Below are 72,089 nucleotides of genomic sequence, written 5' to 3' on the forward strand. Positions count from 1 at the left end.
GGTAATCAGCAAGTAGCCTGGCCCTGGGAGGTGGGAGGAGGAAAGCTACCCAGGAGGAGCCCAGGCCAGGAGTCCATGTGTGGTCAAGTGATCCAGGGACAGGAAGGCATTCACCACAGGGTCTGCACTAGGGTCCCATGAGAAAATCCATCCAAGACCAGAGCATGAGTGACAAGACAAGGAGCAGGGGAGAAGGGCCAGGACACAAAGGCTAGGAATCCAGAAAGTGGCATGGGCCAGCAAGTCCATTTGAGGGCCAAGATAAAGTAGCAGAAGGGGCTGGGCCAGAAGTGATCATCAAGGGCCTCTCTAGAGGGCCAGCCTGGGCCAGGCCTCCCCTCGGGCTCAATGCACATGTCCAAGTGGTCCTCTAGCCCCAGGTGAGCTCAGGGCTGTGGGGCACAAGGCCCATTAAGACATGTGATTAGTCTGGCACCAGTAACTTTGGTAATCCTAACTAGTCAGGAGGCTGGGGATTGCAGGACAACAATGCAACAAAAAGCAGGGCTGAAGACATGGCTCATGTGATGGAGTGCAAGCTGAGCAAGTGCAACGGTGATGTCCCAGAGTCACCAAAAGAATTAGAACTGTATGTATACATTTGGTTATATGAGATTAGCAGAAAATGTAGAAGTTACCCTTATGAAAACAGACTTTATTTGTAACTACTAAGAAAAACATGGCAAGTATGGTTTTAGGTCCATCAACAAGTTTTTTTTCTACTGTTTTTTATTGAAGAATTTATTAACATTGATTTTTACATCATATTTCAAATGATGTATTTAACAAGTATTCAAGAAGGGAATCTCTATATTTAATCACTAGCACTTAGATTTTAGAACATAATTAAAATTAGGCTGAGAGTTTGTATGTCATACATACATATTAATCTATGTAAGAAAACATTGTGTCTATAGAGTCACAGATTTTTATGACTATGTACTTGTGTTTATATTTCCAATACCATGTCCATAGCATTGGGTATGCAACTTTTGAGTCCTTGCTCTTGTACTGTTTGGATCTAATAGTCACATATTAAGGATACCATGCACCTTTTGTTCCTTTGGTCTTAACTTGTCTCACTCAACATGATTCGCTCTAGATTCATCCACTTCCCTGCAAATGCCATTATTTTATCTTGTCTGTTGGCTATGTAGAATTCCATTGTGTGCATATATATATATATATATATATATATCACATTTTCTGTATCCATTCATCTGCAGTAGGGCATCTGGATTGTTTCCATTGCCTGGCTATTGGAATAGTGCAGAGATGAACATAGCTGAGCAGGTGTTCTTATATCCTGGGTTATGATGTTCTGAGTAGATGCCCAGGAGTGGTATGGCAGGATCCTAGGGAAGGACAATTTTCAATTCTTTAAGAAACATCCACACTGCTTTTGAGAGTGGCTGAACTTGCTTACAATCCTACCAGCAGTGTAGTAGGGTTCCTTTTTCTTCACAACCCCGCCAGCATCTGTCATTGTCTGAGTTCAAAATCTTGGCCATTCTTATTGGGGTGAGGTGGTATCTTAAGAGTTGTTTTTATTTGCATTTCCTTTATGACCATGGATGATGAACATTTTCTCATATGCTTTTCTGCCATTTTAAGCTCTTCTTTTGATAAGCCTCTCTTTAGTTCCCTTGCCCATTTAGTGATAGGTTTGTTGGGTTTTGGGGGGATTAGTTTCTTGAGTTCCCTGTAGATACTGGATATTAAGAATTTGTCAGATGTATTATTGGTAAATATCTTTTTCCAGTTGGTTGGCTGTCTTTCTACTTTAGTAGCTATGCTTTTATCTGTGCAGAAACTTTTTATTTTTAGGTAGTCCCATTGATCGAGTCTCTCTCTAATCTGTTGTGACCCTGGGATTCTGTTCAGGAAGTTTTTGCCTGTGCCTATGAGTTCCAATGTCTCTCCAACTCTATCATGTAGCAGTTTCAAAGTTTCTGGTCTGACATCGAGGTCTTTGATTCACTTTGAGTTAATGAATGTGCATGGCGAAAGGCTATGGTCAATTTTTAGTTTTCTGCAAGTGGTTGCCAAATTTTTCCAGCACCAATAATTGAATAGGCTGTGTTTGTTCCACTGTATATCTTTGGCTTCTTTACATCAACAAGTTTTGGCATGTAGTCAAGATTTTTTGCTCAAAGCAAAGTATTTTGTGAGAAATGAGACATTATGACCACTTGGTGGCGGTGTTGCTAAAAATTCACAGTACGGCTGTAGTAACACAAGGGATAAATAAGACTTGTTAAGACATTTTAGTCTTAAGTTCCAGTTCTTTGACAAAGGTTATAGAGAGCACAGTATTAATTTGCTATAGCACAATTTAGGTGGTTTTTCTATCTTCTAAGGGACTGTGATACAAAAAGAGACATTGGAAATAATTCTGATCAACGGAGAACATGAATTCCTATAATGGCTTTATTGAGCTTCCTATTCGTTTTCGGAAATTGGAGGTAGCGATTCGGAGAATCTTCTGATTTGAGCCTCCTGGTAGTTAGGTTGAAAGGCACAACTGATATAGGTCTAGATGTCTTCTGTTTATCCTGGTAGTCTGGGATTTGAACTCAGAGCCTCCTGCTTGCTAGCCAGACACTCTACCACAGAGCCATGTCTGCAACCCCTTTATATACTGGTTACATTTAAGATCTCCCTTGTTCTCAGGTGTGTGGCTAGACAGAAATCTGAGTACTTAAAGATTCTCACATAGGCAGGAGGGCATCATACACTTGGTAAACAGGGTTCTCAGAAACTTTTACCTTGCAGACCTCAAACTGTAATCCTTCCATTCTCAGATTCCTAAGGAGACAGGATTCAAAGTGTGAGCCACTAGTGTCTCGCAATTGTAATGTCTTAAAAACCTCAGGTTATTACAGAATTTTAAGTCTCCAATTGATAAAGCATCAGCGGAGCCTATACCTTTGCACTTCTAAATAAAGAAGACCACAGAAGCATAAAGCTGAAGTATGATTATTTTATTAACAAGAGGGAAGGGGTCCCCGAGTACTCAAATGGAGCAACCACTGGGGTCTGGCTCAGCCATGCCTGGGTACATTTCCTGCAGTGACCTCACTAAGAGTCCCTGTGATGGAAAGCATTATACAAGGATTTAAGTCCTGGGCTGAGGCTAGAAGCATTGCTTCTAGGGTTGATGTTTTCATTTTGGGTCTTTTAAGCTTGAAATATATATATATATATATTTCACCGTTGTTTTTTCTTGTTGCTTGGGCTGTTCTTTTTCTCTTTCTTTCTTTCTTTCTTTCTTTCTTTCTTTCTTTCTTTCTTTCTTTCTTTCTTTCTTTCTCTTTTTCTTTCTTTCTTTGCCAGTCCTGGGGCTTGCAATCAGGGCCAGAGCACTGTTCTTGAGCTTTCTCAAGGCTAGAGTTCTACCACTTCAGCCACAACACCACTTTCAGCTTTTTCTATGTATGTGGTACCGAGGAATCAAATCTGGGTCTTCGTGCATTCTTAGGTATGCACACTGCCACTAGGCCAAATGCCTGGCTCCCCTTTCTCATGTTTTATTTCGTAATTATGTATATCAGTTGTGCATCGCTATGTATCAGTACAAAGTACTTCACTCATATTATTCACACTGCTCCATCCCCTTCTGTGCCCTCCCCTGGCCTTGTTCTATCATGTCCTAGGTAACAAAGCATTTTGGTAAAATGTCACAATGAGAGTAAATTCTCCCTCCTTTCCACACCAATTAATCTAAATTTTGACAAAAAAAGACTGATAGCCCCGAGGACAGATACTAGGGAAATTTTTTAGCTTAGTGTGATTTGGGAGGAGGGGCATTTTGTGTGTTCTAGGATAGGATTTAACTCAGAAGCCATGTTCCTATTAAGCAGGCACTCTATCTAATCAAGTAACAATCCCAAATTCACTTTTATACTTCTTTTTTTTATTTTTACATTCCTGGAGCTTGTACTCTGGGCCTGGGTACAGTCCCTGAGCTTTTGTGCTCAAGGTTAGTGTTCTACCACTTGAGCCATGGCTCCAAGTCTTATAGACTTTGCTGCCCATGCTGGCTTAAAACTGTGATCCTTATTATCTCAGCCTCCAGAGTAGTTAGAATTACAGGTGTGAGCCACTGGCACCAGGCCCATACTGTTTATCTTTAAGGAAGAATCTTTATATATATATATATATATATACACATATATATGTATATTTATTTATTTATTTATTTGCCAGTCCTGGGCTTGGGCTCAGGGCTTGAGCACTGTCCTTGGACTTTCTCAAAGCTAGAGCTCTACCACTTGAGCCTCAGTACCACTTCCAGCTTTTTTCTATGTATGTGGTACCAAGGAATCGAACCCGGGTCTTTGTGCATGCTAGGCAAGCACTTTAACCACTAGGCCAAATTCCCTGCCCTATATATATATTTATTATAATTAATAGAAGGGTTACATTATATTCACCAGATAGAAGGTGCATTACTTCACATACATTGATACCCTTTCCCATGTCTTGGTCCCCATTTCCCTCCCTCACCCATGCCCCTCATCTTGTTTTCCCCCCTTCTCTATCCGATTTCAAATAACCAAATATGCATATATACAATATATCAGATAACCAGGTGAAATACTGTAATAATATGATTTAACCAAAGGACAGCAAAAGAGATGAGAGATAACATGGTACATTAAGGACAACAATCACTCATTATATGGTTTTTGTTTCTATATCCTGGAGGTCTTTTCATTTAGCATCATTCTATATGGCCTTTTGTATCTAGGTTTTATTCTATTGTAAATCTCTGCTAGGAGAGCCCAAGGTTTCTATTGATTATGACAAATGAGGGAAACCATTGAGCCTGTGTTCCTTTGAGTCTGGCTTACTTCACTTAATATGATTTTTTCTAAGTCTTTCCATTTCCTTACAAATGGGGCGATATCATTCTTTCTGATAGCAGCATAGAATTCCATTGTGTATTAATGCCTCGTCTTGTTGATCCACTCATCAACTGAGGGGCATCTGGGTTGGTTCCATATTTTTGCTATGGTAAATAGTGCTGCAGTGAACATCGTTGTGCTAGTGGATTTAGTATGCCCTTGTTTCTGGATGATTGGGTAAATGCCATGTAGTAGAATTGCTGGGTTATAGGGGAGTTCTATATTTAGTCTTTTGAGGAGCTGCCATACTGCTTTCCATAGTGGTTGAATGAGTTTGCACTCCCACCAACAGTGTAGTAGTGATCCCTCCTGGTCACATCCCCTCCAGCATCGTTGTTATTAGATTTCTTGATCCTGGCCATTCTAACTGGAGTGAGGTGAAATCTCCTAGTTGTTTGGATTTGCATTTCTTTTACGGCCAGAGATGTTGAGCATTTCTTCATGTGTCTATAGGCCATTCTTATTTTTTTCTTCAGAGAAGACTCAAAGTCTTTGGCCCATTTTTTAATGAGATGGTTGTTACTTTGAAGATGAGTTTTGGAGTGATTCAATTTTTTTGAGCTGATGATATATTTTAGATATGAGGCCTTTGACCATTGTATGGTTAGTGAAGATCTTCTCCCACTCTGTAGGCTTCCTAATTAATTTACTAGCTATGTCCTTTGCCATATATAAGCTCTGCAGTTTCATGCAGTCCCACTTATCCAGACTTTCTCTGGATAAGTGTTGTTTTTCTTGGTCCTGATTAAGAAAGTTTTGACCTGTGCCAAGGAGACCTAGTGTATCTCCTATTCCTTCTTGTAAAGTTTTCAGTGTATCTGCTTTTACCTCGAGGTCTTTGATCCATTTGGAGTTAATCCTGGTGCAGACTGACAAAGAAGGATCCAACTTTAGTTTTCTGCATGTGCTTAACCAGTTCTGCCAGCACCACTTGTTGAAGAGGCTGTCTTTCTTCCATTCTATTTTTTTGGCTCCCTTATTAAAGATTAGGTGGCCATAGGTCTATGGGTTAATATCTGGGTTCTCAGTTCTATTCCATTGGTCTTCAAGATTGTTCTTGTGCCAGTACCAAGCTGTTTTGTTCACTATTGCTCTATAATAGTGTCTAAAGTTTGATATTGAAATTCCTCCTGTGTTTTTCTTTTTGCTAAGAATTGTTTTTGCTATCTGGGGTCTTTTATTATTCCATATGAAATTTTGGATTGCCTCTTCTATTTCTTTAAAGAATGCCATTGGGATATTGATGGGTATTGCATTGAATTTGTAGATAGCCCTTGGCAAGATTGCCATTTTCACGATGTTAATTCTTCCAGTCCAGGAGCATGGGAGGTTTTTCCATTTCCTCAGTTCTGCTTTAATTTCCTTTTTCAGTGTTTTAAAGTTTTCATCAAAAAGGTCCTTTACATTCTTAGGTAAGCTAATTCCTAGGTACTTTATTTTCTTTGAGGCTATTGCAAAAGGAGTTGCTTTCCTGACTCTTGTCTCATTCCTCTCATTGTTGGCATAGAGGAAGGCAGTTGATATTTCAGCATTAATTTTATACCCTGCTACCTTTCCAAAGTTTTGAATCAGCTCAAGCAGTGTGGGAGTGGAGTCTATAGGGTTTTTTAAATACCGAATCATGTCATCTACAAAGAGGGAAAGTTTTACTTCCTCTTTCCCTATTTGGATCCCCTTTATGTTTGCTTCTTGCCTTATTGCTCTGGCTAGGATTTCTAATATCATGTTAAAGAGGAGTGGAGAGAGTGGGCATCCTTGTCTCGTTCCTGATTTTAGAGGGAATAGCTTTATCTTTTCACTATTAAGTATAATGCTATCCGTAGGTTTGTCATACACAGCCTTTATTACATTGAGGAATGTTCCATGGATTCCTAGTTTCTCCAGAGCTTTTAACATAAAGGGGTGTTGGATCTTGTCAAATGCCTTTTCCGCATCTATTGAGACAATCATGTGATTTTTGTCCTTGCTCCTGTTGATGTGTTGAATCATATTGATTTGCGTATGTTGAACCAGCTTTGCCTCCCTGTGATGACTCCTGTTTGATCATAATGTATAATTTTTTGATGAGTTGCTGAAGACAGTTGGTTTAAGGAAGAATCTTACTTCTTCCTGTGTATCTGAAGCTCAGTCTGCCTATTTTTGCTAGGATGCCAGGTGCATGAAAGTAGCATCAAGCTACAACTATGAGCTTGAACCCATGGTTTCCCTGCTAATTATGAGGGCTTCATAAGCCAAATATGAATTTTTAAGCCTTCAAGTAATAATAAGGTAATGAAGTATCCTATACCTTTTAATCTCTACATCAGTGAGGATGAGTTTGCACAAGCTAGTGGGTTGAGGGCTTGTCATTTTGTGAAGATGTGGGATAGTATCTGTAAGAATCAGGAAACTCCAGTGGAGTTTGCACCCAGAGCATTTCCCACTCTGACCTCACAAAGAGCCACAGTGATGAAATGTGAAAGGCCACATAGCCTGAGGTTCTGGATGAGCTGGTCTTTCAGGGACACCTCATTGGTTCCAGTCTTACCTGTATGTAAATGCCTTACTGGGGCATTTACATATGTTCATTTAACGTACTTAGCTCATGCTCACTCACTCTTATCCCCACACCTTTTTTTCCTTTCCACAACCCCAAATTTCCATATGAATCCCTGCTTGTTTCCACACTAGAGAAATGAGCCTATACTTGGTCTTCAGTGGGACTTGCTTATTTCAAGAAACATGATGTTACTAGATCCTGGTGGCTCACTCCTGCAGTTCTACTCAGGAGACTGAAATCTGGAGGATTGCAGTTTAAAGCCAGCCTGGATAGAGCTTCTATTATCAAAGTAATCATCAAAATACCAGGCTGGAGAAGTGTCTCAAGTAGTAAAGCACCAGCCAAGAAAGCAAGCAGATCAAGTATAAGATGCTGAGTCCCAATCCTAGTTATCACTGGAAACCAAACAAAGTAAAAAAAATACATACTAGCCAGTTCATTTTACTTAACTGCAAACAATATAATTGCATTCTGCCTCATGGCTGAGTACATGCCCCATTTCCTTTATCTGATGGCCACCTCAGCTGATTCCAATCATATAGGAAAGTAGGCATTTTTACAGTCAGCACATATCTTCTGGGTATATATGCTGAGGAGTGGTAAAGCTGCATAATATGGGAATTATATTAACTTTTTGCAAAACCTCTATCGATTTCCATAGTGGCCAAATTAAACTCCCACCAGCAATGATACCAATTTCCTTCCTGTATTTTTGACAAGCTTTGCAATTTGTTATTTCCTTTATGACAGCCATTCTGGCTGGGGTGAGATGGAATCTCAATGCTTGGGAGTTGGTTTCCCGGATGGCCAAAGATGGCAACTTTTCCCCCCATATGTAGAGGCTATTTGAACTTTATTTGAAAAGAATGTACCTCAGTCTTTTATTGATTTCCTGCAGTTTGAACTCAGGGCTTTGCATTTGCTAGGCAGGGACCCTACTATGTTAGCCACACTCCTGGCCAATTTACCTTTAGTAGTTTTTAGTTTTTCCTGGACTGGCTTTGTATCCTGATTCTCAATGCCTCTACCTTGTGTTCAAACCACTGGTTGGTTCCACCATGGCTAGCTTTTTCAATGAGTTTGGTGGGGGGTTATCTCATTTTTTATTTTTGACCAGGCTAGCCTCAAACTGTGATTCTCTCATTGTATGCTTCAAGATTGCTTGGCATAAGCCACCATGCCTATCTCATTTTCTCTTACATAATTTGGTGAAGTGCCTGTTGGCTATTCTATTTTAGATCTCTACGGATTCTACATATAAAGCCCCCATTGGATAAATAGGCAGCAGAGACTTTCTCCCATAAGAGTAGGCTGTCTCTTCGTCTTCTCCACTGTTTCTCTGGCTGTGCAGAAGCTTTAGAACAGGATGCAGATCTGTTGTCAACACTTGCTATTTATTTCCTGATCTGTTGGAGTCGTAGAAGTGTGAAGCACTAACCAACCACACCACAGGAGTTCTGCAACTGAAGCCTGTTCAGATAACTGTTGCCCATGTGAATAACTTGAGGTGTTTCTTCTGTATTGCTCTAGAGGTTTCAGTTTCAGGTCTCACCTTAACATCTTTGATCCACTTAGAATTGACTTTGGTCATGGAGCCTGAATGTGGCCTAAGCACTGTCCCTGAGCTCTTTTGCTTAAGGCGAGTAGTCTACTACTTTGAACCACAGCTTCACATGCAGTTTTCTGTGCTTAATTGGAGAGAAGAGTATTATCAACTTTCCTGGCTGGGCTAGCTTTGTACTGTAATGCTCAGATCTCAGTCTCCTAACTAGCTAGGATGACAGAGGTAAGCGACTAGTACCATGTACTATTCTTTTGGATTTCATTCCATGAATTTTGGCTCTGACTTTTACTATTTTTTGCCTCCCATATTTGGGCTTGGTTTGTCCTTACTTTCCTAAGGTCTTAAGGTTCATTGTAGGTTATTTGAGGTGTTTGTTTTGAGGAAGATTCTTGTATTGTGGTTTTAAGTTAGGGAGAGCATCATGTTTGCTCTACAGGTGCTCTTCCTCTTGAAACAAACTCTAAGCTTGGATATTTCATGTATTTCTAGCTACTTCCTTCTTAGAACTGGCACTCTTAGTTCATATTGCCACCCAGAAAGAAAGAGCAGCGATGAGAGATAGCAGGAAGCTGAGATCTGAGGTAGAAAAGCTTATGGACTAGTACCGGGTTAGATAATTAGAAGAGGTAGATTAGGCAAAGTCAGACTTGCAAGGCATGTTAATGAAGACTGGAGTCACCACAAAACCTTGCAGAGAAGCATAGGCCTATATTTGCACAGAGGTTGAAGTCATAAAGAAGTTAGCTCATTCCAACATAACATTGGCCTATTCCATGGGCTAGAGGACAGCAGGTATATCTTACTTTAGTCACAGAGCGCATGACCCTCAGGAATTTACTAGATCACACATCAAAAGGGAAGTCTGCTAGAAAGAAACAGGAAATGCATGGTCTATTTATACAAATCGTGGAGGCCCTGCAATATTGCCACCCTCACGAAGCTGTACCCCAGGTTGTTGAGCCTGAAAACATATTAATTTATAGACAAAGACACATAAAGCTTTGTGCCCAATTCCAACCAGGCCAAAGGTACAGAGTATTTGTGGCACCATGGTCTCGCATGGTCCTGCACAGTCTTGAGATGCTCCAGGTAGAGGCACAAGATGGCCCACCTGTAGATACGTGGAGTCTTGGCATTGTACTCTACAACATGCTGACTGGATCAGAGCATGTCTACTCCCCAAATAGAGTAACCGTGAGACTTTTTTCTTTTTGCCTCAGCAACATTGCTACAGAGGTGCTACAGAGTATTTTATGGCTCAGCTGTTATGGATCCCAAAGTGAGGGTTGCCATAGAAGAGCACAGGAGCTATCCATGGCCGAGTTAAGAAGGAGCAAGGGAAGAGAAGAGAACTGAGATTAAGTCCAATGGCTGCCATGGTGAAATCATCTCAATAATGGGTGATCTTGCCTACCAGGTCAGTGACATCTATGAAAAACTTGCAAATGCCAAGCTACCTCACATGGAGGCAGAGTTACACCCCCAAATGCATGTGGGACTCCTCTTCTGCTCATAGATCACCCTGTATTGACTGGCTCCATCAAGAGGGCAGTGAGTGAGCCAGTACATCCTGGAACAACCACTGTCCCAAGAAAAGAAGGCAGAGAAGAGGGCCTCTAGAAGGATCTCCGAGGCAGTGCTTGCTTCTGAGCAATCTCACAGGCAGCCCAGGCTCCTCATGTGCTGGGCAGAATTTTTCCTGCTTGATCAGTAGTATTTGGGAGTGTGTTTATGGTGGGAGGAGGCACTGAGATAGTAGTGTTGTGGTGGACTCAGATTGGAATGAGCCATCGCCAAGTACTTGTCTGGGAAACAGCCACTCGGTTGTCAACATGGTTGCCACGTAGCCTGGAAGTCTTTTTTCCACCCATGCAGCTGCCAGACCAGGCAAAATGGCTTGCTTGACATAGAGGGGGGTTATGTGGCCACTCCACAATGACCACCAAAGCTGAAGAGATCATGTCCCTCGAAGATTTGCCATCTGAGGGCACATGTGGTGCCAGGAAACAACCTAGTGGGAATGTAGCCTGAACCAGAAACAGGACTGGAGTTTGGAAGAGATTAAAAAGGACACTTGCTTCCTGCTTTCAAGGACTTTGTTGTGTTCTTCTCCAAAATAAACATGAAGTGGGGAGAGCGAGTTAACAGGGAGCTTCTGCACTTGACCCTAACTCTGCCCCTAGTAATACCAGCTCAACTGACACATCACAACTCTATGTGTGGATACAGTTCAAAGCTGAAGTATTTCTCTAAATGAAGATGTGACTAAATCCTTTTGCTTGACACGTCCTCTCAGAAAAAAAATCCTGTTGGACCCAGTTGTGTAAAAACTAAGCTGTGGCATAGAAGTAGACTGTAGGACCAGGTTTACCAGAGACTGAGGGTGGGGGAGAGGGAGGAAGGAACAGTTGGTGGTGAAAGCAACAATGTTCTGGAGATATTCTCACAACAGGCTGACTTCAGTCAAGTATAGCATTCTCTATACTGATTTCAGAGTCACTAAGACCTTGTTTCTCGTGTCTCCCTGCATTTTAGCGATAAGGGAGTTCCCCACGGAGCTCGGGGGATCCTGCTTTCAAAGGGTGTGAGGGATCTGCCAGGTATGCGTCCAACACCAGCAACGGGGAAACTCTATTCTGCTGTGACCCAGCCACTATGACCAGAGGTCTCCATGCCATCCGAGGTTATGTACAATCAGCGGCACAATCTCCAAGTGGGATTCCAGTCAGGAGGGCACCTGAGTGAGACAGAGGTGAGGAGAGCTGAAAGGGTGCCACCTCCTGGGGTAGAGGCGGTCACAGGCTGCTTCCTGACACTTGCCACTGAGCCCTCATCTGTCCTTGGGTGTGTGTAAGGTTGGGGGTGGGGGAGGTTGTTCTTTCTGGTGATGTGAGGCCACTCCTGTCACCATGTCAACCTAGCCTGCTTCTTCCCAGTCAGGGTGCTCAGATGGAATGTGCAGCCCCAATGTGCCTAGGCAGGAGTGAGGGAGGCCGAGGCCTCCTTGCTGGGCAAAGTGCAGCTGTGCTGTGTCTCCAAGATCTGTGTTTCCTTCTTCCTCCTATGCCGCCCCCCAACCCACATTCACATTTGGTGTGGCCCTAGTGGCCCCAGCAACTCATAGTGACTGAGAACCAGGAACTGGGGCCGGTGTTCTCCTATGGCTGCTCTTCTAACTTAGCATGGCTCCAAGGGAGGGGCCTCGATCAATGAACGCAGGTTAGTCCTTTCCCAGGGAGATTGTCCAGCTCAGCTGAGCGCAGAGGGGTGAGTGTTTTGTGGCCAATTGGGGGTCAGTGAGCTAAGCAGGAGCAACTTGCCCCCGGGGAGAAGAGTCTAGAAGGATCAGGAGTATGGCCAGCTGGTAAGGGACTAGATAGTGGGCCTAGCTAGTGGCAATGCGTTGTTTGCTTAGAGTTGCATGCATGTATGCATGTTTCATGCATTTATTTCTTCAATATCCAACAAAACTATCTGATGTGCCTGAACTTAGGGCCATCTTCAACCTGGGATCTTTGCTGTCTCTCCAGGTGGGTGTCATAATGGCATGACCCAGCACCTCTCACTCACAGTCTCTTCTTCGTGAGAATGTTCTCAAAGTGGTTGCTCCATTTGCTGAATCCTTATTCCAAGGTCATCTGTCCTTCTTTTATGTTCTCATTTGCTAGTAGTAAGATTTCAAACTCATGGCTTCCTACTACCGCAGCAGGGGCTATACCACTTGAACCATGGCCCCAGGTCTTTTTGGCATGAGCCAAGAGGAGGTGAGACTAGGGTGCAAGAAGCCAGGCCTTGTGGAGGGGAAACTGGCTCATCATCTCCTGGGAGGCAAAAGAAAATTTTTAAAAAAATTTCCTGAACTCAAGCAGTCCATCAAATATTCACAGAGCCCAGACAGCAGCAGCAAGGGTCTGGCATTTTATGACCCCATGGGTTATTCTCTGGATCAGAAGTGTCTGTTCTAGGCATGTCTACCCTTTGAAGGTTTTGGGAAGGGTCATCTGAGAGTCAGAGTGCTGGGATGAAAGGGCTGCAGCCCTGGTGGGCAGGGTATTGAGTGGGCAGGTGCTCAGGCATGGACAGAGCACAGTGCCATCTCCAGCTAGGCTCCAAAGAGGCAATGGCATTCAGAAACCGTGTATCATCTAGAACCCAGTGGAGCTTCTAGGTCCACAGTCCTGGACCCAAACAAAGTCCCTAGCTCCTTGTCACTATCTCTACTGCTCTTACTCAGTGTCGGCCACCAGCAAGCAAGCTAGGGCTGTTTAATTGCTTTTCCTCCAGAACTTTCTTCAGGCTTTCAAGTTTTCTGAACTTCAGCTACAATGTCACGTGTGCATCTAAGTGTCCCATGCTTCTCGATTAGCCACCTTTTCCATCATGTCCCCTCATCCCATCTGTTCTCGCCCTGAGACTCTTTTGGTTTGCTGCTGTTACTTCTGTTTGAACTTAAGGGTCTCAGGCACTGTACTTAAGCCCCATCTACAGCCCATTTCACTTGAGGTGCTTTTTAGCTAGGATGTCTCTGGCTTTTTGCCCCAAGACAATCTTAAATCTTCAGGGCACCTCCGCTTGAGTAACTCTGACTGGCTCACAACAGCTGAAATGGCTCTCTCTTGGACCAACACAAGGTGCTCACACACCTTTAGGAAAAGGTTACTATCTTCTCCCTTACTGGCCAACTCAGGGGGATCTCCTATCCTGTAGGTCAAGTTACAACAAATCTTACTCCCATAGGTAAGTCACTCTCAATCATTGTGCCACCTCAGGCTATACTGCTCTTCCTGGGCTCAGTACCAATGGTTCTCAGGGAAAGTTGCCCAGATGCTATCCTTGAAGCCACGTCAAGAGCTAACTAGTCTATTCAGGTATAGTTGGGACCAAAGCTCTAGAGCTAAGCGAGGCCTCAATGCCTCCTGCAGGCAAGCGAGGCCTATGAATTCTCTTCAAACCAAGTCTACTGGCTTAATTACTACTCTGCAGGCTATTCCCCTCAAATAGCACTCCTGAAAACAGAAAAGCCCCAAGTGCTCAACTTGGTAGAAGTCCACCCCTCCAGCTCTCCTCAGGAACAAGGAACCCAAATCCTTTTCCTCAGACTCAATGAAGACCAACTGCTATCATAGCCCCAGTGAGGCCTAACGGTTCTAACAGAACATCAGCTCCCCTAGGCCCAAGTGAGGCCTAACAGTTACCACAGAATGATGGCTCTTGTAGGCCCCGGTGAGGTCTAATGGTTTCAACTGTTAGAACATCAGCTCTCCTAAGCCTAGTGAGGCCTAACGGTTGCAACAGAACATTGGCTCTCCTAGGCTCCAGTGAGGCCTAACGGTTTCAACAGAACATCAGCTCTCCTAGACCCCAGTGAGACCTGCCTCTTTTAGACAAGTGAGGCCTATCAAAGCTCAGAGCAGGCCAACCTGTTTAACAACTACTCTGTGGGTTATTTATCTCAGAGTTTGTGCAGACAGAGCCTGAAGTGCTCAACTTGTTGGAAGTCATCCCCATCATCTCTCCTCAGGAGCAAGGAGACCAAATCCTTCTCTCCAGACTCAGTGAAGACCAACTACTATCATAAGCCCCAGTGAGGCCTAATGGTTTCTGCACTAGGCCCCCATGAGGTCTAATGTTTTCAACTTTTAGAACATCAGCTCTCCTAGCCCCAGTGAGGCCTAATGGTTACCACAGAATGTCTGCTCTCCCAGACCCCACTGAGGTCTGCCTCTGTTAGACAAGTGAGGCCTACCTAATATCCTCGTAGTTCTACCTGCTCAACTACTCTGCAGGCTATTCATCTCAAACAGCATTTGTGCAGACAGGGCCCAAAGTGGTCAACTTGATGGAAGTCAGCTCCTCCAGCATTCCTTAGGGACAAGGGTCTCGAGTCCTTCTCCTCAGACTAAGTGAAGACCAACTGCTATCATAAGCCCCAGGGAGGCCTAACAGTTTCATAGAACATCAGCTCTCCTAGGCCTGAGTGAAACCTATCAGTTACCGCAGAACATTGGCTCTCCTAGGCCCCATTGGGGCCTAACAGTTTCAACAGTTAGGACATCAGTTCTCAGCCTGAATGAGGCCTAATGGTTACAACAGAACTTCAGCTCTCCTAGGCCCCAAGTGAGGCCTAGCTAATATTCTCAGAGCTCATCTACTGGCTCAACTACTATGCTGCAGGCTATTCATTTCAAACAGCGTTGATGCAGACAGAGCCCCAAATGCTCTCCTTGATGGCAGTCAGCCTGTCCAGCTCTCCTCAGGGAAAACAAGTCAAACAATTCTAATCGGACCAAGCCAAGACTAAATAGCTCTTCCAGGAAAAACAGGACAATTTTTTCTACTAAGGTGTAGTTAGGCAGACTGCCATTTTATAGGCAAATCAAGACTATGGGCAAATTAGTCCATAATCTTAGGGCTAAGTAGCCTCAGACAGCCAAAATGGGTGCTGAGAAAGGCCCCTAGTTGCTGTCATCCTAGGGCCAAGTCAGGGCTAAGGCCCTCCTGCAGGCCAGTGGAAGCTGGTGCCCAGTGGGGACCATCTGAGGTGGTATACAGTCTGTGAAAGAATCTCCATGTGGGATTCCAATCAAGAGGGCACCTGAGGCAGAGGTGAGGAGAGCTGGAAGGGTGCTTGGGTAACTTGTTGAGCTTTTGCCACCCTCTGCGGTGCAGGCTGTTAGAGGCTGCTTTCTGACACTTGCCACCAGGCTGTCATCTGTTCCTTTAGGGAAAGTTTTCTACTTGTTGACTCATTTATTCATGAGAATAATTTCTGGAGGGCCGGGAGTTTGGCCTAGTGGTTAAAGTGCTTGCCTAGCATGCATGAAGACCCGGGTTCGATTCCTCGGTACCACATACATAGAAAAAAGCCGGAAGTGGTGCTGAGGCTCAAGTGGTAGAGCTCTAGCCTTGAGAAAGTCCAAGGACAGTGCTCAGGCCCTGAGCTCAAGCCCAGGACTGGTAAAAAAAAAAAAAAAAAGAAAAAAGAAAAGAATAATTTCTGGAGTAGTTTTCCCAGGTTTAACTTTATACTATCAACTGTCTTCCACTTCTACTCCCTGGCTGAGATTACAGGCTTTTCCCAATACTATTTCTTTTTTGACACATTTGGCTCTCTACTTGAAAATACTGTAGTATACCTTTTTTTTTTGTCAGGATAACATATTAGAGGGGTTACAGTTACATTTGACAGGTAGTGGGTACATTACTTCTTGGACACTGATACCCCTTCCCATGTTTTTCTCCTACTTTCCCTCCCCGACCCCCCCAATTATCTTGATTTTCCCTTTCTCGTCTCTATTTCAAATAAACAAATGTATATACAGTATACTAGGTAACAAAGTCAGATACTGTAACCACATGAAATTAACTGTAAATGAAAAAAGAGAAAAGAAATAACTTCACATAGTACATAAGAACAACAAACACAAATATAAAACCTCTTGTTTCCATATCCTAGAGTTCATTTTGCTTAGCCTCATCCTACTTGGCCATATGTACATAGATTTTGAGCTATTGTATCCTCTGCTAGGAGAGTCCTAGATGTGTACTAATTATTACAAATGAGGGAAGCCATGGAACCTATGTTCCTTTGGGTCTGGTTTACTTAATATAATTTTTTCCAAGTATTTCAATTTCCTTACAAATGGGGCGATGTCATTCTTTCTGTTGGCAGCATAGAATTCCACTGTGTATAGTACATCTTCTTGATTCATTCATCTACTGAGGGAATCTGGTTTGGTTCCATATTTTTGCTATGGTAAATAATGCAATGAACATCGTTGTGTTAGTAGCTTTAGTATGTGTTTGTTTCTGGACATTTGGGTAAATGCCAAGGAGTGGGATTGCTGGGTCATAGGGAAGCTCTTGTTTATTAGTCTTTTGAGGTCGTGTATTTTTTTTTAAAATTTATTATTACAAAGGTGATTTACAGAGGGTTATAGTTATATAAATCAGATAAAGCATACATTTCTTTTTCGATGTCACTCCTTCCCTTGCATTGTCCATTTTCTTTCCCATGCCCACCCACAAGTTGTATAATTCATTTTCAACATAGTGTCTAGTAAGTAGCACTGCTGCATTATTTCCTAAGAATATAAATATTTTTCTTTGTCTTTTTTTTGCCAGTCCTGGGCCTTGAACTCAGGGCCTGAGCACACTGTCCTTGAGCTTTCTCAAGGCTAGAGCTCTACTACTTCTGGCTTTTTTCTACATATGGGGTACTGAGGAATCAAACCCGGTCTTTGTAAATGCTAGGCAAGCACTCTACCAAACTTCTGGCCCCCATAAATGTTCTTCTTAATCACAGTAATCAACTTTAGTATCTAATCTGCCATAGATTTCCTAGTTTTGTCAAATCATTTAAAAGTACCTTTATTTCAGTTTTTCCTTTTCTGATTAAGATTCAATCAGGTCTAGTTTTGTCAAATGATTTAAAAGTATCTTTGTATCCGTTTTTTCCTTTTCTGATTAAGATTCAATTAGGTAAACATGATGAGTTGTCAAGACTGAAAGAAAATATTTTTATTAGGTCAAAAGAATGGTAACTAATAAATTGAAAGAGAAAAATAGATGACTCTGGGTTTGAGGAGTCATTGGAGACATAAAAATATATATTTAGGGTAAGACTGTAATTGTTTTAGAAAAATTAAACTGAAGAGGTCTGTGATCAAATTAATAGAGAAGCCAATAGGTAACATCAAAAGAGGGGAATAATCCTGAAGTTTCAGAAAGATATCAAGGACAAAAGTACATGAGCTACTGTATACACAAATATCACTGAGGTGGGTAATATTTTGAAACGCACCTACTAAAAACATTGTGGACAAAATTTCAAGCAACTTCCATGTTTAAAGTAGTTGAATGATTTGCCAGAAGTTTGGCCTAGTGGTAGAGTGCTTGCCTAGCATTCACAAAGACCCGGGTTCGATTCCCGGTACCACATACACAGAAAAAAAAGCCAGAAGTGGTGCTGTGGCTCAAATGGTAGAGCTCTAGCCTTGAGAAAACCCAAGGATAAAGCTCAGGCTCTGAGCCCAAGCCCAAGACTGGCACAAAAAAACAAAAAACAACGTAAAAAAACTAAGCTCATTCATATTATATATATGGTATAGTGAGATATAAATTCTGAAGATTTGACTAAAGTAGTTGAATGAAAAGGAGCCAGAAAATGATATTAGAGCCAGGCATGGTGACAGATGCTTATACTATAATCTCAACAGTCAAGTGGCTGAGGTTCTTGAATCTCAGACAAGGCTAGACTACATAGTGAGACAGTTTTACTATGAAATAAAAAAGCAAAGGGAAGCTAACAAGCAATGTTATGAGAATAGAAAACTAAATTGCCTAAAAACAAAGATATTTTCAGGGTATAAAAAGGGCTAAAGATATAGGGCTGTGGCAGTGAACTTGCTTAAAATGCATGAGGAGCTGGGTTTGTTCCCCAGCAGCCACAGCAATATGCTGTGGAATCTCGATGTGGAGCCTGCATAGTGTGACTTCCTAAAGCCTCATGTCAGACACAAAGGTGTTCCATGATGGTCTAGAGGCCAGCTCATGTCTCTTCCATGGTATTCCTCTACTCCCAGTGGCAAAAACAGACTGCCTTTTCACCTTAAAAGCCTGTGACTGTGCTATTTCTCTGTCTTCAAAGAGAGTAAAGTCAGGTTCATACTCAGTAGTGGGCTGCTTCATACCTCATAAAGGCAGGATGAGTCTGCACTGTGTCCCAGGTACCAAGTTTGGTTAGGAAGCACCCTGAGAGCTGTGTAGAATCCTGAGACTCTCCACTAGCAAGTTTCAGTCCAACTCCTAGATTTATGCACATTGCAGCCCAACAGACTTGTAATTTCTTAGCCCAGGCATGCTACCGCTCCAGGCAAATCCTTTAAAAACAAAAAATAAAGGATCTAGCCCTCACACGCACGCACGCACACACAAGACATGGCTTCAAAAATCAAGGAAGAAATACACCTAGCTCTCATATAACAATTTAGCATTCAAGGACCCAGAGGCAGTGTTATTTGCATGACTTCAGTCCAATTTATTATCTCTTAGGATTAGAAATATTGGAAGAAAAATCAAAGGCAGCTCTTTTGTTTTAAAAGCCTTTAATTAGAAATATTAGACATATAAAAATAGTTTTCTATCTTTTCAAATATGGTTTGTATATTCAGCAAGAAACTTCCTAACGTAAAATAGTCTTATATTTAATATATGTATTGTCTGATAAATACAATTAAAGAAATCTTATTTGACAGTGATATTTATGATGCTGACATCCTCATAAGGCTTATCTGTTTTAGGATTGACTTTGACGTTGGAGATCCTTTGTACAACTTCCATTCCTTTAGTCACTCGTCCAAACACTGTGTGTTTATTATCGAGCCAAGGCTGTATTGGAGAACAAATGGAAAACACTGGTAAAGAGCAATTTCTTTTGTTGGGTTTTTTTTTAAACTGTATTTTTTTTTTTTTGTCTTTTCTTTTTTTTTTTGCACTGGGGATCAAACCCAGGACACGTTGCACTTCCTAGGCAAGCGCTTTTGCCACTGAGCTACATCCCAGCCCTAAACAGCAATTTCTTAAATCATATCTTCTAGGTGAACAAACTGAGGAGAATTTAAACTTATGTGGGGGAGGGACTGTCCCCCACCAGACCAAGTGAACATATACTCAGCTTAATGTTTCTAAAATGTGCCTATACTCTATTGTTATTATTTTATTATTTTCCTGTATGTCTCCATTAGAATATCTACTACAGTGCAATGCTATATTGGGGTTATGGTTTAACAAACAAACAAACAAAAAAAAACATGCAAGAAAAAAAAAGTAGACCTAGATTTCTTTTCCAAATCCTTTGAATCTGTGATCAAATGGCCAGATAAAGAACCCATAGATAATAGACCGCATAAAGTTCAATTAAATATTTAAACCCTTTAGACCAAGGGAGCTGAAGATGTTTGCCGAAGATGTTACTTTGCTTGGATGAAAATAAATATAACTAATGCTACAGAAATTCTTTGTAGGAATTTTACATGTACAATTAAGAGGCAGCTTGGAATAGTTTACTAGCATGTACTTTGAGAGTTCAGGAGGTGGTTCTGTTACCTATTTAACTTGGGTCAAGCTAATTATGCTGCTTAACCATTGCTTTCCTTATCAGTGAAAACAGGATGACTCTCAAGTATTGTGAACAGTACATGAGACTATGTGGTTGGCAGACAATTACAAGTTATTTTTGTTTTTTGGTTGGTACTTATTTAAAAAAGTAAATGCTTTTTGTAATTTTGTAAAATTTCACAGCAATGGTCTATATGGCTTCATATTGCATTTTAGAAAATCCTAAATGTATTGATAAATTGTATCATACATAACGTTGTAGAAAATTTGTCTGAAAACTAGAGAAATTCATATTTGAATTCCTATATTCATAAGATAAACAGGTCTAGAGATGTGAAATAATTTGTTTTAGGTGACAAAATTAGTAGCAGCTGAGTTGAGACTTGAAGCTCAAATATCTAGAATGCAGTTCATTGTACTATTTTATAAACTTGTTGGTTACATTATTTAAAAGTTCTTCTCTTAAAATGTTCTCATTTTAAAATTTTGGCAGATATAAATAATGGAGCATTTATAGAAGAACGCAGCCTCTTCCATTTAATCATGACCTGAATCTATGGTTTATAATCAATGACGTTGTACTCACTGTTGGCACTACTGTTATGAAAAACTGGGATCCATTAGTATTTGAGCCAGCATTTGCCATGCTGAGAGTGTATGGTCTGTCATGTCGTAATGTTGAATGAAATTCATCTTCAAACTCTCCTCCCCATATGCTTTCTCCTCCCATACCAGTACCTGTTGGGTCTCCTGTCTGAATCATGAAGCCCTAACAGAAAACACATAAAAACACATTAATACTATCCATCCATATTACATTATAACTTCCAACCTCCTTGAAATATAGTTAATTAAAGCAATAGAAATATTTAAATCTGGATACTATATGTCCACTGCTTAATCACTACCCTATATTAAATGACTGAAACAAAAATATAAAGGTCATGTCACTTACAAAAATGCACTATCTTTCCTAATATAGAAAAGTCAGCTAATACTATTATTAAGTTTAGGATCTATATTGTATCTTGTGTCTTACACAATTGTCCTAATAATCATCTTCCCATGATTTCTTGGAGAGTCATTTCACTAATTCTTTATAGAAACCTGACATCTGACTTTTCCTCCTGCCCTTTCTGACTTGCTAGTAACCAGTAATTGCATCACTACCCCATCCATTCTACAGCATGCTGCTCAAAATTCTGGGACCAAGCAAACTCTGCTCCTCAGGTAGAACAGTGATTGTCACAAGTCAGACAGCCCTGTGGCCCTTCTGTGGTCTGCAATTTTACCATCTTTTTTTATCAAGCTATTAGATAGTAACCTACTTACTAGTCAAGAGTCTTCTTTTCCCTTTTGATATATATATGTCTGTGTGTGAGTGTGTGTTGATATTGAAGGCATCCAGCTCAGGTAGATCCATGCTCTTATTTTTGGCTTTTTGCTAATTATTTGGCTATTAACGAATCTCAAAAATTTACCTGCTCAGTCCAAATTTTTTGAATTTTGACCCTTAGTTCTCATGTAGTTAAAATTACAGGAATGAGTCTAGCAGCTGACTACGGTTGTTCATTTTCTCTCTTCATGACCCTTTACTTGCTGACAAATACTGGCCCAGTGTTTTATTGTGTGTGTGTGCTAGTAGCGGGACTAGAACTCAGGGCCTGGAGCTTTTGCTTTGCCTTTTTGCTCTTGGCTGGTACTTACTACTTGAGCCATACTGTACTATGGGTTTTTTTTAATGGTTAATTTTAGAGAATTTCTTAGACTTTTCTGCCTACATAGGCTTCAAACGTCAATCTTCAACTCTGAGGCTCTTGAGTTACAAGGACTACAGACTGAGCCACTACACCTGGCTGTACTAGTGTTGATGAAAAGGTGGTCATGGTCATGCCTTTTTTTTTTATTCTTATTTTTAGTTCTCAGGGGCCATTTCCCTGTTCTCTTCTAATAATCTGATGAGTGTGAAAGGATTCCTCAGCCTTAAATCTCTTACTGTATAATATACTATTATTTAAATCACACAAAATTTTCAGAACTTACCTTAATTATACGGTGAAATGTATGTCCATTATAATAACCATTTCGGCTGTGAACACAGAAATTTTCCACCGTCTTAGGGCACCTGGTAAGACACATTTAAAATATGAAACCAATCAGAGCATTTTAAAATGATTTTCTTTGGAAGCAATTGTGTTTCCTAATGACAATCTCAAAGCCTGAATGATTCAGGAATATTTTTTCATAACCTCTAATCTCAGGGCAAACTGGAGTTCAAAGGATGTATCATTAGTGGTATGTATTTTCACTGTTTAATGGAGGATCTTTATATTATTAATATATGGCTTATTAATATGTGACTTTGACAGTATATTTTGAAGTCAGTAAATAGTTAAAAGCAAAATGTAGCTCCCTAAGACACATACACCTTACATTATTGGGAAAGGTTAGTTTTCTCATAAAAACAACATTACGCTGGTGGCTTATGCCTGTAACCCTAGCTACTCTCAGGAGGCTGAGATCTGAGGATAGAGCAAGAAAGTCTGTGAGACCCTTATCTCTAACCACCTCCAAACTGTGGAGCTGTGGCTCAAAGTGGTAGAGTTGCTAGTCTGGAGCAAAAAAGATAATGGATATTGTTTAGGCTTGAAGCTTAAGTTCCATGGTTGAACAAACTGCCCCCTTCCTCCAACCCCACCCAAAATCCAACACCAAACTCAAAAATAAGAATAGCCTTAAGATAGAATTTTAAATTCTTGGGCTGGTAGTTTGGCCTAGTGGTAGAGTGCTTGCCTATCATGCCCAAAGAACTGGGTTCGATTCCTCAGCATCACATACATAGGAAAAAAGCTGGAAGTAGTACTGTGGCTCAAGATAGAGCTCTAGCCTTGAGGGAAAAAAAAAAAAGTCCTAGGACAATGCTCAGGCCCTGAGTTCAAGCCCCACAACTGGCAAAAAAAAAAAAAAAAAAAAAAAGAATTTTAAATTCTTCAAAATTCCTAAATATAATTTTAAGTTACATAGCTTCAAATACACATTAACACTGATATTTATATTAATACAACAAACATAATACTTACTCAACAGGAAAAAGTTTAATGTGAATGTCTCCCATGCTTGTATGGATAATGGCACTATCTGAAACACGTTTTGGTCCCTCAGCTTGAGTAGCTGCCATTACTTCTTCTTTAGAAGGTTTCTCATTAAAAACATCTCGGTCAGAATCTGCACTTTTTGTATCTTCTGGTTCTCGTTTGGTAAACTTAAGAAAGAAAATAGAAAAAAAAAAAAGAAAATTAAAAGTGAGTAAATTATACTTTTCACCAGAAAAAAATTATAAATAAAATTTAATTTCAAATGAAGCATTTGAGGAAAAAATTCTTATCAGAATTTTTAATCTCAATTACACTTCCCTTAAGATTTGTTAAGCAGTTAAATGGCTTAAATGGTAGAATGCATGCTCTGAGATCAATTCCCAATAATGCTTTAAGGAAAGAAAGAGAAAAAAAGCTGAAAAAAAAAATTGGTCTGTTGTGGGGCTTGAAATCAGGGTCTGGGTACTATCCCTGAACTTTTGTGCTTAAGACTAGTACTCTGCCACTTTGAGCCATAGCTCCACTTCCAGTTTTCTGGCGGTTAATTGGAGAAAAGAATCTCAGACTTTTGTGCCAGGTTGGACTTGAACTGTGATCCACTATCTGTTTCTTGAGTAGCTAGGATTATAGGCATGAGCCACCAGTGCCTGGTAAAACACTAAAATTTAAAACCCTGTAGTTAAACTGTTGGATACTATCATGACCATATCTACTGCTTTCCTATCAATTTAGTACGAATAGTTATAGAAGTTAGGTTGAATTTAAAAAATTAGTATTTACCGGACACTGGTGGCTCATGCCTGTAATCCTAGCTACTCAGAAGGCTGAGATCTGAGAATCAAGGTTCAAAGCCAGCCCAGGTATGAAAGTTTATAAGATTCTAATCTCCAATTAACCACCAGAAAACTGGAAGTGGTGCTGTGGCTCAAGGGGTAGGATGTGGCAGCCTTGAGCTGAAGAGCTCAGGGACAGCGTCCTGAGTTCAAACCACACGACCACCCCCCCACAAAAAAAAAAATATATATATATATATATATACATTATTTTACTGCCCAATTTGGGTTTGAGCTCAGGCCCTGAGTACTGTTCAAAGGTTTTTTCAAGGCTAGAACCTTACCACTTGAACCACAGCACCACTTCCAGCTTTTTCTATGTATATGGTACCGACGAATTGAACCTGGGTCTTCGTGCATGCTAGACAAGCACTCTGCCACTAGGCCAAACTCCTGGGCAAAGATTTATTATTTGAAAGATGGTATTTCAGTTGTTTAGACAGTCTGCTAACACGTCCGACATTTATTACATTGAAGGTACAAACCAAGAAAATGTAATTCCCAATATTCCACACATACCATATAAAATCTATTCTTTTTGAAAGACGTACAGACTATTGTAGGGTCAGCTTGAATATTCTGAAGAACAGGATTTTCAGAAGCTTTCATCTCTATAGTAGTTGCAGCACGATGCTTTTTGGCTATTCCTTGAAACAAAGCCAGCTGCATCACCCTAATATTTTCTTGCTTGCCTAAGATCCGCACACACCTGGAAAATATAGCAATGTTTTTTTATACAGTTAATTGCCAGAATTAATTCCAATCATGACAACTTTACAGATAACAGAAAAGGATCAACCATTGATTTGTATAAAACAGCAAAAGATGGCTTGAATGTTTCACCATCCCAAAATGGGTATCATTTTAAATTGGCAGGCAAGCATAATTTTGAAATTGAATAATCGTTAAGAAAATACAAATTACTAAGAGAAAATACTTGGAAGAGGAGTTTCTGGAGAATTGTTATGCTCAGGATGAGTGAGGTTCAAACTTTATTATATGTCAACACCAAAGACCTGGGCTGAACATTATTATTGTTCCCTAAGCCATACAACTATTTGCATAATATTTACATCATATTAAGTATTATAAGTGAGAGATGGTTTCAAGTATATAGGAGGATAGGAAAAGGGTATATGCAAACAAGCCATCTTGTTTGAGTAACTTGAGTATCCTAGAACAAAGACCTCTCTGATGGGTCTTGAGACCAATTCCCCTTGGCACTAAGGGATAGGTGTGCAATTTTAAACTATTCCTGTTATTTTAATCTTTTTACAGATTCCCAGATTTTTATACTGTCAAGAATGATAATATAAACGCTTATACATGGGAATGCACAGCATAGGGTTTCTTTCTTAAAATATCCTTTAAGCTTTTTTCATTTACATTCAGGATATGAGCATAGATATTTTATACTAAGACAAAACAGACTATTTGCACAAAAGGCTTATTGTGGTTTCATGCATTTTAACTTCTGATTTTATGTCTAACAGGATGTAAAGCTGAATTTTGTGGTTAAAATATTTGGCAAGATTTAATATGAATGACACTAATTTAAATCAATAAGTAAAACAGATTGAAACTTGTTAAGAAAAACACAAAAAGCCTTGAAAACTATTCATATCTTCTATTTTTTTTTTAAAAACAAACATGAGTGGAAACTTTTTACATAAGATTATAAACAACTGAGAGACCAAAGAAAAATCCAGTCAAAACATTTGGTTAAGTTTAGACATTTGGGACCATTCCATTTTTGTAACAAACAGAACTGTCATTGTTTCCTTAATGGAGAAAATGGTCCCATATAAATGTATTTTTAAAAACCATTCATCATAATAAAGCTTACCGATTTGTTTCTACATTTATAACTTTAATGCCCAGCATTGTTCCATATAGCACGAAGTGTCCAGTTTCATCAAAAACTATATTAATTAATCTTACAGCATCCACCTTTTCCAACTCACGCTCTACTGCCATTCGTCGGCCAAATTCCATGTCTGGTAGCTGTTGCCTCATTTGCTGTAGTTCAGTAAACATCTAGGAAACAATGTATTCATGAAAATGCTATTCCCTCTACTTTCCCACCAAACACAACCAGGGGAATTAAATAGTGGCATTGTACACATTAAGAACCCTTAAGAGTGCAGACTTCTATAACTTAAGGGAAACTAAGCCCTAAGAGCAAGACATAAAAATACATCTGGCCTCCCAAGTACAGTGCTAGATCTAGAATATGTTCTTAGTGTGCATGAGGTCCTATGTTCAATCCTCATTACCACTTGTAAAATTATTTTTGAGGATTTTATTTTTGGCTCTCATCATTTCTGATAATCTTGGTTTTGTTTCTAGTCATTTTAATAGGATTTTACTTTTTCCCTGAGCCAGACTGAATCATGGGTCTTGTGAGTGTTTTTGCCTAGAGTGGTCTCAAACTATAATCTTCCTAATCTCTACCTCTAGAGTAGCTAGGATTATGAGTGAGAGCCACAAGAGCCCAGTCTACTGCACTGCCTTTTAAAAATCCTCAGATGTGAAATGGTATCAATGTATGTGAATTAATACACCTTCTATCTGGCAAATATCATGTAACCCTTTTATTAATTACAATAAAAAATATCAAAAAATCACTATTTCTAAGGTAACAATTTTAACAGCTAAAACATATTTTTAAATGTTTGTTTTTGAAAATATGCGTATATTATATTATGAGTAACTCTCTTTGGGTCTAGATACATTAGGTGCTCAGTAGTCACATGTTACTAATGATCAACAGAGCTGTAGACTTTGGAATCCTGTGCTAGGATTATGTGTTTGATGCAACAAATACTCAATTTTTGTTGAATGAATGAACTATCTAATTTATAACAAATTAGTCAGAAAATATTTCAAGTTATTTTAACAAGGGCAGTCAGATTACGATTTGGTAATTCACTTTAGCAAACAAATGAGCATTTTTATTAGTTTCTTTGACAGTTTGAAATTGTTTACTTTTGATAGCTAACAATTCCCAATTATGGATTTTTGTACTTAGTGCTCCAAGGCACTTGGAATACACAAGGAGCTTTTATATTCACATTTAGTTTGTTGGACATCTAGAAAAGAATTCAAAAGTAGCTCATCATTGTAGGTGAGATAGTAAGCTATACTTAAGCATCTGTGTATGGTGGAAAACATCTGTAATTCTAGCACTTTGGAGGCTGAGGCAAGAGAATTGTGCATTGGGGCCAGCTTGGGCTACATGGTAAAACCCTGTATTGGGGGAGGAAAAAAAAAGGAGAGCCAAACTTGTCTTTTTGCTTTTATCTTTGTTTCATACTTTTTACTTTTCTGGTTTGGATGGCCATGAGGCTTGAACTCAGGGCCTGGCCACTGTCCCTGAGCTTTTGTAGTCAAGGCTAGCACTCTACCACAGCATCATATCTATTTGGCTGCTAACTGGAGAAAAGAGTCTCACAGACTTTCCTGCCCTGGCTGTCTTGAAGCCACAATTTTCAAATCTCAGGCACCTAAGCTAGGATTACAGGTCTGGGCTCACACCAGTGCCTGACATAATCCTTATTTTAACTCAAAGTCTTCCACTTTTTCTGGATTTGTGAAGTACAGAAAAGTAAAGGGAGTTATGTATGTCAGGGCACAGGTAGGAGGAGTTCAACATCTTATAGCTAATAGACCTCATTAGGTTTTCTTGTCTGTAGTCTCTTAACACAGGCAAACTGACATACAGTAAATTACTGGTGTGCTAGGAATTAAACATTTTGGTAGTTAGGGACCTATGATTATTTCTATTAGGAAAGACTCATTTTTCAGGACACAAAATCTTTAGGTAGCCATCAGTCACATTATTTGCATACATGTTTAATCAACCTAATGAGCATAAGTTGTTTTGTTGTTGTTGTTGCTGTTATCAGTCCTGAGACTTGAACTCTGAGCCTGGCCATTGTCTTTGAGCTCTTCAGCTCAAGGCCACTTCTATTTTTCTGGTGATTAATTGGCAATAAGAGTCTCAAGGACTTTTTAAGCGTCCAGGCTAGCTTTGAACTATGATTCTCAGATCTTAGTCTCCTGAGTAGCTAGGATTATAGGTATGAGCCACCGTGCCTGGCCAAGTTTTTTTTTTTTTTATAAAGAGTATCCTAGTCTAGTCTTCACAACAAGAAGGTCTGTGTAATATACAACTATGCACTGACCTTGCATAGTTCCCTTAGTACATACTAAAAATAAATTTCACACCAATCTCTTGTCTGTTAAACCGTTGGAAGTATCTTCATTTCTATCAAAGAACTGTGAGATTCTACTTACTAGTCATTTTTTTATTTATATGTATGAGTAACTAATGAATGCTCTATTCCTATTAATGTAAATGAAAATATCCCCATCCAGAATCTTACTTTGTCACAGCTTTACTCCTGATTTCCTCAATTCAGTCCTATCATTTCAACAAATGTTGAAGACAACAATGAGTAAGATACCTAAAAGTTTTCTCTGTATATTTCTTTCCTGAGGAATCTTAGAGAGCTCTAAAAAACTGTGGTCTGGTGGTATGTGCAAGAATAAATAGCTTAAGAAGGGAGAAAGATGCACAATAATCTTTGAGGACCTTAAGAAAACCAGAAAAATAAAGACTGAAAAAACAAAACAAACAAAAAACATTGAGCTACATAAATAGGAGATTCACTGGATTGGAAAGTATCACATAATAAATCTTGAGACCAATGTCAGAAAGAGCATTAATTCAAGATAAAAGACAACCGAATAACTTTAATATGCTAAGAGAAAATAACCATTAAGCTAGACATCTAGAAGGGGGGAAAAGTCCAGTGCCAGTGACTTATGCTTGTAATCCTAGCTACTTAGGAGGTGGAGACCTAGAGGATTTCAGTTCAAAGCCAGCCTAAAACAGAAAATTTCAAGCCGGGCAGGGTGGTTCACATCTATAATCCTAGCTACACAGGAGGCTGAGATCTGAGGATCAAGGTTCAAAGACAGCCCGGGCACAAAAGACCTTGAGACTCTTATCTCCAATTAATCACTAGACAACTGGCAATTGGGGCTGTGGCTCCAGGAGTAGGGCGGTAGCCTTGAGCTGTAGAGCTCAGGGACAGCACCCAGGCCCACAGTTCAAGCCTCATGACCCACAAAAAAAAAAAAAAAAAAAAAAAAAAAAAAAAAAAGGAAAGAAAAAGAAAAAAGAAAATTCCGTGGGATTGACTTCTGCTACAACTGACAAGCATAATGTTAGACTGGAGGTGTGGCTCAAGTGGTACAATACCGCAAGGCCCATTCAAGCCCTTGGACTGACACACACCACCCTTAAAGAAAGAAAAAAAAAAAAGCTTTGAGGAACAGCACAAATAACTTTAGATAAACTGACAAACTGATTAAGTTATACTTACACTTAATGATTCATCAAAGATTCTCATAAGTTTTCCAGTTAAAAATCTGAAAATCCTAACTTTTCTATCAGAGCCAATGGTAGCTAGTTTCTTCCCATCAGGTGAAAAACATATGCTGGTTGGATAAGCCTTACACTTGGCAAATTCATATAAATCTGTGTCAGTTTTATATTCCCAGTTCACATTTTTGGGGAATTTATATTCATGAGGAGGCCCAGTCCAGTACTCAATCATTCCGGATTTGTCAGAAGACACCACTGCTTTGTAAACTGGGTTTAGCCTTATCTGAGTAAGAGGTGATGTATGGAGTTTGTCAAATATATGAAGGGGTTGGTTATCTCCTCGACCATCATAAATGAAGATTTTTCCTGTACTCTTCTCAGAAGCAGCAACTGAAGATATTGCATCTCCTGGGCAATAGATCCACTCACATTGCCCTGGAAAATAACTAAACCAGTAACGAATTAGGGGAAGGTTTAATACAAGTACTTCCCCCCACATCACCAAAAACCAAACACAAAATGACAACAATATAACGAAAGTCTTAGATAATGGTTTAGACAATTTTGGATGTTTTGCTCAAAAGTAAGAGATACAGAATAAAAGGAAAGGTAACAATAGTTAATTTTCTCTGATAGCATCATCGTAATGATAACTCTAAGGATTGTCCATACTATAAGAAGTGAAATTCATGAAGCATCCTTATATTTATTTCTCTTTGGCAGAAAAAGAATCTAAACAGATCTAGGTCTCAAGATGTTTTAGGCCATTGTCTTTTGGATGTACATTATGACCCATTTTCACAAATATTAACATCTATTATTTAAGCATAATAAAATGTTATGACAACACTCAAAAGAAAAACACTGTCCTAATCAATCTTAATATTAAAACTATATATAAGCTTTGGAAGCTGGGTGCCCGTGGCTCATACCTCTAATCCTAACTAACCATGAGTTTCAGAGCCTTAAGCAAAAGAGCTCAGGGGCAGTGCCCATGCCCTTAGTTGAAGAGTTAAGATGGGTGCAAACCAAAAATCCAACAAAAAATGTATAATCAGGCAGGCTATCTGATGAAAAAAGTATAGAAGAATTTGGACAGATTAAAGTAATATACAAACATATATTTAAATGCATGCTGTCCTCTGTAAAGTAGTCACTTGGAGAAATTATACTATAATACCAAAACGATGCTGGTGGTCAAAATCTTTTTGAAAGTCTTTGAAATTTCTGTCAATTCCTGAGACATACTTCTGAGTATCCTCAAAAGTCTAATATCTAATATTGATCATTGGATTTGCTTTTTAACAATAGCAAATGTATAGGAAACCAACTAGGGTAAAATACAGGATCAAGTTAAGCAACTCTGTGATTAATTTGAATTATGCAGTCCACAATATAATAGGTTTATTGGACATAGTGTTTAGTAGGTAATAAGGTTAAAATGAGGTCATAAGGGTGAATCCTTAATCTGAAAAGCCTATGACTTTATAAAAAAAAATGATTAGCCTTTCTTGCTTGTTCAAACTAATTCAAGGAAATGCAATGAAAAGCTCAGGAGGGCTTTCTTCCAGAAACCCAGAATGTAGATTTTTCTAACCTCCAGAATACTGAAAAAATTTGTTTGAATTATGTTCAGACTAAGGTGTCAAGTTTAGGTCCCAAACCAGGACTCAAACTTGGTACCCGAGGCTTTCACTCATTGGTTAATGCTCTACCAACTGAGTCACACCTCCAAATCCATCTGGAAGCAGAGTAAGACAAGTTCTGAAGCTTTCTGACAATGCTATGACTCTAAAGATGACATTCATTGAGATATGTATGAATACAGCATGTTAAAAAACACAAGCTTATGGGCCGGGAGTTTGGCCTAGTGGTAGAGTGCCTTCCTCCCATGCACAAAGACCCAGGTTCGATTCCTCGGTACTACATACATAGAAAAAAGTCAGAAGTGGTGTGGTGGCTCAGGGTAGAATACTAGCCTTGAGGAAAAGTCCAGGGACAGTGCTCAGACCCTCACCAGGACTGGAGAAAAAAACAAAACAACAAAAACAAACAAAAAACCCCACAAGCTTAAAAAACAAAGTAGTACTTTTACTACTGCAATGTCTAACCACATACTGAGTATACTCCAAAAGCTTAAAATCAATAATTTCTGAAAACCCTTATAAGAATACAATTCTGCATTATCAAAATAAGTATACTATAGCAAGGAAGTTAGTTCCAAATGACCACTTCTTAGACAAGATCCTTAATAAGGTACTATGAGGTATTAGTTGAATGGAAATCTTTGTTATGAGGTTTAGAAATTTTTGTGATTAATGGTTAAAAATCAAGAGTAGTAGCCTCTAAACAGCATCACAAGGATTAAGCTTAATTTTCCTAAGCAAAACCCCAAAGCCCATTTTTTTTAACAGTTTGGTAATATATTATGAAATGGTGAATGCTTAAAAATTATTTTATTAGGTTACGAAAATACTTTAAAAAGACTCACCCAAGCTTCAGCATATTGATCATGTCAAAGTTCACTACATCAAAGACCTTCATTGCTTTATCATCACCCACAGAACAGAACAATGCTCCCTCAGAGCTAACTGCAATACTCTCAATAACTCCTATTTAAATAAATTCAAATACTCTAGTAAATACCAATGAAATAACTGCACATGACTCAAAGAAAACAATAACACTATTTAAAGAAAACTTTAGTCAGCAGAATTTAAAAGAGAAATAGCAAAGGGGAGGAAAATGTGATGTTCTTACCGAGGTGACTCCGAAAGTGCTTAACAAATTCGATTCCCTCTTCTATTTTTTTCCAGAACTTCACATGCCCATCGTGACTGGCAGTAATAATAAAATCTGTCCTGCATATATAAACAATTTAGTTAATTTCTATGTGCTTGAATCACTCTGCACACTCAAAGCAAATGGTCACTAATAATCTTGACTCTTTCAAAAATAGCCTGTATTTTTGTTGTTTTTATTCCCTCTTCCCCTTTGTTTTTCTGAGTTAGGGCCTCTCTTTATAGATAATATTGGCTTCAAATTCAAAATCCTCCATTACCAGATCCTCTAATGATGGGATTACAGGTCAGTGCAATTATGATGTTTGTTTTTGGTTGTTCGTTTTAAAAATATTACCTTATGCAGACCCTTGTTTGACTACATATAAAACGCTGTAATCCACTTTAATCCCGGAATTGGCTCAAAATTCAACATTGAACTAAGATACAACTTTCTTAAGGCAGTGCTGAGGTTTGAACTCAATACATCCAGTTTTCAAGGACTCAATCACAAGCCAAACTCTCAGCCCTTTTAGCTCAATTTTCTTGTGTTTTTAAGATAAAGTCTTGTACTTTTGCCTGAGTTGGCCTTGGACCTCAATTCTCCTACCTTTGTTTCCTGACTACCTGGGAATTATATATGTGTTCCACACATATATTTTTTTTTGGTGGGGGAGAATCTTACTAATTTTTACTAGGTGAGCCTCAAACTTCTTTTATTTCTGCTCTCTTGAGCAGGTAAGACCAAGAGTTTAGTGTTTCTTTTTCGGCAGTACTAGGGTTTGTACTTATGCCTTAGAACAAGTACTCTACCATTTGAGTCATACCTCCAGTCCTTTTTGCTTTAGTTGTTTCTCAGATAGGGTCTTGTTCTGTCAGGCTGTTCTTGGACCTCTATCTTCCTACCTCTGCTTCCTGCATCGCTGAGATTATAAGCATATGTGGCTAGTCAGGTTTTTTGTTGTGGTTGTTTTTTTGAGATAGGATCTGTTTAACTATTTTTGTCTGGACTTACCTGGAACCACCATCAACTCATCTTTGCTGCCTTTGTGGCTGGGATCATAGGCATGGGCCACGAGGCCCTGCAAGGCTGCAATACTTTTATGACTAATTTTTTTTACATGGTGTCCTTTATGGGAAGGTCTACTATTCTTCAGAAGTTGAAAAAGAACTTTCATACCTCAGCCAAGGTATTTTGTTAGGTAAAACAGTTTCTTCTATAAGGTACATAAAAGTACAGACCATTTGTTGAAATTCAATATATATCAAGTACTTTACACACATTAGCTTAATGGACCTTTACAACAATTATTACATGGTCCTTTTTTAATTTTATCATTGTTTTATAGATCAGAGAAGTTTTAAAATGCTCCAGGTCCATAGATAGAGCGTGGCTTTAACATTACATAGCTACAAACTCTATGGCTCTAGTTTTAAAACAAATTTGTGAGAGTAATAGCAATGCTAGCATCTATAAGCTGCTTTCTACAATGACAAGTTTGGACTAGATAAGATGCTCTTATTTGATGAACATCTTATGTATATCTGAATGCAGTTTGTGCAAGAGAAAAAGAATAGACTGATTCAGACTTTCTAAATTCAACATCCTCCAGTCTATCTCATCCAGATTTCTGTCTTCTTGTTCCATTTAAATATGTTCATCTCTCCATAGCCAGTGTGTTCCTTTTAAAAAAACAGTTACTCTCTTCTCACAAGTTCAAAATCCATAAAATGAATAGAAATCATCTGGGTTTTAGCCCCTTTTTTTCTTCTAAATTTTAGTTTTGTCATTTATAACATGAAAATAACATACTGTCCAACAAAATTGTTCCTAATTGGGATGTTGTGAAATTGAGCAATTTATGAAAGAAACCTTAGCACAGTACTTACACACACACTATGAGATCAAGAAACAATAGGTATTACTGCTATTATTTCCCTTCTCCAAATGACCTCCACATACATTCTGAAAGTCTTTGATAGTTCCAAAATGTCTTAGTTCCGACTATTTATTGGTGCCAAAGACACCAACAAACAATTATTACTATTTTAAGTAATATGCCCTCTTCTTCTTTTTTGGGGGGGATCATGGGGCTTGAACTTGGCCTGGTCATTGTCCTTGAGCTCTTCAGCTAAAGGCTACTGCCCTACCCTTGAGCCAAGCCCACTTCCCGTTTTCTAGAAGTTAATTGGAAATAAGAGTTTCAGGTTCTTTTGTGCCTGAGCTGGCTTTGAACCTTGGTTCTCAGATCTCAGCCTCCTGAGTATCTAGGATTACAGGCGGGAGCCACCATGCCTGGCATGCCCTCTTCTTTGGGTAGCCAACATATGATCCAGCTTATATCTCTTTTGGTGCTTACATTCATGACATATACACACACACACTTAACAGAGGATTTCTTCTAAAGAATGTATAGAAAGAACATGTAGAACTGAGTTTTTCTAAGAAAAAATATCAAAGACTTACTTGGTGCATACAACATGGGTGATTACATCTCTATGCATGTAACTGCGCTCATACATGGATGCACTGGGGAGATTATCAAGATAGACTCTTTCAAATTCAAGAACTGAGAACAATGAAAAAAAACAATTCAATAAACAATTATATATTTTGTGTTTATAAAGAATTCTTCCAAATACTCCACATCTCTGGCCATACAAGAAATGCAAATCAAAACAACTTTGAAATTCCATTTCACTCCAGTTAGAATGGCCATTATCAAGAAATCTAATAGATGCTGGTGGGGAAGTGGCCAGGAGGTATCACTACTACACTGTTGGTAGGAGTGTAAACTCATTCAACTACTATGGAAAGCAGTATGTTGATTCCTCAAAAGATGAAACATAAAGCTCCCCCTATGACCCAGCAATCCCACTCCTTGGCATTTACCCAAATATCCAGAAAGGGCATACTAAACTACTAGCACAATGTTCACTGCAGCATTATTTACCATAGCAAAGATATAGAATCAACCCAGATACCTCTCAGTAGATGAATAGATCAAGAAGATGTAGAACTTTTACACAATGGAATCCTATGCTGCCATCAGAAAGAATGACATTGCCCCATTTGTAAGGAAATGGAAAGACTTAGAAAAAATATTAAGTGAAGTAAGCCAGACCCAATGGATCCCCTTATTTGTAATAATCCAGTACATATCTAGTATTCTCCTAGCAGAAGATCACAAAAGCTCAAAAGCTATGTACATATGGTCATAGGATGAGACCATAATGAACTCTTAAGATATGAAAACAAGAAGTTTATATTTGTGATTGTTGTTCTTAATGTTCTATGTGAAGTTATTTCTTTTTTTCCATTTTCAGTTAATCTCATGTGGTTACTGTATCTGACTTTGTTACCTGGTATACTGTATATACTTATTTGTTTGTTTGAAATAGGGAAGGGAAGGGGAAAACAAGATGATTGGAAAGGGGTGGGGAGAAGGGAAAGTGGGACAAAAACCTGAGAAGGGGTATCAAGCTTCGAGAAATAATGTACCCATTACCTGACAAATATAACTGCAATCCCCTCTATACATATCCCGACAATAAAATACAATAATAAAAAAAGAATTCTGCCATGAATTTGATGTTGCATGAAAGCAGGAGTATTATAGTTGAGACCAGCCCAGGCATTAAGGAACCATTCTCAAATCATAGCTGGGTGCAATGGCTAATGCCTGTCACACTACAAGATGTGTGGAGTGAGGCTTGGAGGACAGGAGTTCCAGGACAGCTGTGCAGGAAAGTCCTTCAGACTCATAGTCGGAAGCTGGGTATTGTGGCATATGTCTGTGATCCTTGCAAAGCCAACAAGCCTAAAGTAGGTGATCACAGTTCAGATATGGACACATAAAGTTGAGATCCTATTCTAAAAATAACTAATGAAAAAGAGGACCAAAGGGGCCGGGAGTTTGCCTAGTGGTTAAAGTGCTTGCCTAGCATGCATGAAGACCCAGGTTCAATTCCTCGGTACCACATACATAGAAAAAAGCCGGAAGTGGTGCTGAGGCTCAAGTGGTAGAGCTCTGGCCTTGAGAAAGTCCAAGGACAGTGCTCAGGCCCTGAGCTCAAGCCCAGGACTGGCAAAAAAAAAAAAAAAAAAAGAAAAGAAAAAAAAAGAAAAAGAGGACCAAAGGTATGGCTCTGTGATAATGAAGACCCCTAGCAAGCCTGGAGTCTTGAATTCAAATCCTAGTACTACTATCACCACTACCAAAAAAGAAAGCTTTTTACATGGTTCTTGGCTTTTCTTTTCTTCTAACTGAATACTGTTGATTGGCTTAAAACTCAGAAAGCATCTAATTAAGAATAAATACGAAGTTTATACTTATTTCCTAGCAGCATTTATTTTTGGATTTTCCCATTTTCTTCATTTCTTTCAGTAAAAAAGAACATGTTAAAATACTTAAATGCAGTAAGATCATTAAATAACAGCATAAGCACTACAATATTCATATATATATGTATATTTATGAAAGGCACTGTGGAATGAAATGGAACAAAACAGGCATGATTCTTGCTCTTGTTTAGTCTTAGCAGTGGACACTAATTAGCAAGTCAATGAATAAGTATACAATTATCAACGGTATCAAGTGCCAGGAAGGAAAAGGTAGATATGGAAACATTCCACAGGAGGATCAAAAAAGGTAATGAATGGTTATCACTATTCAGTGTAATTTCTAAAAAAGTGACTTTGTCAAAATTTGAATCCACAAAATATGAAAGCCACCTGCCTCATATACTCAGTGTGATAAATGTAACCTCAGAGTTAGGCTCTAAGTGTGAAACTCAGCCAATACTGGAGAAGTCACAGGTTTCATTTAGGAAATGAAAAGACCAAGAAACAAGATGCCTAACCCTCTCCCTCCTTTTTTATTTCATAAAAATATTTTATTCCACAATAAGTGGCAAAATACTTGGGTTCGTGTCTTAGGAGTGTGATCCGGAGACCACAGACCTCAGGTTTAGGTAAAAATATTGGTGACCTAGGAAGCTTAACTGACTTCCCGTACATGCTGCAAGCTCATGAGTAAGACATCCTTCCCTGATTCTTGGCGATTTTAAATTGGCATTGCCTTCCTACCGTGCCCCCAAACACTAAGGCCACTCGTCCTGAAGTCCTTAGAGAACCAAGAAGTACTGTGACACTTGGTACCTGGAGTTTCGACCTCACACAGCAGCTATAAGGACAAAAGGAGAAGGAGGCGGCGCGCAAGTTAAGTACCGGTGAATGCAAGTTTCGGCGTGTCCTGCGGTTGACGTTCTCAAAAGGAAGCTGACACTTAGCTCAGGCCTCGACTTGGGAAGGATGGCCCAGTACCGAGTGGCCTAAATTACATGACGATTTCCTGTCCGGAGGATACGAACCCCCCCCCCCCCCCGATCACACAGCGACCCGATGGGCACGGGCTTGAAGTCCACCCGCTTTCCGCGTCTCCCGGAGCTACCTTTCCTCTTCTTAGCCAGTGTGGCCTCCACGGGTAGAGGCCCGACCCAGCGTTCTTCTTTCTCCTCGTCATTCTCTTGAGCCTCCGCGACGACCACCGTCAACTCCCTCTCGCTCGGTTCCGGCTTCTCAGGATCTTCTGGGTCCCGGCGCCTTCTCCGCCTCGATTGGGGATCGCTACCGCTTTCGGCCGCCATGTTGTCTGATTTCGTCAGAAAACGCGCGACCCAGCGTCCAGGCGACGAGTTCTAAACGCTCGGCGCAGGCCTTCTTACGTCATTTCCGAAGCGAGCCTCTGGATTGGTTGTGGGGAAGATCCAATCAGCGAGCAGCGCGCGCCCCGGTCCCGTGACCTACAGCCGTTAAAACCCAGCAACGGACGCCCGAGTCTCCCAGAACGTTCCGCTCGCGGCGGCGTGAGGGTGAGAGATGATGCCGGGCCGAACGCCAGAACCGTTAGGCGTTTTTCCGCTGGGACAGGCAGTGTAGAGGGTCGGGAGCCTCTGCCGCGGCTGTGGGACCCTCGCTGGGGATAGCTAACGGCCTGTTTGGCCCCGGAACGCCGCGGGTTAATGGGAGAGAATGGAGGGGGTGGGGCTGCTGGAACAGAGTGACCTGCGGGTTTCCCATTCGGCGCTCTGGGGAGTTCTGAGCTGCTTTATTCTCATTCTCTTTGGGGGAGCTGTCGAATAAACGCCCCTTATGGATTTCCTGGAGAGAAAGCCCGCGGGCTCCAGGAACCCGAGGCCCGGCGTTCCCCACTACTCTCCAGCTTTGGTCCCGGCGTTCCCCCCAGCAGGCTTGAGGCCTAGAGACCCTCGTCCTTTCCCCTGTGCTGGGGTTCGAACCCGGGGCTTTATGAGTATAGTCTGCTCGGACTACCTCCCTTATTTGGAAGGCAATCCGAGCACTGCCGTGGCGCCAGTTCAGGCAAAAAGTTAGCGAGTCCGCCAGTCTACAAACTGGATGTGGTGGATATCTCGGAGATTCTTGTGCCAGAGGTGCAGATAGGATAGTAGAAGTTGAGGCTAGCAGGACAAAAGGCAAGGTGGTATCTGAAAAATAGCTAAAACAGATAAGGGCCGGGGAGGGGGTGTGTGTGTCTAGTGCCCGCCAGGCAGTGTTCAAGACCTAGATTTTCAGTAGAAAGAAAGTAGTTTGAAACACTGTATTCAAGAGCCTTGTGATTACCTATTTCAAACCAGGAAAAATGCCTTGTTTACTTTGGCCTTGGTAGTCACTTTTAAAAGTTTTCTTTTTTTTTAACACCAGTCCTGGGGCTTGTACTCAGTCAGGGTCTGAACATTGACCTTGGACTTTCTCAAGGCTAGAGCTTTACCACTTAAGCCACAGCACCACTTGTGGCTTTTTTCTATGTTTGTGGTACCGAGGAATCGAACCCGGGTCTTCATGCTAGGCAAGCACTCTACCACTGTGCCAAACTCCGTCACAAGTTTTCTTTTTTTAATTTAAAAGGCCACCGACCTGTCCTTTTTTTTTTTTTTTTTTTTTTTTTGCCAATCTTCGTGCTTGAAATCAGGTCCTGAGCACTGCCCTTGGACTTTCTCAAGGCTAGCGCTCCATCACTTGAGCCACAGCACCACTTCTGGCTTTTTCTATGTGTGTGATACCGAGGAATTGAATCCGGGTCTTCCTGCATGTTAGGCAAGCACTCTACCACTAGACCAAACTCCTGGCCTGGGGCGTTAGGCCTGGGGCTTGAACTCAGGGCCTGGGCACTGCCCCTGGGCTTTCTCAAGAATAGCACTCTACCACTTGAGCCACAGTACCACTTCTGTTTTTTTCTGTGTATGTTGTGCTGAGGAATTGAATCCAGAGTTTTGTGCATGCTAAGCAAGCACTCTACCGCTAGACCACCCTCCAGGCCTTATCTTCATTCCTTTTCTGCCATCTCTAGTCCGATAATCTTGAAAACATCTCTACATCAGTATAAGTTTTAATTTCCAGCTTCTGCTCTTTGTGATAGACATGGTAACAGTAAAGAGGCCATGCTAAGGGTTGTGGTGGCATCTCATTAACATTTGTTAACATTTATTATATACTAATCTTATTCTTGCCAGGTAAGTTTCTCTAATCTTTACTATTATGAATTCTCAAGGTGCTTGTTTTGTTGTATAATTTAACCACTTCATAGCACCTCTAGCTTGCTGAAATTGTTTCAGATGTTTCCAGTCTCTGTCTCTTCATGAGAATATAAACTTCTTCAGGGCAAACACTTTTCAACTACACAGTTTTAGCTATACTGTGTGATTAATTCATATGAAGAACCATTTTAAAATAAGTGAATATAACTTAGATTACATAAAAACTAATATTTTGAATATTAGTATTAATGAATATTAATCTTTTCCTGGTGAAAATATGCATTTAAGTTGGTATAGCTTAATATTTTTCCAAAGTATAATGATGTTCTTCAAGTGATTAGGTAACTTGAGGATTTCTAAAGTTGACCTGTACTCTTTCTTAGGAAGATAGATTTAAAGATAGAAAATGTGAGAAAAGGATAAAGGTAAACCCTTAAACATGTTTGGATGTATGTGTTTTGACAGATTTACTTCTCAGTGAATATTTTTTATTTTAGTTTTTCCTATAAGGCAAAGGAAAATCACCAAGGACATGTCTGTGGTTGAACAAGACCAAGATCCAGATAGCACTACAGGTACAGACTTTGTTATGGATTCCGAAGAGGAACTTTTAAAAGAATGTGAAGAAATGTGGAAAGATATGGAAAATGTAAGTATCGAAAGATAAAATTGATTTAATAAGTAATACAATGTTTAAATGAATTTCAATAGTAGTTGTAGTTAAGAAAGAAATAATTTTGTTATTTCTCCAAAGCTGTTATCATATGTGATAATTGTATAGGTTTTAGAACTATAAAAACTTACTCAAAAAACTTATACAAAATCAGAAATTGTGGCAATTTCTGCTCTTGAAATTACCTTATGAAGCTAATTATATATAGTACAATATTAGAAGTGTTGGGCAGGGTGTTGGTGGCTCATGCCTTAAATCTAGCTATTCAAGAGCCTAAGACCTGAGGATCATACTTTTCTAAGCTAGCCTGGGTAGGAAAGTTTGTGAGACTCTTAACATCAATTAAATCATAGAAACAGCCAGAAGTGGCATTATGGCTCAAGTAGTAGAGTGTTAGCCTTGAGCAAAAGGGTTTTCTCAAGGACAGTGCCCAGACCTAGAGTTCAAGCCTCAGGACAGGCAAGGTAAAAATGTTGAGGTGAAAGTGCAAAGTTTGAAGAATTTAAAACTCTTAAGTAGAGTGTTAATGGAAATAAAATTAGGAGAAGAAAGTCTTGTTAAGTGAAATTGAAAAGGAGCATGAAGGATTTTGTTGAATATATACCATGGAAAGCCACTGAAAGATTACAAACACAGAATTGTCATGATCAGATGGGCAAATTAAAAAAACAACAACAACAAAACAAAACTATGAACGCTTTGAAGAAAATAATGTAGAAGAGTGAGGCTACAGAAAGAAGTTTAGGAGACTTGAATAGTAGTCCTGGTAAGTAATTAAGGTGCCCAGTGCAGTGGCTACAAGCTTATGGTCATAATCCTAGGTACTAAGGAGGCATAGATCTGGGAATTGTGATTCTAGGCCACCCCCAACCAAAACAGATTCTCCAGACTCCATCTCATTTAGTGGCTGGGTGCCAATGTCACACAGTTATCATCACCAGTAACACAAGTACAAGGATCTGAATCCAGGATACCTTGGCATGAAATGTGACTATCTCAAAATTAACTAGTGCAGAAAGGGGCTGAAACATAGTTCTTGTAGTAGAATATCTGCCTAACAAGTGTGAGTACCATTGCATGCTACAAAAATAAAGGAAAACAAATAATTAAGGTTGCTATTGCTGTCAGTAGAAGAAAGGATTCAGTAGACAATAAGGAGCCAAGCTCTGTTGGTTCATCCCTATAATCCTAGTTGCTCAGGAGGCTGAGATCTGAGGATTAAGGTTCTAAGTCAGTTTAGGCAGGAATGTTCATAAGACACTTATCTTCAGTTAGTCATCAAAAAGCTGTAAGTAGTGTCACAGTACAGCACCAGTTGTGAGTGGAAAGAGCCAAGCCCGAGCTTAAAAGCCCAGAAATCAGTCCTCAGTACCAGCACCCCAAACTACCCCCCCCCAAAAAAAAGAACCAAAAGTACATAGGAGTTAGTGGATGAGATGATAGAGGAATTAAATTGCTATGGAAACCATTTTAGGTTCATAGATTGGACATGAGTGATTGGGAATTAGTTTCTTTTTGTTTGGGGGGGGTGTCCTGGGACTTGAACTCAAGGCCTGGGCACTGCCCTTGAGCTTTCTCAAGGCTAGCACTGTACCACTTGAGCCACAGCACCACTTGCAGCTTTTTCTTTTCTTTTTTTTTGCCAGTCCTGGGCTTAAGCTCCGGGCCTGAGGACCGTCGTTGGATTTTTCTCAAAGCTAGAACTCTACCACTTGAACCTCAGCACCACTTCTGGCTTGTTCTAAGTAGGTGGTGCCAAGGAATCGAACCAGGATCTTCATGCATGCTAGGCAGGCACTGTACCACTAGGCCAAACTCCCGTCTCCAAGCAGGCAATCTTTTAAAAAATAATGTTGGGGCCAGGAGTTTGGCCTAGTGGTAGAAGACCCGTTTGATTCCGCCATACCACATATATAGAAAAAAAAAAAAGCCTGAAGTGGTGCTGAGGCTCAAGTGGTAGAGCACTGGCCTTGAGAAAGTCCAAGGACAGTGCGCAGGCCCTGAGCTCAAACCGAGGACTGGCAAAAAAATAAATAAATAAAAAATAAATAATAATGTTTAGCTAAAATCTTTGGTACTATGTATCATTAATGTATTAACTAGATAATTTGTATAATCTTTTTTGGTATTTTTTTAGTATGTAACTTTAGGTTTAAAAGTCGCATTTTAAAGTAAAGCTGGGCAAGATAGCTTCCTTTCCTGTAAGTGTAGCTTCCTGGGAGGTAGGAATCCGATATTTGTGGTTCTAGACTAGCCCAGGCAAAATCATTCATGGGATTCCTCTCAACAAATGTAAGGTAGGCTAGCACATACATACATACCTTTTGTTTCCGTTATATGAAGAATAATTAGTAGGATTAATGAAAGGGTTGTAGTCTTGTCCGGCCCAGGTAAAGCTGTACCCTGAAAAGAATTAAAGCCAAAAAGACTGGGGGTGTGACTCAAAGCACCTGCTTAGCACGTGCAACATCCAGAATTCAAGCCCTAGAACTACAACTACCAATAACAAAAAAGAATTTTAGCAAATCTTGCTACATAAAGCAAGATGTAAATTACTCAGTTTTTCCCTCCAAGATATTAACAGTTTTGGGTATTTTTAATGGTATAGAAACAATGCCTCTTGAAGTTTTTTTTCTTATGATTTTAAATTCTCATATATTTAATTATTTTTCTACAATATTTTCCCTCTTGTTTCCTTCCTATTTTTTGTTCTGTTATGTAGCTTATAATTCAAAATAGCTATTAGGTTTTTTTTCATCATAGTATTACTCCTTTTTCTTTTTGTGTGTATTCACTTCAGATTCTTAAATCAAGTATTGGTATATTGCAGAGGAATGCTAAATTCAACTGGAATAGAAGAAAAAGGAATCATGTATAGGTTATAGTGTGTAACTTTTTTTTTTTACTTTTTAACTCAAGTGTCAGAATAAATGGTCGCTCATTGGAACTGAGACACTCAATAATTCAAATGCTCAGGTATGAACCTTTTTTCTCTTCTTGAAAAATAGATAAATGTAATTTGTTTTTTTTTTTTAAAGAAGTGTATCTGTTTATATTCCAAATATAATCGCTTTGTCAATACTTGTATTCTTAATCAGTTAAAAAAAAAACCAAAACCCTCCCTACTCTTTAATATAGGAGTTGGAAGAAGTACTCTAAAATAGTTTGAAACAAGTTATATAAAAAAGACATTTTTAAAATTGTCTTTACTAGCCATACATATATTTAACAGTTGAATAGTTTGTGGTTTCTATTAGGATAAACTGTAAAAAATTAGAGCATTAAAAATAAATTAGAGCAGGTATAATCTTCGTGTTACATATGTAATAACAAGATGTTTTACCATCAGTAGAACTTTGATTTTTATTCTGGGTAAAATGTTCATTATAGTAAGAGAAGTGAGATTGGCTTATGGATAGATAAGTGGATCCAGTAAAGAGTTTAAAATACGATATTTTGGAGGAGGATTATGGTCCAAGTCCCAACAGGGCAAGAATGTTTAGAAAAAGAGAGCTGATGGCTTAGATTAGCCTTTCTGATTTCATGCCTTAGTACCATGAGAAGTGATTGAATTAATTAGATACTAGTAGTTACACAACTGTGTCCATGTGGAAGAAAATATAATTGGACCTCTACTTTTAATTAAATACAGTATAAATTCCTGTGAATTAGTAAGTTAAATCTTTTTATTTTTTTTAAAGCATACCACAAGAAATATGTAATTCTTGTTCTTTTTTGTAGCTTTCTTTACTGATGATGCAAGTGAAATGCTTGACTGCTGAACTCAAGCACTGGCAGAATGAAAAACCTGAAGGTAAATTTTTTCTTTAAGTTTGTGTTTTTGTAAACGTATTAATGGCAAATGGATTTAGTATTTTCAAGAATTACATGATCGATTGGGTCTACGTGAACTAAGTTCCAGATGTACCAGGAAGCCACTTCATTTATTTATTTATTTATTTATTTATTTTTTTGCCAGTCCAAGGCTTGAGCTCAGGGCCTGAGCACTATCCTTGGATTTTCTCAAGGCTAGAGCTCTACCACTTGAGCCTCCGCACCACTTCTGGCTTTCTTCTATGTATGTATGTGGTATGTGGCATGATAGGCAAGCACTCTACCACTAGGCCAAACTCCTGGTCCCCACTTCATTTCTATATAAGTGATTATTCTATATAAGTGCATTAGTTTGGCTTTATTAATAATTTGTTTCCTCTGTCACTTTTTTTGTTTTTAAAGAAAAATGTGTCTTTTCTCCCATTTCATTGTTAGTCCCCAGTGTAGACTTACCACTTATGATTGCTGTTTTGATATTCCCCATTGAGCAGTCCTAAGAAATTTCTTCTCATTTTCCCAGACAGCTTCACCTAAATTTTTTATTTAATTGCTATTTTTCTATGAATTCCACATCTATACCTGTAAGTCTTTAATTTCTGTTTTTACTTTTGTAGTTGAGGAGATTGATCCTAAGGCCTGTTAATGACTATAACACTATCAAATGAGCCATTCTTCTAACCTTGTTTGTTTTATTTATTATCAGTATTGGGACTTGAACTCAGGGCCCAGCTGTTGTCCGTTAGCTTTTTCACTTAAGGCTATCACTTTACTTCTTGAGTCACAGCTCCACTGCTATTTTTTTGTTGGTTAATTGGAGATAAAAATCTCACAGATTTTCCTGCTCAGGTGAGCTTTGAATCTCAGTTCTTAGATTTTTAGCTTCCTAGGTAGTTAGGATTATAGGTGTGAGCCACAGGTGCCCAGAGTCCTAGGTTAAATTATTTTTATTCTTATTCCAAAAGGCACTCTTTTCTCTGTGGGAACCTAACTCCTGCAGGTTCCTTCATCTCCCTATAGCTTTACCTGCTGGTGTTCTTTCCTTTAATATATAGCCCTTTCAGGGAACAGTTGTACAGATGTTAGCCTTAACCTGGCATTGCTTACAAACAGTTTTATTCAGGCCAATGACATATATTTTAAAGTTTTCTGTTAGAATATGCTTTTTTTTTTTTTTAATGCTGGTCCTGGGGCTTTGAACCTTGTGTGCTGTCCCTGAGCTTTTGAGCTGAAGGCTAGCACACTACCACATGAGCCACAATTCCACTTTGGCTTTTTGGTGGTTAATTGGAGGTAGAAATCTCTTTATTTGCCCTAGCTAGTTTTGAACTTTAATCCTCAGATCTCAGTCTCCTGAGTATCTAGGATCACAGGCATGAGCCACTAGTGCACAGCCCTTTTAGAATACTCCTTAAAAGTTCTACCTAGAACTATGGCTACTAGAGTAGCTGGGCTGGGAGTTTGGCCTACTGGTACAGTGCTTGCCTAGTAGGCATGAAGACTTGGGTTCGACTTCTTGATACTACATACACAGAAAAAAACAGAAGCGTTGCTGTAGTTTAACTGGTAGTGTGCTAGCCTTGAGAAAGCCCAGGGACCTGAGTTCAAGCCCCAAGACTGGCAAAAAAAAAAAATCTCAGAAGCCTATCATATGAAGTTGATTTAAGTAGGCATTAATTAAGAGAGGTAAACTCTCGTTTTCTTATTATAAATTAAATGCTATTCTCAGACTGGTAAAAATGATAGAAAATTTTTTATTCTGTGTTTAAGTCATTGCCCCATATATATTTTAGGACATACTTAATATAATAGACTATAGCTATAGAAATACCTATTAGAAATATGTGTAGTAATAAGCTGTGTAGTACTATCTTCTACAATTCAAAGTATATATTTTATTCTGCAAATTTCCATTTTTTGAAATATGTTTTTTTTTTATTGTAATTAGTAAAAGGGTTACATGATATTTGCCAGATAGAAGGTGCATTAATTCACATACATTGATACCCTTTCACATTTGAAATATGTTTTATGGAAATAAAAATGCCACTACATAAAGACATAAAAGGATACTTAATATATTCTCATTTGTTATAACTAAAAGCTAAGTATCAATTTAGTGCTCATTTTTAGGTGAATCACTCAATATGTTATGATATGTATTTACTGTGGAATATTATGTAGTCATTAAAATGATAAATTAGATCTATACCAGATGGCTAGAAATGTTTCTATGGGAATTCTTCTTGAGTTCAAATAAGATAAGGATAGCATATTGATAAGATTCTAGTCTTCTAAAGCCAACAATGATGTAAATAAAAGTTTTTATATTTATATTTTTTATATGCATGTATATGTGTGTATGTACATTCAATCATATGACTACAGAGACAAATTTGAGGCAAATTTGAGACAAATTGCTTTTTACAGCTTAGAAAAATAAAAAGATACTGAAAACAAAGTTCATAAATATGATTAAATTTAACCCAAGTTACATGTACTTTGTTAGATGTGCAAAGATGTTACAAATAATTCCTTAAAGCTACATATGTACCATAAAATGTCTATATTTAAGTAAAGTATGAGTAATCTTACAAAACTGCAAAATCAAACTATATTAACTATATATTAACTATATATATAATTTTGTGTTTTGTTTTTGTAGTAATTCCTCTGACTGATGATGTTCTAACTACATTAGGAAAGGAAGAGGTAAATCATAAATTTATAATAACTTCAGATGACTTATAACTAGAACTATTTAAGATCAGGTCATAATATGTTAAGATGAAACTACTCTTAAATATGAAAGTTTAGCTGGGCATGGTGGCTCATGCCTGTAATCCTAGCTACTCAGCATCTGAGGATCAAAGTTCAAAGCCAGCCTGGGCACTAAAGTCCATGAAACTTATCTCCAATTAACCACCAGAAAACTGGAGATGGTGTGGTGGCTCAAGGGGTAGGGCGGTAGCCTTGAGCTGAAGAGCTCAAGTGTCCAGTCTTAGAGTTCAAAATCCCATGATCGACAACAAATTAAGTATAAAACACAGCTAAACGACTACATGCATATTTCTCTTCTGCTGTGTAGTAAAAATCTGTGTTGCTCTGCCTCTTCCCATAAAAATAATTATTGTGTTGAAGTATCCCTAGTATGATTGTTTTAGGAGGTTAGACTTCTCAGTGATTCAGTCCTGAAGGTGAACTCCTAAATGGGATAAATATTTATAGATACTTCCAAGCATCTATAAATATTGAAAGGTTTTTCTTTACATCATATGTTGGCTTAGCAAAAAGACATTGTGTATGAGGAAGTCATTTTGCCAGTTAGTAAATATTCTGGTACCTGAATCTTAGATTTTCGAGCATACTGAACTTTGAGAAATTTCTATTTTTTTTGAAGCTGTCCAATGTATGGTTCTTTATGATAGTAGTTCAGGACTACCAGCACAAAGTTGGTACTGAGTTGTGGAAGTACAGAAAAATGTGGCAGTGGAACTTAGTAATTGGTAGAGAGGCTCACAGAATTCAGGACACACTTTTTAATTTATTATAAAAAGATAGTGGGCTGGGAGTGTAGCCTAGGTAGAGTGCTTGCCTAGCATGCATAAAGCCCTAGGTTTGATTTCTTGGTGCCACATATACAGAAAAAGCCAGAAATGGCTCTGTGGCCTAAGTGACAGAGTGCTAGCCTTGAGCAGAAAGTGTCCAAGGACAGTGTCCAGGCCCTGAATTAAAGCCCCATGACTGGCATACACACACACACACACACACACACACACACACACACACACACACACACACACACACACACACACACACACACACACACGCACACACACACACACACACACACACACAGTATAGGCCGAGCACCAATGGCTCATGCCTAGCAGTGGCTCAAAGTGGTAGAACACTAGCCTTGAGCAAAAGAGCTCAGGGATAGAGCCCAGGCCCTGAGTTCAGTGAGCCCCACAGCTACAAATAAATAATAAAAGATATTTCAAGAGGCATTGATGAGTAGCTAAATGGAAGAGACATATGGGACAAGATGTGTAGAAAGAGGCATAGTATTTCAAACTCACACCATGTAGCCTATGGCTTCGGGCATACAAGTTCATAGATTATCTTTCAGGAATGGGCCTAGGACTACTCTGTCCATATTCTTTTCTTCATAATATACAAGATTTTCAACACTTAACTATTCTGACTTAACCCTTTCTTAGTCTTAGTCTTGTCTTAAAAGTGTTTTGTTTTTAAATTGCAAATTACTAATTTAACTGGAATTTCTTAAGATTTGTGCTCAGATCTAAAGAATATTTTGACTCATGCAGTCACAAAGATGTTACTGTAATTTCTGTTACAATTTTGAAATGTTTAGTTGTGTACTAGTCTATTACCCATTGAGTTAGTGTTTATATGTTACTGAAAAATAGTCCAAAATGGTTTTTTTTCCATATGTATACTAGTTGTTCTAATAGTAACAGTCAAAAAACCTTTTTTGTTTCTTGAATTGTTGAAAATTGATTATAGTAGTATTTCCTTATCTAGAAAGGGATATATTCCAAATCCACCAATATATGCCTTGGGTCATGTATAGTATAAAACCTTTTGGATATTATGTTTTTTTCTTATGTGCCTATGCTAAAATTTACTTACTGTAAAACACTGGCAGTAACTAAATAAAGTACATAGATGTGTTGTTTTAAAATGTTGTTGTCCTGTAGATCTTAGCAATCTTATCATATGATTCTTTTCTTTTTTTGCTTATTAAGTCTTCTTTTTTTACTTAAAAGAAGCTCTGTGTCTTTGTATCCAAATTGCTACCACCACTTCTCTTATGCTTTGGGGCCATAAAATAAGGGACACTTGAACACAGCAAGATATACAGTATATACAAGATATACAATAATGAGATGCCAGAAAGTGAACACTAGGAGGGAGGATAGTATGTACATGGATACATAGAGGACAAAGGAGTGTGATGGAGCAGGAGGGTATGCGAGCTCAACATATTATCTAGAACAGCATGCACTATAAAACTTACAGACTCCATTTCTGGATTTTTCCAATTAATATTCTCAGTTGTAACTCCCATGTAACTGAAACAACATAACCATGAGTAGGGGGGAAAAACTGAATATATGTATGTTTCTGGCACCATTTGTTCTTCATTCTATATTGTGGATGTTTCTGTTTTTTGTGTCTGTCTTTAGGCTAAAATCACATCTTGTTTACTAACATTTTAATATCTTAAGGTCAGGTAGTATAAGTGTAACTTTGTTGTTCATTACAAAATTGTGTTTCCATATAAATTTTGAACTGATTTTATCAAACCTCCTTTGATTATAAATTAATATGATAATTGACATTATATACTAAATATAGATTCAGGGAATAATTATAGTCTATGCCGTTATGTAAGTCTTCATTTATTTGGTTTTTAAACAGCTTATCTTACCAGTGGGTTGGTTTTTCTTTTTTTTCTCATTTCTTTTTTATTGGCTATTTTGGTTTGTTGATATTGGGCCGTAAACACAGAGTCTAGAACTCTCACTGAGCCTTTTCTGGTCATAGTTGGTGCTCTACCCCTTGAGCCTTGTTTTGCTTTATGCTGGTTAGTTGTTGATGAGTCTCTCAGGTTTGTCTGTTCTGGCTAGCTTTGATCCTCCTGAGTTTGTATGATTTCTTGGCTTTTTTTCTTTTTAATCCTACTCAGATATGAGTAACTTTAATAGTGTTTTGTACTTTTCTATATATAAGCCTCAGCAATCCCTGGAGGCCAGTTATCTAATTAATATTGATTGGTTTAATGATGTTATTGTGTCTTTTTTTGTATATTCTCTTTAGGAAAGAGACCTAACCTAGCTGTGTTTTACATTACTTCATTTTGGAAATAAAATATGTAGCTGAAAATGGCTATTATTGTTATTATTTTCCTGTTTTAATTCTAAGATTTGAACTCAGAGCTTTGCACATGGTTTGACTTGCTTACTTGGCTGGCCATTTCTCATTTAAGCTACCTTTCCACCTTGTCTTTTCCTGTTTTAATCTTCAAACTGTGCTGCTTGGAATCAGTGTCCTGAGTACTTAGAACCATAGGTTCAAGCTACTGGTATTTGGCTTCCTTATCCTTATGTATTTATAGTGTAGCACTTGTTTTGCATGTTAATCCTTTCAAAGACTGAGTATTTTTACTATTGGCTTTGGAGTGGAGGTATCCTAGACTAATCTATAAATTTATTCAGAAATAAAACTATGGGATTAAAAAAACTGAGAAATTACCATGAATTATTTTATTCCAGTTACAAAAATTGAAGCATGATCTTGAAATGATACTTCCCACCATGCAGTCAAAGATTAAAAAGTTAAAGGAAGACATTGCAAGGTATATTTGTGTTAAAATTACCATTAATCACTTATACATTGAATTGTTATTTATAGTTTCATTTGATATATTTGTTTAAAGAGAGCAGCAGTGGATGGATGAACAGCAACAAATAATGGAAACTCTTACTACAATCCAAAGGGAATTAGAAAGCCAGGTTGAGGAGCATTCTAAGTCGAGGTAATTTGTTTTGTGTTATAGATTTTGATTTAAGTAGTAGAAAGTTTATGTTTCCCCCAAGTTACATGAAATTACAGGAAAAGAAGGGATTTTTTTTGTGTGTGTGTGTGGGTCATGGGGCTTGATCTTGGCCTTGGTGCTGTCCCAGAGCTCTTCAGCTCAAGGCTACCACCCTACCCTTGAGCTAAGCCCCACTTCCCATTTTCTTGAGGTTAAGAGATAAGAGTCTCAGGTCCTTTTGTGCCCTGGTGGGGCTTTGAAATGTGATCCTCAGGTCTCAGGCTCCTGAGTAGCTGGGATTATAGGCATGAGCCACTGTGCCGGCTAGTAGAGAAATTTTTTATAAGGAATCATGAGCCTTGAATGTGTACTGGTCCTGGGGCTTGAACTCAGGGTCTGGGTGGTGCTGTTTCAAAGCTTTTTTGTTCAAGCATGCTCTGACACTGAAGCCACAGCTCCACTTACCATTTATTGATAAATCTCATGGACTTGATTTTTTGGGTTGATTTGAAACATTATTCTCATATCTCAGCCTCTTGGGTAGCTTGGATTAGAGGCAGAAGTTACTGGGCCCAGCTTGTTCTAATTTAATTTTCAAATACTATTATCAGTTACGTGATATTTTATGAATGATTTAACTTGGTAGTACCATTAGTTTTCTTATATACAGATTATTCTTCCTCTCCCTCTCCCCCTCCCCCTCTCCCTCTCCCCCCACTCCCCCTCTCCCTCTCCCTCTCCCTCTCTCCCTCCCTCCCTCCCTCCCTCCCTTTCTCTCACTCTCTCTTTTTTTCTCTTTCTCTCTCCCTCTCCCTCCCTCTCTCTCTTTCTTTCTGTTTTTCTTTCTTTCTCTCTCTCTCTCTCCCCCTCCCTCCCTCTCTCTCTCTCTCTTTCCCTCCCTCCCTCCCTTCCTTCCTTCCTTCCTTCCTTCCTTCTTTCCTTCCTTCCTTCCTTCCTTCCTTCCTTCCTTCCTTCCTTCCTTCCTTCCTTCCTTCCTTCTTTCCTTCTTCCTTCCTTCCTTCCTGAAATCTGGGCCTGGGTGCTGTCCCTGAGTTCTTCAGCTAAAGGCTACCACTCCTTGAGCCACAACATCACTTCCAGTTTTCTAATGGTTAATTGGAGGTAATAGTCTCACAGACTTTAGTGCCCAGGCTAACTTTCAACCTTGATCCTCAGATCTCAGCCTCCTGGGTAACTAGGATTACAGGTGTGATCCACCACATCCGGCTCAGATTATTACTTTCATAAAACTATTCAATTGGAGCAAATGAAGTTTCAACAAAGATTTTTATTAACTTTAAGAACAACTGGGAATATATTCATGGTGTTTTTACCAGTTAAATATTTTTCTTTTAATTTTCTTTTTTAGGCTTATAATGTATAATGAGATAAAAAGTAAAATACTTGCTATAAAAGAATTTAAGGAGAAACTCTTGATTGCCCTGGGTGAATTTCTTGAATACCATTTTCCTCTGCCTGGTGGAAAAACTAAAAGGAAAAAGGTAAGTTTTATAGAGACATTCATGTAGATTATTGTATTTAATATTGTTTTGGGTAGGCCTAAAGGGAAATCCTATCTTGTTTGAATATAAATATATGGATACATGGCAGAAATTTGCCATCATCCCATTATATTTATTAAAAAACTAGAATCTACTTGGTGAATAAGATGGTATTGGTTAAATGCATTTTAAAAATTATCTCAGTATGAAGGGAGAAAATTAGGATTAAAAAATAATATATTGAATATTATCAAAGGAATTGGTGAAGTTCTTACAGTATATTGCTAAATGGATAACAGAAATGATTAAATTTATAAATTGAATCTAATTTGTGCCCTCTAATGTAGTAATAACCTATTTGTTAGTTTTTTTGTGTATATATATTTTGCTTTTGATTTTGATTTTTACTGTTACACCATTTTTTATGTTTATATTTATTTTTTAAAATAAGTTAAATGTTGGCATAGATATGTTAGGTCAAGCAATTTAACATAAATAGTAATTATGGTGAAATGTCTTTTCCTGTGCAAGTATTTTATCCAATGATAGTTCATAATTCATGAACAATTACTTCAGTTCCATTCTTTAAAGCAATATATGACTAAAAACTTTCAAAATTGTTGAAAATGCCACCAGAATTATCTCTCTAAAATATGTGTTGGCCCAGGAGTTTGGCCTAGTGGTAGAGTGCTTGCTCAAGGACAGCATTCAGACTCTGAGTTCAAATCCCAGGATTGGCAAAAAAAGTAAATAAAATATAAGCGCAATAGTTTTTAGCTAGAAATATTGGCCTTTATTAGGATAAAGTCTATAGAATTCTTAAGTGGATTTATACTTTAGACTTTGTTTAGCTTTATCATGGTCATTCTCTGCCTGTATTTAAGAGAATCTAGCTATTCTGCTGCAGATTCAGCAGGTGTGCAGTAATTTGTCACATTTTTGTGCCTTATACCTTGTGTTAATTCTGCCTAGAAAACCCTGATATCTTTGTATTTTTTCTGCTTGCATATTTTCTTTTTATAACATTTGAGTTCTTTTTCAAACAGAATATATTATAATATATATATATATATATATTTTTTTTTTTTTTTTTTTTTGCCAGTCCCTTGACTAGGCTTGAACTCATGGTCATGGCCTGAGTGCTGTCCTTGGGCTTTCTCAAGCCTAGAGCATTACCACTTGAGCCACAGCACCACTTCTGGCTATTTCTATGTATATGGTACTGAGTGCATGCTAGGCAAGCACTGTACCAGTAGGCCAAACTCCCAGTGCCTCAAACAGGGTCTTATTATTTAGCCTAGACTGGTCTTAAAGTCAGGATCTTCCTGCCTTTTCTTTCCTGTCTAGTGCTGTGATTTCAGATGTGCATTTTACACCAGAAACTTTAATTTTCTTTTTATAAATCTTACTTAGGTACGATATGTTGTGTTCAAGATCCTTTTAAAATCACCTCATTATGAGCTTTGTAAAAGTTCCTTGTAATACTACATCTAAGAAATGTTAATTTTAACAATCTTGCAGTATAATTCAATATTATGTCTCATTTTTCTTAAAGACAAATGTTGAACCAACTGCACAGCTGATAACATTGAATGAGATGTTAGAGGTAAGTGTTTTGTGTTGTCTTAGAGCTACCTCTTAATTAGTCCTTTTCTGAATAGTTAAGCTTAAAAAAAATCCTGCTTTAATTCAATGACATTATTAAATATATTCATAATTTTCTCTACTATACAGTATTTATATTCTCTTAGGAAGAATATTTTTATGTTTAAAAGAACTTGTCATTAAAGTTCAAGTCTTACTCATATTCCCTTATAGTACTTAGTAGTTAGTCAACAAGTTTGTACACAGTAGAAAGTAGCAAAATTTTCTTTAACTAAAACCACTCTTTTGTCATTATGAAAAGAAAAATGAATAATTCCAACTTGTTCTATTTGGACTTTATTTTATCTCTTAAAATATATTTGAACTTCAGTTATTACTAAATTCATACTAAGTACTTAATATATTTAGAAATATTTAAATGAGTCAGCTGTCATCCTAATTCGCGGGAAGGACCCTGAAGGACTGAGATTTGAAATTAGCCTACTCTGAAAATAATCTGTGAGATTCCATCTTTAAGCAGAAAACAAAAACAAAAACAAAAACAAAAACCTGTTTTTTAAGGCATGGATCAAGTGGTGGAACAACTATTGGTATAAATCTATGGTAAATTGGCCATAAAGGAAATTAGTCTAGGAAGAGGAAGCATTGACTAACTGGCAAACTGGTAAATGTACAAGCATTTTAGTGGCTGAAATGTGTGTCTCAAGTAGTAGAGTACCTCTGTACCTAAAAAGATAACTTACATTATATTAAATGAAAAAAAATTCTTTGCTTTTATCCTATGAACAGTGCCTCAGTATCTCTTCCTTAATAAGTTATATTACTTTGAAAAGAAATATACATTTATTGATTTATAATTAGAATCTAATTAGCATAACTCCACAGTTTTCTGCTTATAATGAAACTGTTTAATTTGTTTCCATGCATGTCTTGTCTTTTCTTTTTTTCCGGCTCTCCTGGGATTTAAACTCTGGGCCTCAGGCTTGCTTCACAGGCTGTACCCATTGAGCTGTACCTGAAGCCTTGCTTTTCTTTGGATTTTTTTTTTCCCCTTTGATGCTAGTCCTGGGGATTGAACCTCAGGGTCTGGGCCCTGTCTCTGAGCTGTTTATCTTCCTCCCCCCCACTCCTCTTCCAGTGGCATGAGCTGCTGTTGCCCAGCTCGATGTCTTAACCATATTAAATGAAAATTGTCACTTCACATGACAAATATAGAAAACTATCAACCGATATACAAGTGAATAATTCTTGACTAGCATATGACTATTGGATACAATGTTAAAAAAATAATAAGGGGTACTGGTGACTGATGCCTGTAATCCCAGCTACTCAAGAGGCTGAGATCTGAGAATCACATTTGAAAGCTAGCCCAGGCAGAAAAGTATCTCCAATTAATCACCAAAATGCCAAAAATGATGCTGTGACTCAGCACTCCAGGATTTCATTTTCCTTCTGAAATATTAAGACACACTACCAGCTTTCCTTTGAACTTTCTGTGCATTTTGTTCAGTTTATTTAAATGTGTGTGTGGGTGGTGGTGGTGGTATTTGGTATGAGAACTTAAAACTCAGGGCCTCAAACTTTCATTTGGCTTTTTCACTCAAGGCTTGTGATCCACCAATGGAACCCACTTTCCACTTCTGGATTTTTGGTGATTAATTAGAGATAAGAGTGTCCAGATTTCCCTGCCTGTGCTGGCTTTGAACTGCTATCCTCAGATCTTATATTGCCTTCTGAGTAGCTAGAATTTCAAGTGTGAGCCACCAGTGCCCAGTTTTAATTGTAACTCTCTACGTGTGTGTATGTGTGTGTGTGTGTGTGTGTTGCTGGGAATCAAGCCCCCCCATGTGCTTGACAAGCAAGTTGTTTCCAACTATGTTATGACTTTATATTTCATATTCTTTATCCTAAAAATTTATTAGCCCTAAAAGAAATGAAAGAATTATAAATGCTTTATAGCCAGGGCTTAGGAAATATTTTAGGAAGTTAGATACAGATGTTCATTTAAAAGCTTCCCATCCAATTGTATCTGTAGTCTTAAAAAAATGAAACCATTATAATATTTAAAATTTTATGCTATAAACAATTATTCAAAATAAGTTAATATTTGGGGCCAGGAGTGTGACCTAGTTCTAGAGTGCTTGCCTAGCATGCACGAAGCCCCTGGGTTTGATTCCTCAATACCACATACACAGAAAAAACCAGAAGTGGTGCTTAGCTCCAGTGGTACAATGCTATGTTTGAAAAAGCTCAAGAACAGTGCCCAAGCCCTGAATTCAAGCTCCAGGACTGGCGAAAAGGAAAAAAAAAGAAAAAGAAAAAGTCATCGATATTCTTTGGAAAACTTTGTTGGTATGTGATTTTTTTTCCCAGTTGAAGTGTATTTTGAATAATATCTTTTTCTCTTAGATTCTTATAAATAGAATGTTTGATGTTCCTCATGATCCCTATGTCCAAATTGATGCTTCCTTTTGGCCACCTTATATTGAGCTGCTGCTGCGCAATGGAATTGCCTTGAGACATCCTGAAGATCCAAAACGAATAAGAATGGAAGCCTTTCATCAGTAAAAGGCTATGTCTTTTCATACTGTAAATAATTTTGTTTTCCAAGGATAAAGGAAACACAGTACTGTTTGAATAAGTCAGTAATAGTTCATAGTTAATAGTTCATGTTCCTCTTGCTGTTGTTAAACAAGGTCTTTCAGTGTATGTAGCCCAGACTAATAGCCATCTCTATGTCCTTCAGCTTCCATCTTTCCAGTGCTGGTTGTGGTGTGTACCACCAAGCCAGGCATTGGATCTACTTTAAAACTTAACCAACACATACTTTGAACTGTTCATTTTTGAAGTGAATCATTTTTTTTACTCATTTAGTACTTTGATGTTTTCAACTACCAATGTAAAACACTGTAGACTTATAAAATATTTATGTAATTTATTTAATATTCTTTGAAAAATTGTAAATTTATGAAGTTGCTGGTAATTTTCTAGAATTGTCACATTGGAGGCTGTTGAGTAAGGTCTGCAGGCGAGATCTGAGGATCCCAGATTGAAGCCAGACTGGGTACTCAAATTATTGATACCTTTATCTCCAATTACTTTTGACAGAAAGCCAGAACTAGAAGCATGGTTCAAGTAGTGAGACACCAACCATAATTGAAAAGGCTTGAGGCCCTGAGTTCAAGCCCCAGAATATTATCTCTCCTCCCTACACCAAAAAAAAAAAAAAAAAAAAAAAAAAGAATGAAAGAAAGATCATTTAAATGTGGAGTTTTGGTTTTTTTCTTATGGTGCTAGGGAGCAAATCTAGGACCTTGTTCAAGGTAAGCAAGCACTGAGCTACCCATCTCAGGAGATAGTTTTAAAATTGAAATAATATCCAGTTAGAAAACATAATTTAAAAATATTGAATATGTTTCATGTATATTGTTTCTTATGTTTGTTAAACATTGGAATATGGTAAACTAACAGATAAAGCTACCATGAAATCTTTTATTCTGTATTCAGTACCAGCTGACAGTATAGTTAACACCTTTTTGTTTCTGCTAATTATTACCAAGAAAATTGTTTTCAAAACCTTTTGCAAGTTTCTATAAATAAATTTGTTTCTAAAAATCTTTTGAGTGTTAGTGCTCTCTCATATTTTTATAAAGGAGACCATTTCATAGGTAGGTAAAGTAAGTATTCAGTTAGTATTACATACAAGTATAACTAGAAAATTTTGAACCATATTGTTAGTTTTCTAAGAGAAAACTTATGTGGGCTTTTGTACTTGAAAATGCTTTCTACTGTGTGTCATTCATCTCTTCCTTTAATTACATTATCTTTTTTAAAGTAAGCAAATAATGTTCTATAACATATCCCTGAATAGAAAATAGACTTGTGTTTATTTTTCAGGTTTTGAGACAAGATCCACTGTGTAGCCCAGGCTGGCTTTAAATTTTCAGCCAGTTCTCCTTACTCCACTTCAAGTGCTGGGATTTCAGAAATGCATCAATAATGCCTGACACTTGTATATTTTATTCCTTGACTTTACTATGGAAAAGAGGTGATGGTTCTTGTGGTTTAGGCCTAATCATAATTCTTTTTTTTGCGGGGGGAGAGGACTCATGGGGCTTAAACTCTGCGCCTGGGAGCTGTCCCTGAGCTCTTCAGCTCAAGGCTACTGCCCTGTCCCTGGAGTCACAGCCCCACTTCCCGTTTTCTAGCAATTAATTGGAGATAAGTCTCATGTTCTTTCATGCCTGGGCTGGCTTTGAGCCTTGATCCTCAGATCTCAGTCTCCTGAGTAGCTGGGATTGCAGGCATGAGCCACCACGTCCCGCTCTAATCATAGTTCTTTAGGGGAAGTAGTAGTATGGTCTGTGAATGTTCTTATTGCAAATTACAAAAGATATCAATAAACAGCTTGGTCATTGATTTGAGAAGTCTTTTTTCACATCCTGCTTTAATTTTAAGCTATAGTTTTAGTCTTGATTTGTAATCTGTATAAAATTATAGCTTTTTATGCTTTTTGTGGTTCTGAGTGTTGGAAAATATTACAAAGACTTAGATTTGTATAGTTTCAGTATTCACTGATTAAGAAAAAGCAGTATTTAGAATTTGTTATTTCATAGGCTTAGGTATGACACAGATGGAAATGTTTGAATCAGAGGGGTTCAGTTTGAAGCTTTTTTTCTGTACTGGTGATTTTGGATTACTTTTGATTTTTGAAATATTAGCATAAATTTCTACTTGAAAATCTTAGATCTTTTTGTTTTTTTCCCCAGTACTGGGGCTTGAGCTCAAGGCCTGAGCATTGTCGTTGGGCTTTCTCAAGGCTAGCACTCTGCCATTTGAGCCACAGCACCACTACGGACTTCTTACTGAGGAATCAAACCCTGGTGTTCTGTGTATGCTAGCTCTACCACTAGGCCAAACTCCCAGCGCTAATCCACAATCTTTTAAAAAAGTATTTAATTTTTACTGGTGCCTAAGTGTTCACTCAAGGCCTTACGTTCTCACTCAGTATTTGTTCCCAGCTGGTGCTTTACCACTCGAACTATACCTCTACTTCTATCACTACTTCCATGAATCAGCAATCAAAGTGCTCTACTGTCTCCAACTTTTTGATTGCTAGATCTTCCAGTTTGGGATTTTGAATTAAGGATGTACATCCTGTAATGTAAAATAGCTGACAGTAATACCACATTCTTTGTTGATGTTAGTATAATCAAAAACAAATACCTTTAATAAACCACAAAAAGTATCTTTAACTTTGTTAATGGTTAGTTAATATGTTGGCATAGGTTGGGGATGGGAGGAATTCTCTGGTTGAAAATTCACTTCCTGTGTACTGAGATGCTATAGCATATTTTCTGTATTTGATGTTATAATTATATCATCATTTCTGGTACAGCTAAAAAGGGAAATTTTGTTTTGACTCGGTTTCAGTCTGTTTTCGCTTGGCTTTACTAGTTTGGATCGGAGGGAAAGCCAAACATTAAAACTCATGAGATCTCAAAAAATAATAGCTATGTACCACGAAAATTTAGAAAAACAGGAGAAAGCCAGAATTAAAAGCAGTAGATTAATTAAGAGCAAAGATAAATTAGGAAACAAGTAATACAGAAAATCAAGAAATTGTTTCTTTGAAAAGATAAAAAAGATTTACAAATATTATCCAAATTTAAAGGGAGAACCGTCAGTACAATGAGAGATAAATATCACAATAAGTACTAGTGAAATTCATAAGATCATTAAAGAAAAATTAAAAAATTCTATTTCAATAAATTGGAAGATCTAGAAGACAATTCCTAAATGGAGTAATAGAATCTTCTAACCAAGAGAAGCCTAAGACCAGACAAACTGATTCCTGTAAAGAATGAGGTAAGTACCCATTGTTATTTTTTTAATTTTTTGTCGGTCATGAAGCTTAAACTTGGGTCCTGGGTGCTGTTTCTGAGCTTTGTTGCTCAAGGGTAGTACTCTACCACTTTGAGCCACAAATCTGATTTACTGGTGGATAATTGGACATAAGATGTCTGACAGACTGCTTCTTGGGCTGGCTTTGAACCACAATCCTCACCTCAACTCTCAGCCTCTTGAGTATCTAGGATTACAGGTGTAGCCAGCCTCTTGACTCATTTTCAATATTCTTAGTATATTAGCTGGTATAGTACAGAAAAAGGAACACTAACAACAGGAAACATTGGATTATCCCTTTTATAAGTAGTATGTAAAAGGATACAGAAGATAAAAAACAGTAGCTTTTCTTGAGTAAGAAATTAAGGGTTAAAGTAAATGCCTTGGAAATTAGCAATGGAAGGAAAAAGAGATCTCTACAGTGAAATGAATGAAAAACTATGAAATCTTGAGAAAACAAATTGAAAACACCAAAGATGGAAAGACCTTATAGATCAGCAGTGGTATACTACCAGAAGCAAATGCTGAGCTATCACGATAACTGTGTTCAAGTTAGTACTACATAGCCCTAATAAAAGCAGCATGATACTGGCACAATAACACACAGTTGTGGATAGAATAGAATACCCAGAAATAAACCCATGCACCTACAGCCATCTGATATTTGACAAAAACATCAAAAACACACAATGGGCAATTTGAATATTGAACCTAACTCCCTCATCTTACCCAGTACAAAGTGGGCCTCCCTCCTGTACTGGAGATCAGTTTTGGGCCTTTGTATGTTAATCAGACATTTAACTACTGAGCTAGTAGCTCTCTTTTACTGCACCCTTTTTTTTCCCCAGTTGTTGGGCTTGACCTCTGGGTCTGGGCGCTGTTCCTGAGCTCTTCAGCTCAAGGTACTGCCCTCCCCTTGAGCCACAGCACCACTTTGCCACTTCCAATTTTCTAGTGGTTAATTGGTGATAATCTCATGGACTTTTGTGCCTAGGCTGGCTTTGAAGCATGTTCCTCAGATCCTGGTCTCCTGTGTAGCTAGGATTACAGGTGTGAGCCACTCAGCCTTGCCAAAATTTTTGATAATGTGGTTACATCACATTGTCACATTAAAAATTCTATGCTAACATAAATGCTGAATATTTAGTATTAAGATAGCAAAATATTGATGTAGAAAACAAGAAATGAGAGAATAAAGAGATTTAAGATTTGAAGGCATGGATAGGTTTAGGGAGATGTCAGTTAATGCATACAGAGAGAATTTTAGAGATCCTTTGTACATGTTTATAGTTAATATATGTCGTTCTTGAAACGAGTGAATAGACTGAGCAATCTTTATCAGGCTAAAAAAATTATGTGTGTAAAATATTTTGGAAGTGTTGCCTAGTGGTTGAGTGCCTGCCTACCATGCATGAAGCCCTGGGTTTGATTCCTTGCTACTACATACACAGAAAAGGTTGGAAGTGGTGCTGTGGCTCAAGCGGTAGAGAGCTATCTTTGAGAAAGCCCAAGGACAGTGACCAGGCCCTGAGTTCCAGCCCCAGGACTGGCAAAAAAAAATATTTTGGCTTATTATTGGATTTATTTGCTGTTTATTTTCTTAGGAATCAAACCCAAGACATCATGAATTCTGGGCAAGTGTTTTACCTCTGTCACTTACTTAGCTTGATTTTATTATTATCATGTTATTATTTGAAATTTATTTCATTGTTTCAAAATATTCTAGTGAATTGGAATGTAATAGTATGATGGAGATATAAATGAGATTGGTCATACTTTGACATTTGTTAAAACTGGATGTTGGCTACATTGGGGGTACTTTATACTTCTTTTATGTATGCTGAAGTTTTCTGTAAAACACTTAAAATATTCACATGTGCAATTTAACAGACACTTGTCGCTAGCCTTACACTGATGATTTTTCACTATAATAATAGTCTTAACTGGTTTAGAAATGAGAAATCTGTTGGAAAATTTTCATTACTCTGTTTAGACACAGGATGGCACTCTTTGAATAAGTAATTAGTCAATGCACTTCTCAGTGTATAAGCTTTACAATGCTGCTGCTACTTAGGGTAGTTTATCTTGAGGAAAAAAAAAAAACCTTTTCAGGTACCTTATATAAATGATTACTTCTTAATCCTTGACTTTTCTGAGCTGTTTGTACCTATTCAATATTAGATTCTGAAAAAAAAAATCAAAGAAGGTTGGTTAAGTTTCATGTCTACTTAACAGGTGATTTTGTGTAAAAAGTTCTGTGCTCTCTTGGGTGTTAACAATTACTGCTGAATCTTAGCCACTTTTCAAATATTTTCTACACACACACCCAAATGAGTCTTCATTTAAAACTGTCAGATGTCCACCACAGAACATATTCCTATAATTTAAGTAGTGTTTGGCTCATCCAACTGATGAAGGTCAAGATAAGGACTATTAACCATGGACAAATGCTTTCTCCCCTTTCCAGCCTTGAGGAAGCACTGGAACAAATGCATTGTTGGACTTTCTTAATCTAATTCATGCCTTCTTTGAGCCAACCATTCATGGATATACCAGAATAATTATACCTACGACCTCTGGTGCATGTAGAAAAAAAATTAAAATGGTTAATAATGCTAGCAGAAGCTAGAAATTCAAGCTCTGGTATTTAAAAAGACCTTATCTCTGTTCCTCTGGTTCAATTCTCCTTTCTGGTTCCGGCCATGGGAAATGGATTTGGTTTAACCAAGGACTGGAATTTCCAATCGTCAATTGCCTCTCTTCCCCTCTCCCAATATTAGGAACTCTTAAAACAGCTTCCTACCCCACACCCAGTGGTCGAGACAGGTAAATGATGCAGCCCATTACACCACTGAAAAGCAACATGCCTTCTGAACTATTTTCACTTTTTTTCCCCCTTCCTGTTTCCGATTTGTGTGCCAGGACTTTGTTTGCTTGCTTAGGACATGGAAAACATTTTGGATATTTTCGCCACAGCCTAATGCCAGTGGCTTTGTCCCAGCAGATGAAAGTGAAAGTGCTACAGTGTAGTGGCATTTTATCCTTCAAGGTTGGACTGGCAGCTGGTGTGCAAGGGAAGGGGGGAGGGGATGGGGAAGGGAGGAGGGGGCTGGGAGCTTGAAGAACCAGTTTAGAGGTTTTGTTTATCTTGAGATCACAGCGAAGTTCTTAGGTTTTTTCCTTACCTTTTGGGAGGGAGGGGAGGGAAAAGCTGATTTGGGATTTATTTTCATTAAAATAAAAAAATAATCTACACACTTGTAGCTTTCCCCTGTGGCAGTTTAAAACACCGTCCAGTCTCACACTCATCTGGAAATAATGGAATCTTCTTTCTACCGCCCCCCTCCAACACTTTTTTTCTTTTTAAAGCCCCACATAGCCTTAAGTACATAATCATGGAAAATGTGCAGGTCTCCGTTTGGTTTACTTTCCTTTTGGTGGTCACCTTGTCGGAGATGCAGGCGTTTTTGCACTCACGTTGCTACGGAGTCTTTCCATCTGCCTGCTCCACTGATTTAAAATTTGCCTTAAAATTCCTCAAAGGCAGTGCTTATGTGCAACTTAATGTTTTTAAAATTGTTTGGCGTAAGAAAATACAGAGCATGACACTTCAGATTTTTAACAGTGACACTAGTCCATCTAAAGCCACTCAACTCTCCTTTCTTCTTTCTCCAAGAAACACTAATCACAAACCAAGCCAGAATTTCTAAAAAAGAGGTTAGAGGAAGAGGAGGAGGAGGAAGAGGAGGAGGAGAAAAGGCGGAGTGGGTTAGGGGAGAGAGGTTACCGGGGCCAGAATTTTTCTCATTCACGGTGTGGAAAAGTTGACATTGTCTCAACCCTACTGAATGGCTGGTAGTTGGTTACCCCGATTGTACCTCTACCTCCCTTCCCCCTCCACGTGACGACCCAGGACACATGCGCACCCGACGCAGCCCAGGCACATCTGCAGACTGACGTCAGTGTGCTCTGCCTCCGAGGAAAAGCTGCCAAATTTCTTCGCTGCAATCAATTCAAGTTGGCTGGGGGCCGGTAGTGAGATCTAGGGCTACTTCAACAAAACTTTGCTGCCCTTCCTGCTCCTCTTGTCTTCTTTTCTCCTGATACCTTTTGATGCTCTGCACATGTTATTTGCATAGCAAAGGCACTAAGCTGTCCAGGAAGAGAGGGCACCACTTCCATCCCCAATTAGCCTTTTCTCCTTTCTTTTCTTTCTTTATATCCTTTCTTTTTTTTTTTTAAGGGGGGCGAGGGAAAGAAAAGGAGGGGGAGGTGGTTGTGCAAAGGCACATCTCAGGTTGATAGCCTGGATGTATTGGAGGCATCTCTTTTTCTGCCAAATCGGAAAATCGGTTTTCTAAAGCCCGGGCTAGCCAGACTATAGGGTTTTATTCTGGCTGCAGAATAACTGGCTGGTGTGGTTTTGCAAAGGGGGGCAAAAAGGGAAAAAAAAAAAAAGGAGAGGGAGTACGTGAGTCGTCCATTGCAATCTCTATTGTTTGAAACTTACTTTTTTTTTAAAATCAGAATTTGAAGATGAAAACGGTAAGGAAGACTTCACAATATTCAATGAAACTTTTTTAAGGAAAAAAAACAAAGCTTGTACTTTGCTTTCCTTCCTAATAATGCTTAGAAAACTAACACCCTCTCTTCTCCCCTCTCCCCTCTGCCCTCTCTCCTCTCGCCTTTCCCCTCTCTTCTCTTCTCTCTCCTCTCTCTCTCTCTCTCTCTCTCTCTCTCTCTCTCTCTCTCTCTCTCTCTCTCTCTCTCTCTCTCTCTCTCTCTCTCTCTCTCTCTCGGGACTGAACTCATTTTACAGATAGAAATCATTTTAACTCTAGACTACTCGGGAGTTGTGTTCAATTCTAAGACTCGCAAGTATTTATGATGCAAATTCTGCTTATTATATGAATATTCGTGTTTTGTGAAGTGATTGTTATTATAGTTATTTCGGTCTTTTAACTAATCACCAAATCGTGATGAAGAAAGTCTTAATAATATTTGTGTTTTAAATCGTTTCCAGTTTTCTTAAGCCTTCTGCATTTTATAATTTCATGGCAGTATCTTCTGTCTTCAGACAAGTGCATATTTTATGCCTGGCTCAAAGAATAGCAATAATGTTCTAGCTGTAGCCTGATGCTCTAGGATATGCTAAGCTCTTAATAGGCTAATCAAAGAGATGGAGGCGTGTGTTTTTGATTTGTTTTTGGCCATTTGGGACGTGCTAGACTCATAGCCCTCTGGAGCCTTGTTTATCAGGGTATGTCTGTCTGTATATATGGTGTGTGGGACCAAAGTGCAGGGATTGGGGGGGGAGGGTGAAGGGGAAGGGGGGGAAGGTGCCGGAGGGACTATTGGTAAACCTCTTTCTGATAATGTGTGCCAAAGTATCTATCTTTGATAATTTCCTCCCTTGTTGTACTAGAGGCTAGGAGAGCAAGAGAGGGTGAGAAAGCGCGCTGAGAGGGAACAAGAGAGTGAGTTTCTTACTCTTGTTTTTATTTGAGCTGCCGGTGCAACGCTTTTGGGCCAAATGCCAACTGTCTGGGTCACACGCGTTTTATCCAAATAGATTTAGCGCTGCTGTCTGGAAATGGGCTGCTGAATGTTAACTTTAGGATCAACTCAACCAGGGCAGCTTAGACTGTTACCCTCTGTCTGGATGAAGTGGAATGGGGGGCGGGTAGTGGGGGGGGGTGCTGAGGGTATGCAGAGCAGGAGGAGGAAAAGGGAAGCAGAATCAATGCTTGAAACGTTAAAAAAGACACCGGAGTGTAATTTTTAACATGTTCTTTTATGTTCAGTTTTTTTTTATTTGGGGGGGAGTAAACAACTTGTAATTGATAAGCTGAAACTTTTTGAGTTGAAACAGCATGACTTAAAGAAATGCAACATAAAAATGGTTTAGTTGAAAAAAAAAGAAAATTAATTTTGGTGATAATTGCTTTTTGTGTTTTTACCAAAGTGGTAGCGGCAGTCTGGTCTATTCATTGCTTAAATGTGATCAATGTTATTGTTTTTTCCCTTTAAGAAAGCACATAGAGGCAAATAAGTTGATATCAAACAAATCATATTCATTTATTTGTCACAAATGGCAAAATCGGAGTAGCGACATTAATATTTTTGTGAATCCCAAGACCTGAACTGTTGTGGATATTTCACGTGTCTGCTCTCATACCTGGGAGATGAATATTCCTAGCCTTGTCCATTCTTTCCACTTCCTCTTCATTCCCTAGCAACCACTAGTAGCTACTCATGGTCTACGGTTGACTTTTACTCCAACTCCTGCCCTGGTTGTGATGCTAGTGACAGAATGAAAAGTGTTATTATATTAGGAAGGCTTAATGACAGATTTAGAATATTTGGGGGAAAGGAAGGGTAAGATATTTAGTTCTACCAAAGGTTAAAAGTTGATTATCAACCTTTTTACTAAATTCAAGAAAGGAAATGTTTCTGTTTTCAGGAAAAGGATTAAAATTTTTACCTTGTTATTTGAGGAAACGAATTTGAGACAGTATGTATTTTAGAGTTTTATTTTGGTAAATTTTGTTCTTTTTGCTTTGGGCTCTTTTGCTTTTCCAAAATATTTTAAGTGTTTAACCATATCTCTTCTTAGTGACTAATCGCATAAAGTTTATAAATAATCCACAAACCTTTATGCTTTGAATCTAGTGTTTTCCTTAGCATATAGTAGGTGAAGAATATTTGCTGAGAGAATAGACAGTGAAATGAGAAATTAATTTACATGTATAAAAAGTAAATACTTGTAAGATACATGATATTGTTGTTTCTGTGGAGACCAAATTAACTTTCAAATAAGTAAAGATGGAGGAAAGCAATGGAGAAGTTTGCTAAACATGTTCTCTATCTCCATAATAATAGTTCATGGGAGAAAATTATTACCTTAGCTATTTCCTGATCACTTGAGTGGGAAGTACAGATGACAGAGGAAAAAGTAAACCTCAGCCAGGGGAAACTACTGAAGGGATCACTGTATTGAAAATTGTCTGACTGTATTTTCAACTCAGGTAGTACAGCTTTGATCTATGAAAGCAGGTAAATGATTCCCTAATTTTATGATTTTGTATTATGAAAAAGATCATATATATAATTAAAATAAAATAGAAAATTATGTTTTCAAAATTAAAAGTTATAAGTAATTATAACCTGAGTTCTTTGCCATTTGCTTTAAAGACAATACAACCTATTCGACTGAGTTTCTTATTGTATTCAATTGCTCCATATTTTTTAGGAAAAGAGAAATGTAAAACTACTTTTGAAGGGAGGCCTTTGATATATAATAAAATGAGGAGGACTGACATTTAACTTTTAAAGTGAGGTATGCAGTCACTATATCAAATGTAAAATATCTTCTGAATGAATTTTTATCAGTTAGTTGTTGTCATCATGAGTTGACAGGTCCTGAGAAGTTTGGTAATTTGGAATCAAACTAAATCAAATTAAAATCAAATTAAAAAATATGCTTTCCACACCATACTAATACTTGTGCTACACATCTTAAAGGGTTAATGCTTTATGATTTCTGGGCAATTGTTTGGTGAGTGAGTATTAGTTTGAACTTTAGCAACTTTAGCTGGAAAAGTCAAATTCCACACATTCTTACTTAGAGTTCCTACATCAACATTTCTAGCAGGTGTCAGTAGAATTCTCTTGTTTTATGGAGGTGCCTTACCACAGATAACTGATTTTGGCTGAACTCTAGCCAATTAAGCACTAATATAGTTGGTAACTTCATTAAACTCTTTGAAGAATGTGAAGAGTTAAAGCAGTGAGGGAGGGAGGAGGGAAAAAAAACCTCCCCAATTTCAAATTTGTTGACTGCTCACAGGTCAGATACTATAGGCAGTGATGGAATAAGACCATATCTCTGATTTGTTTAATTTCAGAGCTCCTAATTTCTTACTTAGGCACCAATGCCCCTTTTACTTCGAATCTTGAAATTGTGTTAGTCTACTTTTGGCCAAATTGTTCCATAGTGTCTTAATACTTCTGCCTTAGTTTTGTGGATGTTTTTTTAGGATACTTTTAAGGTGGGTAAGAGTAAAATTTACAAAAATTGTGAAGATGAAGAATTTTTCAAGGGGGAAAAAGCAGTTTCCCAAACCCACCTAATTATTCTGGAAGTTTGACATTAATTTCAATATCCAGGAAAGCAGAGGAAAAAATGGACTGAAATATGTTAATTCTAACTTTTTCTTTAAAGGGAGATTATAGCATAGAGTATATGAAGAATCTAGTGAATGTATCACATTATTATTCAAAACATTCTAGGGACTTGAAAAAATGATAACACTAAAAATAAATGTTCACAAAGTAATAATTATACTTTAGTACCCTTAAGTTTGGGAGTATGGAGATTATATGTAAATAGATTGTAAACCAAATAAACTTTTTTTTTCCCAGTCCTGGGGTTGGACTCAGGGCCTGAGCACTTTCCTTGGGCTTTCCTCCAAGCTGGCACTCTACCACTTGATCCACAGCACCACTTTCAACTTTTTCTGTGTATATAGTGCCGAGGAATGGAACCCAGGGCTTCATGCATGCCAGGCAAGCACTGTACCACAATGCCATACTCCTGGCCCCTACACTGGATTCCTGTCATTACTGTTACTGATCAATAGTGTGATTTAGTTACTTTGTAAGTTTTAGTTACTTTATAAATTTATAAATATAATGCTTGTCTTAAATAGTTCTAGGATTAATTTTTAGATGAAACAAGTATGTAGTTACCAGCTACTATTCACATTAATGGACATTATTTGTGTGTGTGTGTGTGTGTGTGTGTGTGTGTCTGCTAGGGCTTGAACTCAGGACCTGGGTGCTGATCTTGAGCAGTTTTGCTTAAGGCTAGCATTCTTACCATTAGAGCTGTAGATCCTCTTGTCTTTTTCTTGATTAACTGGAGATGAGTCTCATGGACTTTCCTGTCTGAGCTGACTTCCAATAGTGATCAGATGCCTCCCTCCAGAGTAGCTAGGATTCTAGGATTACAGGTAGCTTACACACACACACACACACACACACACACACACACACATCTCACACAATTGTGTGCTACTGCTAATAAATGTTTATATGTTAAACTGGAAATGTGACAACATATAGAAAATTTAGACTTTTATGTGAGATGGCTTAATGTGTGAAACTGGACTTCCTTTCTTAATAGTGAGTTATCTATGACCTCTGTGTAACTTGTCTACCTGGGAATTAGTGAATGTGTTAGTTATCAATTGCTGCATAACAAATTACTGCAGACTACCTGACCTAAAACATCATGACTTCACAGTTGTTATGACCCCAAAGCCCAAGCATAGCTTGGCTATGTGCTGTTCCTCAGGATTTTCCCTAAAGCTGCTAGTAAAGAATTGGCAAAGATTTTAATAGATAACTTGACAGGGGAAAGATGTGCTTTGTCAGCTCACTCATTAGAGGCAAGATTCAATTTCTTTGTGGCGTCTTTCTTGCCAAGCAGTGCTCTACCAGTAGAACTGTGATCTTAGTCTAGGATTCAGTTTCTTCCATTCTTTTTGTGGCCTCAGTTCCTTGCTGGTGATATCAGGAGACTGCTCTTATTTCTTTTTCTGTGGGCTTCCATTTAACAATTTGTCTCACTTTAGCTAACAACAAAGAATTGGCTAGCAAGATGGAAGTTGGAACCTTTCCTAATCTAAGAATGGGATGGCATCCCCTCAATGTTGAGTTATTTTCATGGTTAGAATTAAATTGTTCCTGAGGAGGGGATTATCACACTTGAATATGAAGGGGCAGAATATCACAGGTTCTATCAGACTCTGTCCAACCACAAGGCCAATAGCTTCTACTTCATAAGTGTGTTGTGAGTGAAGATGAAAAGAAATAACATATATTCTATCCTTTGTGTTTAAACTGCCTTAGCAGATATTACTTATTAGCCTTCTGCATAGGAACTAAATTTGCTATTTTTTTCTTTATTAACATTGATTTTTACATCATATTTTAAATGACAGGTTTAACAAACAAGTGTTCAAGAAGGTAATCTCTATTTACAATCACTGGGACTTAGTATTTAGAACTTAATCAAAATTAGGCTAAGGGTTTGTATGTCATAGAAACATATTAATTTTAGAAAATAAAACATGTCTATAGAGTCATAGGTTTTTATATCTATATAGTCATGTTTATATTTCCATTACTGTGTCCATAGCATTGGGTATGCAGATATTGAGTCCTTGCTCTTGTACTCTTTGGATTTAATAGCCACATATTAAGGATACCATGCAAAATTTGCTATTTTTATTATTATTAATACTAGATCTCTTCTTCTCACTGGCCAATAATACCTTCTGGAATGTATCGTATTTGCAATGAGTAGTTTCATCCAGTTGACTTTATGAAATTTCATTCATTTCCAGGAGCTATCACAAATGGGGCCTTTTTCCTCTCTCAAGTTTTGATTTATTCTTCTCTCACCTACAAGCCATCTGATCCCTTCTGACGTATAACTTAATTGTGTATATGTCTGCTTTGACTTTATCTGCCATTTAGATTATGGGCTTCTCAAGGGCAAAGATTGTATCTTAGTCTTTTCTCTATCCCTTAATCCTTTCTGTATTCTGATGTTGTTATTGTCTTTTAAACATAGTAAAATAATATTTTTGGTTAATGATTAGATTTTCCAAGGTCTAGTGGTTTAATAACCTGTAGATGCAGATGTAAGGAATTTTAAGAGGTTGTGGTTGTTTTATGTTTTTATAACCAATATTTGTACCACCATAGGGAATGAAGTGTTTCTCATAAGTTAATTTTCTATTTTGCTATTTAAATGTCCTTTTACATGTCTAAATTAATTATCTTAATGTTTTATTCATTAACTACTATTATTTAATTAATTTATTTAACCACTGGGCTCATAGAAACTGTGAAGTCATGATGCTTTAGGTCTCATAATCTGTTGATAACTAACACAGTGACTTCCAGATAGACAAGTTGACACACAAATCATGGATAAGTATGAAACAAGGATGTCCAGATTCACAGATTAAGCCATCTCACATAAAAGTCTAAATGTTGTTACATTTCCAGTTCAACATACTAAATATTCATTAGTAGTAGCACACTGTTAATTTTTATGGTCATCCCCTCTTTTTAAAACCAACGGAATAGGCAAGTAAGTGTTTATTATAGAATAACCGTATATATTAAGAGTTTCAAGATGAAAATTCTTTCTAAAACATTTGTATACTTTATCTTAACAGTAATTTATTTTGTTAAAAGTAGTTTAAGTGTTTGTCCTTGGCTCAGGCATTGTTCTATGAAAATTAGATATTGAGCTACAATTCACATATACTCAAGAGAAAATGTCAAATTATTAAAGAATGGTTTGCTTCTATACCAAGCTGAATTGCTTTTAGGTTCTAAAACTCCCTTTTAGTTTCATCTTCATTTTCGGGGACTGTTTTGCTGTCAGTGAGCTAATTTTAATTCCTCAGTTTTTTTTCTGTTTTCTTTTCACTAATGTGCTATATGCTGGGAAATCAGGTAACTAGCTAGGTTAATATTCTGAACAAAATGTCATGAATTTTCAGTGAGATTGATAGCTTAAAGTGAAGTAGATGAGGCACGATATTTAAATGAATTTAAAATTTTTTTTGAAATCCAATCTACAGTGTTGAAATTTCTTTATTTGAGTTGCTTTGTTAAGTCATTGAAGGCTTTCAGGTAAAATCAAGGCTTAGAGTAAAGATGCTCCAACATTTTAGAACTAGAGTTTGTGACACTGTCTTAGTATTCAAAGTTAGCTGATAAATGTCACAGCATTTGTAGTTACGTTTGTCAGAACAAAAGAATAAAACAGCATGATTTCTGGATATGAAGGAATGTAAAAAGCATGTTAAGGAATGGAATCATGTACTGTTTATCAATTACGTAGAATGACCTTAGATATTGAATCTACTCCTCATTTTATTTTATTTTTGCCAGTACTAGTGTAATACTTAGGTCTTAGTCTCCTATGTTTTTTTTTTTTTCTAAATGTGTGTGTGTGTGTGTGTGTGTGTGTGTGTGTGTGTGTGTGTGTGCATGCATGTGTGTGCATGCACAGGGTCCATGCACGAATGTACTGATCTTGGGATTTGTACTTGAAGGGACCCCTTTCTTGACTTCCCCCCAAATTCATCCCCTATAGGCATTTCCCATCTTCATGACAAAGGAGTACTTGA

At 38.1% G+C, this 72,089-nt stretch overlaps 2 protein-coding genes across 6 annotated transcripts; one reads left to right on the forward strand and one right to left on the reverse strand.

The window, feature by feature from the left end:
* Positions 1–19,105: 19,105 nt before the first annotated feature.
* Ppwd1 (peptidylprolyl isomerase domain and WD repeat containing 1) lies at positions 19,106–37,891 on the reverse strand. 2 transcript variants are annotated; one of them, XM_090331858.1, is made up of 11 exons: positions 37,688–37,891; positions 34,702–34,804; positions 32,215–32,315; positions 31,946–32,066; positions 29,453–29,900; positions 25,906–26,096; positions 24,579–24,768; positions 23,212–23,393; positions 22,175–22,256; positions 20,718–20,900; positions 19,106–19,402 (listed from the first exon to the last, which is right to left on the reverse strand). In XM_090331858.1, the coding sequence occupies exons 1-11, from the start codon at positions 37,881–37,883 to the stop codon at positions 19,259–19,261; spliced, it is 1,941 nt and encodes a 646-aa protein (XP_090187984.1). In that variant the 5' UTR covers positions 37,884–37,891; the 3' UTR covers positions 19,106–19,258. The 2 variants fall into 2 exon arrangements, with proteins under 2 accessions (XP_090187984.1, XP_090187985.1); XM_090331859.1 differs by lacking the exons at positions 34,702–34,804; positions 37,688–37,891 and adding an exon at positions 33,062–33,144.
* Positions 19,358–57,220, forward strand: Cenpk (centromere protein K). Of its 4 annotated transcripts, none has more exons than XM_090331860.1 (10): positions 19,358–19,431; positions 40,289–40,440; positions 43,384–43,440; positions 44,206–44,278; positions 46,961–47,007; positions 50,598–50,680; positions 50,762–50,860; positions 52,230–52,362; positions 53,918–53,968; positions 56,377–57,220. In XM_090331860.1, the coding sequence occupies exons 1-10, from the start codon at positions 19,419–19,421 to the stop codon at positions 56,533–56,535; spliced, it is 867 nt and encodes a 288-aa protein (XP_090187986.1). In that variant the 5' UTR covers positions 19,358–19,418; the 3' UTR covers positions 56,536–57,220. The 4 variants fall into 4 exon arrangements, with proteins under 4 accessions (XP_090187986.1, XP_090187989.1, XP_090187987.1 ...); XM_090331861.1 differs by lacking the exon at positions 19,358–19,431 and adding an exon at positions 38,010–38,108; XM_090331862.1 differs by lacking the exon at positions 19,358–19,431 and adding an exon at positions 38,211–39,767.
* Positions 57,221–72,089: the final 14,869 nt, after the last annotated feature.

Source organism: Megascapheus bottae, chromosome 4, assembly GCF_031878675.1.
Source record: "Megascapheus bottae isolate mThoBot1 chromosome 4, mThoBot2.hap1, whole genome shotgun sequence".
Classification (NCBI taxonomy): Eukaryota; Metazoa; Chordata; class Mammalia; order Rodentia; family Geomyidae; genus Megascapheus; species Megascapheus bottae.

Excerpts from the sequence above, each read along its gene's own strand:
- Cenpk (XM_090331860.1), top strand. Across the intron at positions 47,008-50,597 it reads CTACATTAGGAAAGGAAGAG|TTACAAAAATTGAAGCATGA; the intron begins GTAAATCATAAA and ends ATTTTATTCCAG. Across the intron at positions 50,681-50,761 it reads TTAAAGGAAGACATTGCAAG|AGAGCAGCAGTGGATGGATG; the intron begins GTATATTTGTGT and ends ATTTGTTTAAAG.
- Ppwd1 (XM_090331858.1), bottom strand. The coding sequence starts at position 37,883 with ATGGCGGCCGAAAGCGGTAGCGATCCCCAATCGAGGCGGAGAAGGCGC. Across the intron at positions 26,097-29,452 it reads TCTTTGATGAATCATTAAGT|ATGTTTACTGAACTACAGCA; the intron begins GTAAGTATAACT and ends ATTGTTTCCTAG. Across the intron at positions 23,394-24,578 it reads AAAAGAATAGATTTTATATG|TTTACCAAACGAGAACCAGA; the intron begins GTATGTGTGGAA and ends TTCTTTCTTAAG.